This window comes from Muscardinus avellanarius, assembly GCF_963383645.1.
Source record: "Muscardinus avellanarius genome assembly, chromosome: 22".
In the NCBI taxonomy this organism is placed as follows: Eukaryota; Metazoa; Chordata; class Mammalia; order Rodentia; family Gliridae; genus Muscardinus; species Muscardinus avellanarius.
Window position 1 is genome coordinate 15,416,465 of NC_137808.1, and position 68,947 is coordinate 15,485,411.

Consider the following 68,947-nt stretch of genomic DNA (forward strand, 5'->3'; position numbering starts at 1 on the left):
CAGGGTCTTGCTAAGTTGCTGGAGGTCTCACTAAATTGCCGAGGCTGGCCTCCAACCTGCAGTCCTCCTGTCTCAGCTTCCCGAGTCCTGGGATGGCAGGTGGCGGCCATTGCTCCTGACACCAGATCCCTTTCCTTCCTTCCTTCCTTCCTTCCTTCCTTCCTTCCTTTCTTTCTTTTTTTCTTTCTTTCATTGGTGGTCCTGGGGATGGAACCCAGGGGCTTTCTACCTCTGGGCTACACTCCCAGATCTATTTTATACTTTATTTGGAAACAGGGTCTCACTAAGTTGCCGAGAGCCTCACTAAGTGGCTGAGGCTGGCTTCGAACCTGCGCGATCCTCCTGTCTCAGCGTCCCGAGCGCGGGGATGACAAGCGTGCCCACTGCGCCCAGATCAGCACATTCCTTTCCTATAGGACCGACTCTAGATTTTCTAGGGGCCGTTAGGACAAAGTCCCACAGACTGGTGCCTTTTAAAAAATATTATTTATTTATTTGTTTGTTGTTTGTTTGTTTACGGTACTGGGGATAGAACCCAGGAGCATTCTACCTCCAAGCTACACCCCCAGCCCTATATTTTATTTTATTTTTTTGGTGGTACTGGGGATGGAACCCTTCTGTCTCCGGACTATACTATACTCCAGACCTATTTTATATTTTATTCGGAAACAGGGTCTCTTAAGCCAGCGCGGCTGGCTCGGAACCGCGCGATCCTCCTGTCTCCGCCTCCCGAGCGCGGGGATGACAAGCGTGCGCCGCCGCATCCGGCCCTTCTTTAGTTTTAAACAGGATCTCGCTAGGCTACTGAGGGTCTTCTTAAATTGCTGAGGCTGACCTCCAACCTGTAATCCTCCATCTCAGCCTCCCAAGCACTGGGATTACAGGTGTGTGCCAGAGCAGTGGGTTCAGGTATTCCTTTTAAAATCAAGAGGCCGGGCACGGCGGCGCACGCTCGTGATCCCAGCATTCGGGAGGCTGAGACCGGAGGATCGCAGTTGGAGGACGGCCTTAACTACTACTTAGTAGGCCCTCTGCAACTCAGTGAGACCCGGTTTCAAAATAAAGAATAAAAAATAGGACAGGGGGTGTAGCTCGGAGGTCGAATGCCCCTGGGTTCCATCCCCAGTACTGCAAAATTAATTAATTAATTAATTAAATGAGAGGAGAAAATTGTGTGAGCCAATCAACATGATTTGTGTAGGTCACATACTCAGAGTCCCAGGGAGACCAGAGGCAGAAAGGCTCCGGAAGGAGGCCGGCCTGGGCGCAGCTGGAGGGGCCGCTGCCCCCTGGGCCCTTCCCCACCCTCCAGGACGGAGCCTGGCTGGCGTGGAGCCCGGGCCCACACTCCGGTCCGCTGGGCATCTGTTTGTTGCCGCACGAGCCTACGCCCCCTGCCGCCTGCTCTGATTCCTAGACTGGGTCCCCCGAACCCCGATGGGCTCAGGAATGAGCCTGGTGTCCGGCTCCTGGGGGTCGAGCTAACGCGAGTCCAGCCCGCTTTGGTCCTCCTGCAGGCCCCGCAGGGTGGAGCCCGTGTGCTCGGGGCTGCAGGCCCAGATCCTCCGCTGCTACCGCGACCACCTGCAGGAGGTGCTGCTGTGCTCTGACCTGGTGAAGGCCTACCAGCACTGCGTGAGCGCCGCCCACAAGGTGAGCCCGCGGGCCTCCCTCGGCGGCCTCCCTCTCCCGGGAGATCTCAGGTCCCGCAAGCCACCGCTGGCTGCCTGGGGACTTGCGGGGAACCAGGCGTGGGGGCACTCACCTGTCATGCTGCTGTCGGGGAGGCTGACTGGAGGACCGCAGTTCGGAGTCCAGCCTCAGCTACCGAGTGAGACCTGGTTTCCAAATAAAAAATAACCCAGGGCTGGGGTGGAGCTTGGCGGCAGAGACCCCTGGGTGTTCAAGCCCCGGCACCACTAATAACAATGGCGACGTTGGTAACCAGGGTGGCTCAGACACGGCTTGGGACACGGTGGCCAGGGGGCAGGCTTCGCCTCCTGGACGCCCGCGGATCCGCTCTGTCCTCGGCTGGAGTGGGCCTGGGGGTGCGGGGCTGGCACCTCGGCGATCCCTGACCCGACCCCTTCCTTCTGCAGGGTTGAGAGCAGCCGTCATTCCCAGCGAGGAGGGACCACCCGCAGGAGCAGCGTCCGCGCCCCAGGCCCCGGGCGGGCCGCCTCCTGCCGGCCCTGCGCACCGGGGCCGCCCAAGCCACGTCCAAAAGCAAATAAAACGAATGTCTTGGTTTTCAGTCTTCTGGTCCTCAGCACGCGGTCACTGCTGCCCTTCTGTCCAGCCCGCTGTCGGACCCCGGGGACGCAGAGCCAGGGCCCTCGGGCCGGCCTGGCGTGGAGATGCGGGACTCCACGGAATTGAGCAGGTAGGAGCCGGACGAGGAGGGGAGCTGGCTCTCTCTGGGCACGGAGCGGGGCAGGCCGGCTTCCCCAGAACTTTCTATCTGGCCTCATCCCCGGGAGCTGGGTGGAAGCCAGCCCGGGCACATACCTGGCATCTCAGTGCTTGGGAGGCTGACAGAAGGATCGCCTCCCACTCAGAGAGGCCCACTGCAACTTAGCAAGACTGTATCTCAAAGTAAAAAGGGCTAGTGGTGGAAGGCCCCAGGGTTTCATTCCCAGTACCAAAAAATTAACTGATTGATTAAAAATTTTAAAAAAGCAGTGAGGCGTGATGGTACACGCTTATAATCCCAGCATTTGGGAGGCTGAGATACGAGGATCGCGGTTTGAAGACAGCCTCAGCTACTTAGTGAGGCCCTTTGCAACTCAGTGAGACCCTGTTTCAAAATAAAGAATAATAATAAAAAAAAAATAGGGCTGGGGTTGTAGCTCGGAGGTAGAATGCCCTTGGGTTCTACCCCCAGCACCAGGGGGGGGAAAAAAAAAATTAAAAAGCGAAGCCAAGTGTGGTGGCACACACTTGTAATCCCAGTGCTTGGGAGGCTGAGGCAGGGGGATCACAGGCTTGTAGCTAGCCCTGGCAAGCAGTGAGACTCTCATTAACCTAGTGAAGCCCTTTTTCAAAACAAAACAATAAAATAAAATAAAATAGGGCTGGGGAATGCCTCTGCGTTCAATTCCCAGCACCAAAAACGAAAAAGCTTGAGGCGACCCGGAGGCACCTGGGGCTGGGCGCCTGTGGTCCCGACCTGGGCCCCGCAGCCAGCGGGTCTCTGGATCCCTGCTGGCTCCACGTGACCCCAGATCTCCCCAGAGCCAGGCAGGGGCAGGCGGCTCCAGCTTGACTCAGCACAACCGCCTGGGGACAGAGGGCAGGAGCGGTGGAGGCGCGTGCCTGTCATCCCAGGACTTGAGAGCCCCAGGACTGGAGGATCGCAGGTTCGAGGACAGCCTCCCCGACTTAGCGAACCCGTTTCCAAATGAAAAACAAAATAGGGCTGGCCAGGGAGCTCGGAGCAGAGTGCCCCGGCACCATCAGAACAGACAGACTACAAAGAGGGAGATGTTCTGCAGAAAGGCAGGGGCGGTTGTGGGGGGGCTAAAGGGTGACTGGGTCTGAGCCCCCACTTTTTGGAGGTGCTGGGCATTGAACCCAGGGGCTATGCCAAGCGATGCCCCAGCCCTTTTTATTTTGGTTTGGAAATTGGGTCTTGCTAGGTTCCTGAGGCTGGCTTCTACCTGCGATCCTCCTGCCTCGGCCTCCCAAGTACTGGGGTGACAGGTGTGCACCTCCACACCCGGCTTCCCTGGCTTATTAAGTGATACCACAGCCATCTTCCCACGGCCTTTTGAGATGCCCCCCCCCAACTCAGCCTCTGTCTGCCAGGGCGGGGGCCCGCTTCCCGAACTCCCCGAAGCAACTTGGAGCCGTCCCCCCAATGTGGGTGTCCGTTGGGGTCGGGGGCCTGGCTGAGAAATGAAACGGGGAGACTTGCCCAGTGCACACACTGGGGCCAGACGCTGCCCGACCTGCCCAGCTCGCTCTGACCCGCCATCCTCAGCTCCTGTCCACTGGCCCGGCTCCGGCTCCCGCTCCGGCTCCTGCAAGCGCCTCCTCGCCATGGCCCGGCCCGCAGCACCTGCGGGGTTCCCTGGGAACCAGGGGCCAGCAGGTCGGGGCTGCCTGAGGGCAGAGGGGGCTCCACGGGACCACACCGGCTGCAGGATTTGCCAGACAGTGGCCGCAGGTGGCCCACGGGCTCGGCCTGCCTCCCTGCCCAGGACCCAGGTGAACCTACCACCACAGCACCCCTGCAGGCCCTGCCCACCAGCCCCTGCTGAGGGCGCCACGCAGAACCCAGGCTCTTTCTTGGGCCTCCTCCTCCTCCTCCTCCTCCTCCTCCTCCTCCTCCTCTTCATCCTCCTCCTCTTCATCCTCCTCCTCAGCCTCTTTCTCCTCTTCTTCCTCCTCCTCCTCTTCCTCCTCCTCCTCCTCCTCCTCATTCTCCTCTTCCTCCTCCTCCTCCTCCTCCTCCTCTTCATCCTCCTCCTCAGCCTCTTTCTCCTCCTCCTCCTCCTCCTCCTCCTAGTCCTTGTCATCCCCGCACTTGGGAGGCCGAGACAGGAGGATCGCACAGGCTCGAAGCCAGCCTCAGCAACTTAGTGAGACCCTGTTTCCAAATAAAGTATAAAAATTTGGGCTGGGAGATTAGCCCAGAGGTAGAAAAGCCCCTTGGGTTCCACCTCCCAGTACCACAAAAAATACTAAATATAAATAAATTCTATAGGAGCTGGCATGCCGCTTGGTGGTTAGCGGTTGCCTAGCATGTGTGAAGGTCTGGGTTCCATCCCCAGCACTGCAAAAACATATAAATAAATAAATAAATAAATAAATAAATAAATAAGAGGAGGAAGTAGACACCAGAGACAGAGAGGGGCGTGTGCTGTGCGGGTGGCCGGGTTGGCGCCTGGGCCCCCTCTCCCCGGGATGGGGCTCCCACCCTGGGGCGCAGGCAAGCCGCAGCACCTCCCAGCCCCAGGACCAGGCGGAGCAGAGCTCCTAAGGAAACGCGTTTCCACCTCAGACGCGATCACCTGCCTCATTAAATTTAATGGGCTGGTTATTCCTGCTAAATAAACATCAACTAATTATGAAAAACATATTTGCCAAAGTTTGACTGCCCGACGTATGAACCAATTACACGGTTATTCGGCCTCAGAACACACTGGGTGCCGCAGTGGGTGCAGGCCGGCGGCAGGCAACGCTTCCCTCCCGGGGAGGCCCCGAGAAGGTCAGTCTCTGGAGCCCCGGTGCCTGCAGTGCCAGGACTGGGAGGCCGAGTCGGCCAGGCATGCTGGTGCACGCCTGGAGTCCCGGTATTCAGGAGGAGGCTGAGACAGGAGGATCGCGCAGGTTCGAAGCCAGCCGCGCGCGCTGGCTTAGGAGACCCTGTTTCCAAATAAAAATGTAAAACTAGGTCTGGGAGTGTAGCCCAGAAGTAGAAGGACTTCCAGGAACCCCAGTACCACCAAATAAATAAATAAATAAAAATAAAATAAAATAAAATATGGGCAGGGAGTATAGCTTGGAGGCAGAAGGCCCCTGCATTCAATCCCCAGTATTACAACCAAAAAAAAAAAAAAAAAAAAAAAAAAAAACAAGAAAAACCAGTCCCAACCACTAGCCTGGCAATAAAACAGACACGACGGTCTTCGTTTTCTGAACGAGGCCCCTTGGCGCACCGTCCCAGCGACCCGGGGCCCTCTTTCAGAACACCCTGTTGTATCTGCTAGGGCCACACACCCCTTGCTCCGGCACCCCACCTGAGTCCAGATGTGTCAAGCCGCTGCACCTGTATTTACCAGGGCTCAGAGTGGGGCGTGGTGGACACAAGCTGCCCAGAGCCAGCGGTGCATCTCTGGCGAGGAGCTCGGCTTCCGAGGCCATCCTGTTTCTAGAAAGCCCCACACAAAAGCACCCGGCACTGTGGGAGATGGCTGCAAGCGGCCACACCCGGGACAAGTCAGGGGAGGGAGGAAGGACAGGGCTCGGGGAGGAAGGCCGGCTGGAGCTGGGCAGGCGGGCCGCTCTCCCCAGAGAGCTGCTGGGCGCTCCCTGCACGGAAGCTGTGGGTGGGGGCTGCAGCCAGGCCGCCCCAGCACCGCCCTGGGGCTCCCCTCTGTCTCGGGGTGCACCCGAGCCCTTCCCGAGGGCGTCTCGGGGCGCAGCCCTGGCAGGTGCACCGCGCAGGGGCCGATCGCCCAGGTCCTGGGGGCGACTGCTGCCTGCAGACTCAGTTTACCCTCCGTGGCTCAAGACTGCGCTCCTGGGGCGGGCCCCCCAAGGCCTCGCCCCGCCTGGGCGCCCTTGGGCTCGGCCGGCCCCGGTGCCCGGGACCCCGAGCGCCCCGCGGAGCCGGGGCCGCAGCGGCGGCGTCGCCCTTTGAAGGCGGCGGTGGGCCCCGGCGTGCGCGCGGCGCGGGGCACAGCGCCCTCTGGAGGCCGCCGCCGCCGCCGCAGGCCCCGCCCCGCCGGCCCCGCCCCCGGCCCCGCCCCTCCGCGGCGCATGCGCAGTGCGCGGCGCTCCGCGGGCGGCGAGAGCGAGGCCGGTCCGCAGCCGCGCGGCGCTCGGCGCCCATTCATGCTGGGCAGCGGCGGCGGCCACGCAGCGGAGCCCGGGCGCGGCGGCGGCGGCCTGGGCCTGGGCGGCCTGCGCGGCTTGGGCGGCCCCGCGGGGGGCGGGCGGCGATGGCCGGCGGCGGGGCGCGCCCCGGGGCGGCGGGTGAGTCTGGGCGCAACTTTCCCGCGGGCGGGCCGGGCGCGGGGCGCGGCGCGGTCCTCCCGGCGGTCCTCCCGGCGGTCCTCCCGGCGGTCCTCCCGCGGGCGCCCCGGCGGCGGCGCGGGGAGAAAGTTTGCGGCCCCGAGGCCGCGGCCGGCCCCCGCCCGCCCGCCCGGCCCCGCGGCGGGGATCGCGGCCCCGCCCGCCGCCGCCTCCTCCTCCGTGCTCCCGCCGGTCCTCCCCGCCGGCCGGGCCGCGCCAGGGGGCGGTGCGGGGCGGGCCGGGCCGGGCCGGGGCGGGGGGCTCCCCAGCGGGCCCCCGCCGCCCGCGCCCCTCCGCGCTTCTTCCCACGGCGCCCGGCCGGCCCGGGCCTGGCGTGCGCGGCGGCGGATTCGGGGGGCTGCCCCCCCCCCGAAGGGCAGCGCGGACCCCGGGAGGCCCCCCCGCCCGCTGCCGGACCCCCGGTGCAGCCCCGATCGGGGGCTGGGGTCTCCGAGGGGTGCGGAGCGCCCCGAGCCGCCTCCGGCTCATCCGCGGGGTGCCGGGGCCACGCCCCTTGAAAGAAAGGGGTGTGTGTTGGGGGAGGGGACGTGGCCGAGACTGCCCCCTCGGCCCGGCTCCCGCGGCCCGCTGGCCCTCCGCCGCCCTGCCCGGCACCTCTGGCGGCCCCGCTTCCCCGTCCTTGCGGGTGGGGCTCGGCCTCTGCGGCTCTGGTGCTCCGGGGTGCCCCGGGCCCCCTCGGCACCCCCGGTTTGGGGTGTGCAGGAGAGGATGGCTGCCGCAGCTCAGCATCCTGAGGCCCAGGAAAGGCCTGTCAGCCGCGGGGACAGCGCAGGTGGAGGGAGGCCTGGGTCGGCCTTGAGGCTGGCGGCTCTGGGGTGACTGCCCTGTGTGCTCCGGGGGTGGGGTCAAGCCTGGACAGAAGGCACACACCCCCTGCTGGACCCCTGGGGTCCCCAGGAAGGCCCCCCATGCCCAGAGCAGCCGGCCAGGAGGAGAGGGCACCCTTCAAAGTCTGCAGATCCTGGTCCCATAGGACCGGTGGGGAGCGGCCCCCTGGACCACATCCTGGGGCCTCTGAAAGGGCAGGTAGTGGGGACTAGGACAGCCCTCTGCCCCAGTGGCTGACGGGAAGCTGCTGGTCAGGTGGCAGCCTCTTCTTGGTCCCCCCAAGCCCCCAAAAGACCCAGGGTGGGGGCACGGGGAGTGGGCTTTCCCTCTTTGAGGGGGACTCCGAGGCCTTGTTTCTCTGGGTGGGAAGGCCCGGGAAGGGGACCCAGCGCTGTGTGCCGCGCCCCCACCTGCCCACCGCCTACAGCTAGGGCCTCCGTCCCTGGCTCCACGCCCAGCACCAGCTCTGCACTCCTGGTCTGGCTCTGACTCGGCCCTGCACGGCCCACTGTCCCTGCTGGGAAAGGCAGCCGGCCCCTGCCCCGTCTGCACGGCCTCCCTGGGCCTCCCGTGTACTTGTCCCAGACAGGTGGAAAGGCCCCGGGGGAGCTGCTGCAGGCCACAGTGGCCTCCCTCCCCAGCCCAGCCTGGTCCCCCGGGCCCAGCTCTGGACAGTTTTTCCTGGGCAAACCAAGGCCCAATGCATGGCCTGGCCGTCCAGGTCTCCGTAGGAGCCCTGAGTTTGGACCCTTCTCTGTAGCTCTAGCTGGGTGACCTTGGATCGGCTAAGCCCTGGAGCTTGTGTCTCTGAGGTGCGGGAGCTGGCCCACCGCGGGCTGGGTGCCCCTCTCCTGGCCAGCGCCCCTGGGCCCATCTCCCCAGCAGCCTCCTTGGGAGGTGGGGCAGCGGCCTGGGCTGGGCTGGAGTTTGCTCTTCTGCGGGTCCCTCCCGTTTAATATAAAAAGTAGGGCCCGTAATTGCGCTAAGACGTGTGTAATTATCCCGGAGGAGGGGAGCGCCCAGCCCCTGGTAAGTGCAGGCTTGCTTTGAACTGATAAACAGAGCAATTTGTGTTTGCTCTGGAGTTCTCTGCCTGGCCAGGAACCTGTTCCCTGGCTCCCTGTTGCGCCTGGGGCTTGTGAGGGGGGGGGGTGGCGCGTCCCCAGGCTGCCATTCTTGGGGTGGTGTCTGCAGGGAGGGGTCCTGCGGACCTATCCTGCCCCCCCATTCCAGCCAAAGCTTTTGCCTCCCCGCGCGTCAGTTTCCCCACACACTGAGCAGGGCGTGGGGAACAGGGAGGAGCCCAGCCCTCCACGTGTCCCAGCATTCACGTGTATTTGCTGGGCGCTCCAGGACCCCAGCCTTGGTTTTGGGGGACAGGATAAAGTATGAAAGACCCAGGCCCCGCGCATCCATCAGGGCCGCATGGGGGACAGTGACAGAAGCCATCCTAGGTCCTGTGCCAGTTCAGCCCAGGCCCCGGGGCGAAGCGGGGCCTCGGAGACCAGGGGAAGGCCTGTGTCCCCTGGCCAGGTCTGCATACACCCGGGGCTCAGCCGCAGAGTGGGCTGAGGGCCCCCGCAGACCTGGGGCCCACGGCTGCTGGAGTCTTGAGGCAGGCCGCTGCCTTCCCGCTTTTATGCACAAGAGAGGGAGTGGAGCTCTCACCCCCCCCCTTACAGATGGGGAAACTGAGGCAGGGAAGGGGAGTATGGATTCAGGGCCGCACAGCCAAGTCATGAAAGCCTGGCTCTGGCCCAGCTGCTGCGTTGGGGGAGGCAAGACTTTTCAGAGGCAGGAGGGGTCACAGCAGCGTTTGAGGGTCATGCCAGTATTCGGGGGCAGCAGCAACCTCACATGCAGGGCAGAAAAGTGGCCCAGCTGGGCGTTGGAGGCCAGGGGTGTAACTTTGATGCAGATACCCGTGGGTTCGATCCCCAGAACCACCAGGGAAAAAAAGAGAGAAAGAAGGAAGGAAGAAGGGGTCCGAGCTGCTTCTTGGGTCTTGCTTCAGGGGCATGGCAGGGTGAGGCCCGGGGCCCGGCTGGCCGCATGGGGCCATCAAGCGTGAGCGGCGTGCTGGTCCTGGCACCTGTGCGTAGTGAGTCTCTGGGCCAGCAGGGCACGCAGGTCTGCTCAGCCACCGATGGGTAGGGCTGGAGCGGGCTGGAGAGGGCAGGTCGCGGGGTGCCCCTTGGCTGGGTGCTCCCAGCCCGGCTCCTAGATACGCCTGGTCAGCCCTCAGCTGGGCCCAGCCTGCGCAGAGCGGCCATGCTGTGGGCCCCGTGGCCGCAGGCTGTGGGATCCTTGAGGGGCCCCTGCGTGGGGCGTGTGCCCGGTCCTTGGGGCTGGAGAGCGAGGCGGGGGAGTGGGGGGCGCCGGCCCACACTGGGATCCAGAGGAGGGTCGCACAGGTGAGCACCAAGCTCGTCCCCGTCAGGCTCCGCAGGTGACAAGAGCCCCACTGTCCCCAGCACCCCGAGGCGAGCAGGGTGTCCCTACCCTGGGAGCAGGAGCTCGGGGGCTCAGGCAGGAGTCTTGCTCCCCAAGTCACAGCCAAGAGGGCCCTGCAGCCCAAGTTGGGGGTGTCAGCAGGGGTCCCAGATGCCTGTCCGCAGGAGAGCAGCGTCCAGCATGCGGCGCCCCCTCAGGGTCCACACGGCCAGCTCGTGAAGCGGGGCGCGGCCACGCTCCCCACTGCTCACGCGCGCCGCCCAGGCTCATGTCCCTTCCTTTCTTCCAGGGCCGAGGCTCCGGGCCCCCTGAGGCTGTCCCCAGCAGGACCTGAACGCCGGCCATGCCGCGGCCACCTGCGATCCCCATGCCGCCGCCGCCGCCACCGCTGCTGCTGCTGCTGCTGCTGCTGCTGCTGCTGCTGGGCGGCGTGGCGGCCGGGCCCGGGGGCGCGCAGCCCGCCTTCCGCACCTTCGCGGCCGGCGACTGGGGCCTCACGCACCTGGTGGTGCACGAGCAGACAGGCGAGGTGTACGTGGGCGCCGTGAACCGCATCTACAAGCTGTCCAGCAACCTGACGCTGCTGCGGGCCCACGTGACGGGCCCGGTGGAGGACAACGAGAAGTGCTACCCGCCGCCCAGCGTGCAGTCGTGCCCGCACGGCCTGGGCAGCACGGACAACGTCAACAAGCTGCTGCTGCTCGACTACGCCGCCAACCGGCTGCTGGCCTGCGGCAGCGCGTCCCAGGGCATCTGCCAGTTCCTGCGGCTGGACGACCTGTTCAAGCTGGGCGAGCCGCACCACCGCAAAGAACACTACCTGTCCAGCGTGCGCGAGGCCGGCAGCATGGCCGGCGTGCTGATCGCCGGGCCGCCGGGCCAGGGCCAGGCCAAGCTGTTCGTGGGCACGCCCATCGACGGCAAGTCCGAGTACTTCCCCACGCTGTCCAGCCGCCGGCTCATGGCCAACGAGGAGGACGCGGACATGTTCGGCTTCGTCTACCAGGACGAGTTCGTGTCCTCGCAGCTGAAGATCCCGTCGGACACGCTGTCCAAGTTCCCGGCCTTCGACATCTACTACGTGTACAGCTTCCGCAGCGAGCAGTTCGTGTACTACCTGACGCTGCAGCTGGACACGCAGCTGACCTCGCCCGACGCCGCGGGCGAGCACTTCTTCACGTCCAAGATCGTGCGGCTGTGCGTGGACGACCCCAAGTTCTACTCGTACGTGGAGTTCCCCATCGGCTGCGAGCAGGCGGGCGTGGAGTACCGCCTGGTGCAGGACGCCTACCTCAGCCGGCCGGGCCGCGCCCTGGCGCGCCAGCTGGGCCTGGCCGAGGGCGAGGAGGTGCTGTTCACGGTGTTCGCGCAGGGCCAGAAGAACCGCGTGAAGCCGCCCAAGGAGTCGGCGCTCTGCCTGTTCACGCTCAGGACCATGAAGGAGAAAATCAAGGAGCGGATCCAGTCGTGCTACCGCGGCGAGGGCAAGCTCTCGCTGCCCTGGCTGCTCAACAAGGAGCTGGGCTGCATCAACTCGGTGAGCCGTCTGCCGCCCTCGCCGTCTGCCGCCATCGCCGTCTGCCGCCATCGCCGGCGGCGGCCCCCCCCCCGGGGTCACACAGCCCCACACGGCCGGCAAGTTAACCGAGGCGTATTCTACCTCCCCCCGAGGTCCCCAGCCCACTTTAGTATTTTGTCCTATTTATTTATTTATTTATTTATTTATTTATTTATTGCAGTGCTGGGGATGGAACCCAGGGGCTTTTTCTACCTCTGAGCCACGCCCCCAGTCCTAAGTTTTATTTTTTGTTTTGTTTTTGTTTTGTTTTGGTGGTACTGGGGGTGGGGGGTGGAACCCAGGGGCTTTTTCTACCTCTGGTCTACGCCCCCCCCGGCCCTTGTTTTATATTTTATTTGGAAACAAGGTCTCACTAAGTTGCTGAGGCTGGCTGCAAACCTGCGCCATCCTCCTGTCTCAGCCTCCGGAGTGCTGGGATGACAAGCGTGCGCCACCACGCCCGGCTCTTTCTTTTCTTTTTTTGAAAAAGGGTCTCATGAAGTTGCCGAGGGCCTTGCTTGGTTGCTGAGGCTGTCCGCAAACCGTGATCCTCCTGTCTCAGCCTCCCAAACCGATTTTTTATTCTTTATTTTGAAACAGGGTCTCACTAAGTTGCTCAGGGCCTCACTCAGTACTGAGGCCGTCCACGAACCACGATCCTCCTTTCTCAGCCTCCAGTGATGCTGGGATTACAAGCGTGCGCCGCCACGCCCAGCTTACTTTATTATATTTTGTAGTACATGTACCACCTTTAAGCCACACTCCCAGCCCTTTTAATTTATTATTTATATTTTATTTATTATCTATTTATTATTTAATTTTTGTCGGGGCATTCTACCTCCAAGCTCCACTCCCCCAGCCTTGTTTTAATTTTGACTTGGAAACAGGGTCTCACTAGGTTGCCGAGAGTCTTGCTAAGTTGCTGAGGCTGGCCTCGAACCCGCGATGCTGCCGATTCTTCTGTCTCGGCCTCCCAATTCCTGGGATGCCAGGGGCAGTCCCTGTCGCGGGCAGAGCGGGCAGGCAGGGGTCCCGTTGCCCCCACCCCCCCTCACATCTGCGGCCATTGCACACTTGGGGCTTTGAGGGGATGCCTGGAGAAACTGAGGCTGGGAGGGGCCGGCCGCGCTTCCCCGAGGTCCCCTCTGCCCCATGGCCCTCTGGGGCCGTTCCCAGTCGCACCCGCTTCGTCCAGGCAGGGCCTCTCCCCGCACGCCCTCCTGCTCCCCGAGGCCCGGCCCATCCTCCGGCACCTCCGGAACCTCTGGGTACTGAGCGAGGCTCCCTCGGCCCCCCGGACGTGCGCGGCGCCCGGCCGCCTCATGCTGTTGTCCCGCTGTGGCGCTGGGGTTAAATGCCCAGGCGTCCTGCCTCCGGGCTACAGCCCCGGCCCCTCGGTCTCACTAGGTTGTTGAGAGCCTCACCGAGTTGCTGGCTCTGGCCTCCAACCTGTGGTCCTCCTGGCTCGGCCTCCCAAGTGCTGGGATCAGGCTTCCCCCTCCTTTTCTATATAAGCCATGCCTGTCCCTAATCCTCTGGGGGGCCGGCCTTTTTCTCTTTTTCTTTTTGGTACTAAGGAATGAACCCAGGGGCATCTGCCTCTGAGCTCCACCCCAGTTTCAGGTTGCATTTTGAAGCAGAGTCTCACTAAGCTGCCGAGGGCAGGCCGTGTTGCTGAGGCTGACCTCAAACTTATGATCCTCCTGTCTCAGCCTCCCAAGTACTGAGGCCCCAGCTATGCGGCGCCTCACCCAGCTGGCCACCCCCCACCCTGCCAGGGGAAGGACTGTGCTCCCAGGCCCCACTCAGAGCCTCCCCCATCACCATGGCACTTGGGGTCCCTTCCTTCCCCCAGAGGCTGGCTGCGGGGCCAGGTTGGTGGTTGGAGGGGGATGGGCCCCTCGGGGCATGCTCGCGTGGGCCTGGGGTGGCCCGGCAGAGCTCGGTTTCTCTGTGCGTGAAACGAGCCCAGGAACCCTTGACCCCAAATCATACTGTCTGGGGCTGGGGCTGTGGGTCTACGGCTGACTCCTGTGTGATCAGGGCTTAGCTCGGATAGAGAGCTTGCCTGGGATGCTTGAGGCCCTGGGTTCCATCCCCAGGACCAAAAACCAAAAAAAAAAAAAAAAATCCTAAGCTGAGCAGGGTGGTTGCATGCCTAAAATCGAGTAGAGGTCGGAGGCCAGCCTCACCAACCTAATGAGGCCGTGTTCAAAGTAAAAATAAATCCAGCAGGGCTGGGGCGTAGCTCGGATGCGGGGTGCCGCCACGCCCCCAGCACAACACACAGGTGCGCTCACGCTTGTCTTCCCCCCCGAAGCCCCTGCAGATTGATGACGACTTCTGCGGCCAGGATTTTAACCAGCCGCTGGGGGGCACGGTCACCATCGAAGGCACGCCTCTGTTCGTGGACAAGGACGACGGCCTGACCGCTGTGGCCGCCTACGACTACCGGGGCCGCACCGTGGTGTTCGCGGGCACGCGCAGCGGCCGCATCCGCAAGGTGGGACTGGGGCCGGGCCGGGGCGGGGTGTTGGGAGGCCCCATCTGCTGCGAGGAGGGGCCAGGCTTGCTGAGGGATCTGGGGTTCTTGTGACCTCGGGCCGAGGGACGGGGTGTCTCTTGAGCCGTGGGCAGTGGCCAGCCGCCGGCCTGGAGGAGGTGGCGCTCACCGGGGCCAAGGGAGGGGCGACGGGGCGGCCGCGTGTGCCTGCCAGGCGCGGGCTGGCGTGGAGCGGCCGGGGTCTCTGTCTCTGCTGGAAGCCTGCCCCAGCCTCGGCTTGTCTGTCCACGAGAAGAGCCCGGTGTCCGCGCTCGGGGCTGGGGTGCCCGGGGTCCTGCGGGTTTTACCACCACGCCTGTGAAGTGAAGGACCCGGGCAGCGGTGCCGCGCTGGGGCCCTGCTGGGCTGTCTGGCCCTCCACCGCCAGGCCCAGCCGTGCCTTACCAAGGAGGCCTTCGAGCCGGGGCGCGGCGCGGGGCCTGGGGAAGGCAGGTCCCCTCAGCTAGGAGCGGTCCTGTGCCGCCCAGGCCTGCGCCCAGCTAGGGCTCCTGGGAATGGGAACGCCCCCTTTCCCTCCTGGGGTGTAGCCCAGAGGCAGGGCCACGCCCCCAGGCCTCATCTGCTTTGCCATTTTTATTTATTTATTTATTTATTTTTTGGTGGTACTGGGGTTCCTGGAAGCCCTTCTACCTCCGGGCTACACTCCCAGACCTATTTTTACATTTTTATTTGGAAACAGGGTCTCCTAAGCCAGCGCGCGCGGCTGGCTTCGAACCTGCGCGATCCTCCTGTCTCCGCCCCCCGAGCGCGGGGATGACGAGCGTGCGCCACCACGCCCGGCTGCCATTTTTATTTTGAACCAGGGTCTCGCCCAGCTGCCGAGGGTGGGCCCCGTGGCCAGTTCGCGCTGTCTGACCCTGGCCGGCCCTTGCCGTGGGCACCGGCTAGTCCAGCCCCGGACACGTGTGGGTTGGGGGCCGTGAGTGGACGGCTCCGTTTCTGGGGTGTCTGCTCGGTTGTGGAGTTGGGTCTGCAGCTCCGTTGAGCCCGATGTGTCTCGCCCTCCCGGTCAGGTCAGCGCAGGACCGCCGAATGCGCCACCCCTCCCCCTCTTTTGATAATGGAGGATGAACCCCCGGGGTTATTGTACCTCTGAGCTATACCTCTGCCCTATTTTATTTTTTAATTTTGAAATGGAGTCTACTGGTTGCCAAGGCTCTCACTGAGTTGCTGAGGCTGGCTTCCATTCTGCGATCCTCCTGTCTCGGCCTCCCAAGTACTGGGATGATAGGTGTGTGCCAGCAGGCCTGACCAACACGCGCCCCTTTGTACCTGAACCATCTGCCCGGTCCTGAGGGTCTGGGAAACCTCAGACCCACCCCTTGTTCACGCCCACAGGTGGCCTCTTGCACCCCGGGGGCATATGAATGGCTGCGTTTGGAGTCCATTTCCAGTCTCCTCTCCTTAGCTGTGTGGCCTCTGGCAGACAGACTCCTGCCCTTAGTGAACTCTTCAGGTGCCACGGCCAACCTCTGACAGATCAGGAAACTGAGGCCCGGGGCGGCCATGGCCGTGTTGCCAGCACCAGGGGCTTTGCTCTTCCTGCCAGGCCCCACTTCAGCGACCCAGGCTCTCTGCACCAGCCTGGGGCTCTGAGGCCCCTGCCTGCTCCCACCCGGGGCTGCTGACCCGCGGGGTCTCTGCAGCTGGACCTTGGGCTGGAGCGGGCTGGGCTGTCCACTGTGGGCTCAAGGGCGCACCTCTGGGCCCCACTGAGCTGGGTCTCACATCAGCAGGCGTGGCCAGCATCCGCGCCGCCCTGGCCCTTTCACGCCCACGGGCCCCGGCACTGGGTCTCTGGCTGGGCCTCCAGGCAGTCAGTCCCACATCCCTAGTCCCCACCCCGCCATCCTTGCTGGGTGGCCTGGGCTGCCTGGCCTCCCTCTCCTACCTCCATGTTCACCTAGAGGCCATCCCCCCCCTGCGGCCCTGAGCTCTGGCCTGCGCTGTCTGAAATCCCTGCCTGCTGAGCTGCCTGGAGGCTGGGCCCTGGGGACCCTCGGCCCCCAGCCCACCAACCCCGGCGCTGCCGGCTGGCCACTCCCCGCTTTTCCCAGGCCCGGCCCTTCCCCGAGCTTTAAACGGCATCAGCGAACCCCAGGGACTTGGGCTGGCCCAGGGCCAGGCGCTGCCAGGACTGTTGTGTAAAATCGTAGCCGATTAATTTAAGGCCTGCCAACTTGAACGGCTCGGGGCTGGCTGGGGGGGCCCTGCCCCCCGGGTCCCCAGAGCGGCCGCCACTTGCCCCTCCACCTCGGACCACCGCCCAGCCCCGGGCGGCCCAGAGCTCCCAAGGTGCCCCTGGTTGAATCCTGTGAGGCCGCCCAGGGCACCTTGTGCCCCCGTGGGGCAGATAGCAGGCCCCTGGCGCAGGCAGGGAGGGCCCTCGTCACAGCCGCCCCGGGCACAGCCCCGCGCTCTGGCGACCCTGCCGGGCTGCAGGGGAAGCCGGCTGCCTGAGCCTCCATCGTCCCGGGGAACCCACACGGCAGCGTCTGAGTGAGATCGCTCCTTTGGGAAACCCTGCTGGCTCATCCCGTTTTTAGTACTGGGAGTTGAACCCAGGGGCATTCTACCTCTGAGCGACGCCCTCAGCCATTTTTATATTTTTATTTATTTATTTATTTATTTATTTATTTTGGTGATACTGGGGTTCCTGGAAGCCCTTCTGCCTCTGGGATACACTCCCACGGGCTACACTCCCAGACCTGTTTTTTAACTTTTTATTTGGAAGCAGGGTCTCTTAAGCCAGCGCGATCCTCCTGTCTCCGCCTCCCGAGCGCGGGGATGACGAGTGTGCGCCACCACGCCCGGCCTTTATATTTTTATTTCAAAATAGTGTTTCACTCAGTTGCTAAGGGTTTTGCCGAGTTGCCGAGGCCGGGCTCCAACCTGCCAGCCTCCGCTCTCAGCCTCCCCAGTACCAAGATGACAGCCGGGTGCCGGGCGCTGACCTCGGTTTATAAAGCGTCACGGTCTGGGTGCGTGGACCTTGCAGCCCGCTGGAGGGTCTGGGCCCTGTACACGTCCTTGACGTGCTGCACTGGAGCAGCACCCTGAAACCCAGCTGAGGGTGTCAAGTCGATCCCGAGCTGGCTACGCGCGGGGACGCGGCCTGATCGTTGGTGGGACGGGCCCGGGCCATCGGCCTCCTGCGTGTGGGGGCCGTGTCTTCCCCAGGCGGTCTGAGGGTGTCTCTTTCTGGAGTCCAGGGTCCCAGAACCTTTGGGTGGGTGGTGCCCAGTGGGACCCAAGCTGCTCTCAGTGTGGCCCCCGCGTTCCGGGCAGAGCCGTGTGGCTTGGCGGGGTGGGGGGGGAGCTCTGCCATCACACTGTCCAGTGTGTGTGGCTTCCGGGCCAGCAGGCCACCACTCCTCCTGCCCCTGGGTGGAAACCCATGTCCTCCCTCAGCTCTCCCCATAGAGACCAGGGTCTGAGAAGCTGCCCGGGCAGGCCCCGGGCTGGCGAGGCAGCCTGGCCGCAGGGCCCGGCCTTGATGTGTGTTGGAAGTGGGGGAAGGACAACAGGACTTCTGGGGGACCCCCCCCCCTCGCCCCGGTCAGGTGTGTGTGGCCCAGTTACAGCCGTCGGGGCTCCTGCAAACGGTGTTTTAATTGTTTGGTTACTGCCCAGAGGAGGTCACTAGCTCCTTCTGGATCAAATTCCTCCCGGCCTTTGAGGACAGCGGGACCCAGGAAGGGGGCCGGGATCTGCCCGGCTCGGGGTGGGCTTCCAGGGGCGAGCAGCGGTCACGGAGGGAGCTAGAGGCCGGCGGGGGGGCTGCCACCCCCCCTGGGGCCATGTCCAGCCACTTCTACGAAAAGGGACGCCCATACCTGCCCCAGGCGCCCTTCCCAAGTGCCGGAGGCCAGGAGTCAGCTCAGCCGGGCCCCTACGCAGGGAGGCCATCCTCGCAGTGTGGGCTGAGCCGGGGAACTCGCCCCTTCCCGGGTCAGGGCCAAGCTGGGCAGCCCCCTGCCTCCGGGCAGCTAGGGCGCGTGCCGGCCTTGGCACACAGCCTGGATGGCCCAGACATCCTCCTCGGCGCCCCCGCCTGCCCTTGGCCAGAGAATGGGCCCATTGTTGGCTCTGAGCTGGACGGACAGCTGACCTGGCTGGGCTGTCAGCTGCCCGCCCGCAGTTGGCCAGGGCTTGGCCCGGCATGGGGGCGGCGGCCAGGGCGAGGCCTCCCTGCGCCAGGCTCCCTCTGCGGGGACCTGCCGAGGAAAGCGCAGGAGGCCTAGGGCCTGGCCTTGCCCTTGCTGGGGAGGATCAGGGACACCGTGTGGGAGGTCAGGTTTGGCCGCTCCCTCCCGTTTTTTGCAGATTGAGCCTCTGGGCGGTTGACCTCTGAGCTATATAATATACTCCCAGCCAAGTTTCACTTTTTATCTTGAAATGGCCTTGCTAAGTTGCTGGGGCCGGCGTCCTCCTATCTCAGCCTCCCAATTGCTGGGATTCTGGGGACCTGCCACCATACCCACGGGTATTCCCTCTCCTCAGCTGGAGTTGAGGGTCAGTGGGACAGAGACCACTGTACCAGCCCCGGGTGGGGTAGGGACCCCCAGGACAGGGCTGGATGGCCCCCACAGGTTTGGGCAGAGAGACTCAAGGCAAGGGCTGGCGGGTCCAGTGCTGGGGGTTCTGATGGTCTTGGGAGAGCTAGAGGCGGGCGGGTGGCCCCTGTGTCCAGCACGCTGCACGCCACATTTGTTCCGCCAGCACGCAGCTGCTGCGGCCAGGGGCTGCCGGCTCCAGGTGGGTGGCCGTGCGCAGCCAGCTGGTGTCGGCACGTGGACTGCTGGCCCGCAGGCTGCCCTGGCCCTGCGCCTGCCCTGCCGGCTGCCCTGTGCCCAGCCCTCCCGCCCTGGGGCCCACTGCGCTGGTGCAGCTGGGACCTGGGTCCTGGGCTCCTCCGCCAGGCCCTCCGCAAGCCGCAGTTTCCTCCACCTGGGTGTCTGATGAAGCTGGCCAGGCCGCTGGGGCCCTGGAGCCTGGGAGCCGTGGTCCAGGTGTGTCCAGGGTGGGGACTGCGATTCCCAGCCTGAGGCCCACACAGGGGCCCCATCAATGTGCAAGGGGTCCCCCCAGCACAGCGGCTGTCGCCGGGGTCGCGGCCGCCCCGAGCCCTGCACTCTGCGCCCTCAGATGGCCTGTCCCCGGGGTCACCCTCTGCCCTCAGACAGCTGGACACACGTGCCCCGGGCAGCAGCTGCCGGCAGCCACCTGTCCCTGCCCTGTGCTGCTGTGGGAGGGCGGCCAGGAGGCCCCGCGGGCCTCTGCTCACATGCCGCCCCTGTTGGGGGGGGGCAAGCCGCGGTCTGCCTGCTAGGCTGGTGTGGGGGTTGCATGGGGTGCAGGTTGGGGTGCTGGTCTTGCTGTGTGCATCTGCAGAAACACAGAGGCCTGTGAGGGCTGGGCTTAGTCCTGCTCGGAGTCTTGGGGTCCGAGGCCCCTCACCTGCCGCACTCTGCCCCCTTCTGAGTCCCTAGACCGCCTCAGACCTTGGAATAGCTCTGCCTGGGGGGGGGGGTCTTCATTCCCAATTCACAGGAAGGGTAGCTGAGGCAGGGAGCCCCTCGGCACGGCACGTAGGGGCTGCTGCTGGGGTGCACTGCACGTAGGGGCTGCTGCTGGGGTGCGTGGGGCCGGATGGTGGCTCCCGGCCGCTCCCCACCACCTTGCCCTGGCCGCCAACCTGGAGGTGGGAGCCTTGGGGGTCTTCAAGGACTACCCCTGGCCCTGGTGCCTGGAAGCTGTGGCCGGCCGCGCAGCCGCGCAGACCCAGCGCCTCCTCCCTGCCCGCCTGCCCTGCCCTGCCGGGTCTGGTTTGACTTAAGCCTGCTTGGTGGGGAGCAGCTGAGCGGATGTGGGGGGAGCCGGTGCTCAGGAATGCGGCCCTCCCCCTCCGCGGCCACAGCCGCTCTGGCTGAGACGCAGCGCCCCACCCTGGCTGGCCACCCGGCCCCGCCCCGCGCTGAGCTGGGCTTTCAAGCCCAGGCCTGCCCTGGCCCGGCATGGAGGAGGAATCCCGTGCGAGCCCAGGCCCCGGCCCGGCAGGCGGCGGAGCGGCGGGCCAGCCGGACAGAGGCTGGGATTGGTGCACGGCCCGACCGTGTGTGCGTGGGACCAGGCGAGCCGGGCAGACGCCCTGCGAGTCCCATCTCTGGAAAGCCCCCTGGGTCTCTCTGTTAATTAAATACATTTGTTTGGTAAAAGCAACTAAAAATACTCGCGGCTTTTGCTAGCTGCGGAGGAGAGGAGCTGGCTAATTAACGCCCGGCTTGCTGGGGATTTGGAATACATTTCCATGCCGATGAGCCGCGGCCTCCGGCCCGGCCTCCCCACCCCGCCCCAAGCCCGTTCCTCAGAGCTCCAAAGCCCCCGGCCCTCCCCTCCACCCACAGAGGCCGGCCTGTGCTGGGTCCTGGCGCCTCGCTGACCTGGGGCCCGGCCGGGCTCTGGCTTCTGCTGACAGACGGGGGCGCTGAGGCTGAGAGCCGGCTCTGTGGGCCCGAGTGCGGCCTGCACAGGCGCGCTCACCCCTGAGCGTCCACTCGGCCCCCTCCGAACCCAACCTCGCTCTCACAGGGTGGGGTGGGGGGCCGCCAGCGGGGCTCCGCACAGCCCCGCTCAGGGCCTCTCGCTGGCTGCCACAGATCCTGGTGGACCTGGCGAACCCTGGAGGCCGGCCGGCCCTGGCCTACGAAAGCGTGGTGGCCCAGGAGGGCAGCCCCATCCTGCGCGACCTGGTCCTGAGTCCCGACCACCGCTACCTCTACGCCATGACGGAGAAGCAGGTGGGTGGGCTGGAGGGCAGGAGCCAGCCCGTGACGGACGAGCACGTGCCCGGGGTGCCTGGGCTGCCAGCCGGTGCCCGGCCCTGCCACGCGCAGGCGGTGGCGGGTGAGGCCTCTGTGAGCCCAGCGGGCTTCCCTCCCTGGGGCTGGGCTGGGACCAGGCAGAGCCGCCGCTGCCCCGGCCAGCGTCTCGTGGCCCCTGCAGGTGACGCGGGTGCCCGTGGAGAGCTGCGTGCAGTACACGTCCTGCGAGCTGTGCCTGGGGTCCCGGGACCCGCACTGCGGCTGGTGTGTTCTGCACAGCACGTAAGTCGGGTCGCCCGCCCCACACCTCCTGGCTGCCCTGGGGTCATGCTGCGGGGGCTGGGGCGATGCCACGTGGGTCTCGGGGTCCCCCTCCCACCCAGCCTCAGCACCCTCTGACCGCAGCTGCTCGAGGCAGGACGCGTGCGAGCGGGCAGAGGAGCCCCAGCGCTTCGCCTCGGACCTGCTGCAGTGCGTGCAGCTCACGGTGCAGCCTCGCAACGTGTCAGTCACCATGTCCCAAGTGCCGGTGAGTGGGCGGGGCCTGGCGAGGGAGGGCGGGGCCGCAGGCAGGTGGGCGGGGCCTGGCGAGACGGGCCTATAAGCGAGTGAGTGGGTGTGGCCTGGTGGTGGGTCTGTAGGCAGGTGGGCAGGGCCTGGCGGGGTGAGTGGTGCCTGGTGAGGTGGGGGCGGTACCTGGCAGGGTGGGCGGGGCCTGCCGAGGAAAGGGCCTGTAGGCAGGTGGGCGGGGTCTACTGGGGGTTGGTAGGGCCCTGATAGGCAGGTGGGTGGGGCCTGGCAAGGTAAGGGCCTGTAGGCGGGTGGGCGGGGCCTAGCGAGGGGCAGGACCCTGATAGGCAGGTGGGCGGGGCCTGCGAGGTGGGGGCGGGGCGCTCACCAGCCTGCTCTCCTGTGCCCCAGCTGGTGCTGCAGGCCTGGAACGTGCCCGACCTCTCAGCCGGCGTCAACTGCTCCTTCGAAGACTTCACTGAGACCGAGAGCATCCTGGAGGACGGTCGCATCCACTGCCGCTCGCCCTCGGCCCGGGAGGTGGCGCCCATCACGCGGGGCCAGGGTGAGCCCCACGGGGAGGGTTCAGTTTCCACCGCAGAGGTCAGGAGGGCTGGGGAGGGCAGGCCTGGTAGCACACACATGCTGTCATCCAGGATTCAGGAGGCTGAGACAGGAGCGTAGCAAGTTCGAGGCCAGCGTCAGCAACTTAGCGAGACCCCCAAACCCAGAATAAAAATGGCCGGAGGGAGCTAGGCGTGGTGGCCCACGCCTGCAATCCCGGTATGTGGGAGGCTGAGTCCAGAGGATTGCAGGTTGGAGCCCACCCTCGGCATTTTGGCAAAACTCAGTAACTTAGACCTTGTTTCAAAATAACTAAAAAGGGGCGGGGGTATAACCCAGAGGCAGAGTGCCTCTGGGTTTAATCCTCGGCACCACAAAAAAAAAAAATGAAGAAGGGGGAAACTGAGCCCAAGCCATAACTGGAATTCCTTTCTGGGCCGGGCCTGGCACCCTCCTGGGCTCTGTGGCTCGCCGCTTAGCTGTTTGGACAGCGCTGGGCCGGCCCAGGCAGGCGGCCGTGCCTGTGGGGCTGGGCGGCCCTGGTGACCACCAGGACACTTGCAGGAGACCAGCGCGTGGTGAAGCTGTACCTCAAGTCCAAGGAGACGGGGAAGAAGTTTGCGTCCGTGGACTTTGTCTTTTACAACTGCAGCGTCCACCAGTCGTGAGTGTCCCGAGAGCAGCCTCCAGGCCGGGGCCTGGGGTGCCGATGCGCCCGTGAGTCGCCGGGCCCCGCGGTGGGGCCGCCTGCGGGCCCTGGAGCGGACGCAGGCAGCCCGGGGCGGGGACGTCGTGCTGCAGGCCAGGCCTGCCAGCTGGACTCAGTCCGGTCCCCGCACACTTGGGCTGGGGGCCCCGGCTTTGAGAGGGCAGCAGGGATCCTGTGGGCCGTGCCCGGCGGAGGGCACAAGGTGCAGGGCAGGCATGGGGGGCGGCCCTGAGGCAGCGGGCCTCGCTTCCGAGACAAATTGCCGGCTGCGCACCAGGCTGCACCTTTAGGAAGCCTACCTCGCCTGCTTTATTGGGGGGGGGGGGGTTACTGGGGAGGGAACCCGGGGCACTCTGCCTCCAGGCTCTGTCCCAGCCCTGTTTTATTTTTTGTTCGTAGACAGCAGTGCCTCGCTAGGTTGATGGGAGTCTCATTACTTGCCGAGGCTGTCCTCGAACTTGCGCGGCTCTGTCCCGGCCTCCCGAGTCCTGGGATTGTAGGCATGCACCTCCACGCCCGGGTCAGGCCCTACCTTTTCTTGTCTCGGGCGCTGGGTGGGATTTGAGGATCTCTGGCGAGGCAGGATCACCAGGGTGGCGGGCTGCTGGTGAGTCCCTGGCTGCAAGGTGGAACCCTGGTCTGGAGGCCCCGTGGATGGAGGGCCTGCGATGGTTGCCCCCCGGCACGGGCGTCCTGGGCCTGTTAAAGTCAAGCAGACAAGCTCTTAGCCAGGCCTGGTGGTACGTGCTTGGGAGGCCAAGAGAGGAGGATTGCAGGTTGGAGGCCAGCCTCCGCAGCTCAGCGGAGCCTCAGCAACTTAGCAAGATCCTGTTTCAAAACAAAAAACAAAATAGGGCTGCGGGTGGCTCCGCGATAGACTGCCCCTGGGTTCACTCTCCAGTACCGCAGAGTAAATAAATTCAACCAAGAGGACGAGCTCTGGCCCAGGCGGGGTCTGGTTCTGGCCCAGAAGGCAGTCGTGGCCCGAGGCTCCCACCAGTTCTGTGCGGTCACAACCTCAGTCCTGGGGAGGCCAGGAGGGAGGCCGGAGGCGAGTTTGGTGCACTCTTGGGCAGGAGCAGCCTGTACAAAGGCCCTGTGGCGGCGCCCCGGGCCTCACCGCCCTGCCTCCTCCGCAGCTGCCTGTCCTGCGTCAACGGCTCCTTCCCCTGTCACTGGTGCAAGTACCGGCACGTGTGCACCCACAACGCGGCCGACTGTGCCTTCCTCGAGGGCCGCGTCAACGTGTCCGAGGTAAGGCCAGGCGAGGAGCGGGCCCGGCCGGCCCCTCTGCGGAGACCCTGGTCCTGGGCTCTCTGCCTAGCCGGCCATTGACGCTAGACGTGGGCCCAGCGCCCGGGCCTGCGGGGGTGCGGACCAAAGGGACAGCTGGGGCCTGGGAGTGTTTTGGGGGGACGCCGTGCTAGGCGCCAAAGCCACCTGGGCTGGGCAGGGCGTGAGCCACGTCGCCGGAGCAGCCAGCCGCGCGCCTGGGGTCCCCGCAGCCCTCCAAAGCGCTGCGTGGTAATTGCTAGTAATTAGCTAGTAATTATTTAGGAGTCCGGGCGAGGCGCTGACTTTATTTATGAGCAGCGGCTGCTTCCGCTGAAAACTCCGAGGCTCTCGGAACCTGGACGGGGCGACCCTGGGCAGGTTGGGCCGGGATGGCGAGCAGGAGCCGGAGCCCCTCCTGAGCCCGGGCGGCCGGGAGCAGGGAGGAGCGAGTTGGCCCCGGAGGCTCCCCTTCCTGGAGCTAGAGTTCTAGGGTTTGGAGGTTTTGTGTGCTTTTTGTCTTTTTTTGGTACTGGGGAGTGAACCTAGGGGCACTCTACCTCTAATCTACACCCCCCCCCCTTTTTTTGGTACTGGGGATGGGACCCAGGGGCATTCTATCTCCAAGCTACACCCAAAGCCCTATGTTTTATTCTTTACTTTGAAACAGGGTCTCACTGAGTTGCAAAGGGCCTCACTAAGAAGTAGCCGAGGCCGGCCGCGAACCGCGACCCTCCTGTCTCAGCCTCCCAAATACTGGGATTACAAGCCTGCGCCACCACGCCCGGCTTCACCCCCAGCACTTTTAAAAATTTTTTTTTGTTTCAAAAAAAAAAAACAGGTTACTGGGTCTCACTAAATTGCTGAGGCTGGCCTCCAACCTGCAATCCTGCCCCAGCCTCCCGAGCACAAGGATCGCAGGTGTGCGCCACCCGCCTGGCTACCGCCTGGTTTTCCATGGACATTTCCGGGATGAAGTCATCTGGGAAGCCCGGGAGGCACATGGGCGGGCAGGCCACAAGCCCCGCGGTCCCGCCGCCAGCTCTGGGGGCCCTGGCGATGCCCTTATGCTTCCACAGAGGACTCCTCCCATGCAAGGAGGATGGATGCCCTGGGAACCCAGAGTGGCCCCGGCCCTGCTCCGAGCCCTCTGAGCGCCCACCGCGCCTGAGAAGCTGGGTCTTCTCCCTGTCTCCTCGCCCAGCTGCAGAGATGGCCGGCAGGTTTGGCCTTTGCGGAGACACCTGCCCCCGGGTGGCTGGACTGTGCCCCCCCTCCCATGCCAGCCCCGGGGACCCCGCAGAGCTCCCGCGTCCCCAGCAGTGGAGCAGACGGGCTTCATTATTAAATGAAGGGTCACCCGTTCAAGTTCTGACTCGGTGGGGATAAAGGGAAGAGGTCCGAGCCCGACGATGGCGGTCTAACCTGCATCATAAAAAGGGATCCTCGGAGCCACGGCGGGTGGCGCACACCGGGAATCCCAGGACTTGGGAGGCTGAGACAGGAGGACTGTAGGTTCAAGGCCAGCCTTGGCAATTCAGCAACCTAGTAAGACTGTTTCAAAACAGAAGAGATGCCGGGCGTGGTGGCGCACGCTTGTCATCCCCGCGCTTGGGAGGCGGAGACAGGAGGATGGCGCAGGTTCGAAGCCAGCCTCAGCTACTTAGTGAGGCTCTCGGCAACTTAGTGAGACCCTGTTTCCAAGTAAAATATAAAATAGGGCTGGGAGTGTAGCCCGGAGGTAGAAAGCCTCTGGGTTCCACCTCCAGTGCCACACACACACACACACACAAACCAGAAGAGAAGCTACTTAGGCCCTCTGCAACTTAGTGAGACTCTTGTTTCAAAATAAAGAATAAAAAAACAGGGCAGGGGGTGTAGCTTAGAGGTCGAATTCCCCTGGGTTCCATCTGCAGACCCTCAAAAGAAAAGAAAAGGGGCAGGGAGCATAGCTTGGAGGTAGAGTGGCCCTGGGTTCAGGCCCCAGGCCTACACAGCATGGTGAGCCTGCGCCGTGTGCCCCGCCACCAGCCGTGAGGATTTCTGGACTCAGGCCCCAGGAGGCGCCCCAGGCTGGGCCCGGCTCCGTGGGGTGTTGGCAGTCGGGAGGGCGGTTTGAAAGCGGCCCGGCATGGCCCCCGGCGGCCTGGAGGCCGGGCTGTGCTTGGAATCCCCTGTCGGGAGTGGCCCGTTTCTCCTGCTGGGAGGCCAGGGCGGCCTGGGCTTTGGGGTACAGTCTTGAGCCCTCGAGTGGCCTGGGCGTAGACGACCCATCGCGTGTTAGCCCCTGAGCTGCTGCTAGCAGCCGGTGGGCACGGGGCATCGGCTGGTCAGCTGCAGGGCCCGGCCTCCCGGCTCTGCTGTGCAGAGGTCCTGAGGGGCTGGGTCAGGGGCCAGGCCCTCCCGGGGCCCCCGACAACCTCTGCCAGCCATCGGGGCCCCGGGTCGCCTTGGGAGCCGGGAGGGCTTGGGGATTACGGCCTGTTTTCAGCATCCCTATTTAAAGCACGCTGTGCCGTGCTCCCCAGGGCCTGGCTCCTCCCGAGCCGCCGCCAGCCGGCCGTGCTGTAAGGGAGCCAGGCCCTTGCGTCAGTTATTGTTGCCGAAGGGAGGGCCCCCAGGGCCGGGCTGTTTTTCTGCCGGGGGCCCCGGCTATTTTTGCAAGCTCCCCAGGCCCCCAGCCGAGAGCGCGCTCCCCAGCGCCCACTCCTCCACCTCCAGGGCCTGCGCAGCTGCAGGCCAGATGGGGCCCTTTTAGCCGCCGGAACTGGGGGGTCTTTGGAAAGTGGGGCGGCCTTCTGGGCCCGAGAGGGACCGGAGTCCACCCGGGCCGCCGCTCAGCCGAGCCTTGTCGTCCTCAGGACTGCCCGCAGATCCTGCCCTCGTCGCAGATCTACGTGCCGGTGGGCGTGGTGAAGCCCATCACCCTGGCCGCGCGCAACCTGCCGCAGCCCCAGTCGGGCCAGCGCGGGTACGAGTGCCTGTTCCACATCCCGGGCAGCCCGGCCCGCGTCACGGCGCTGCGCTTCAACAGCTCCAGCCTGCAGTGCCAGAACTCCTCGGTGAGCGGGGGCCCAGCCCGGCGGAGCGGCCCCCTCCGTGAGCGCCGCACGGTGTCGCTGGCTCCCGGGCCGCTCAGTGCGCGAGGGCCGCAGGAGGCCTAGGTGGGCAGCCCGTTCTGGGAGGCCCGCGCACGGCTGTCCGCATCCCGTGGCGGGTGTGGGAGCCTTGACACCGGCGGGGCCGTGGCCCAAGGGAGAGCCGCGTTAGGAGCTGCGAGTCCCACCTGGTGCCAGCAGCCTGCGTCCTGCCCATCCGGAGAGCGTGGTGTCAGGGAGCTCCGCGGGCAGAGCGGACCCTGGCCAGCGGGCAGTGCCTCCAGCTTGCAGGCTGGTGGCAGGCCTCAGTTTCCCTGTGTGTCAGGAGAGCAGCAGGGTTCCCCTGCCTGGCCGGTGAGCAGTGAGGCCTTGGTTGCCACCCCTGGAACCCAGAGGAGGGCGCGGCCCAGCCCAGGCTGGCAGGGCAGGGCTGGGGTCAGCAGGCTCGGGGCGCCGGGCCGCGGCCCTTGAGGGTTGTTCCCTGCACGGCAGCCTGGAGTTCCCATCTCTGCCACCCGCACTTCGGCACCCTGCCTTTTATTTATTTATTGCGGTACTGGGGTTGGAACCCAGGGGCATTCTACCTCCAAGGTACACCCCCCAGCTCTACTTTTTATTTTTTATTTTGAAACAGGGTCTCACTGACTTGCAAAGGGCCTCGCTAAGTAGTAGCTGAGGCCGCCTTTGAACCGCGATCCTCCTGTCTCCGCCTCCCAAGCGCGGGGATTACAAGTGTGCCCCACCCTGCCTGGCACCAGGGCCCCTTTTAAAGGGGGGCTCGGGCACGGTCTCTGCTCCCTCTCGTCCCTAGAGTCCACCCCATGCCCTTCTCTCCAGCCTCACCTTTATCTTTCCCCCAGCCGTGTTTAAAGGGGAGAGGGAGGATCGGGGATTTGATGGGCTCCAATTAAATGCCTGCAGATAAAGCAGTGATGGATTGCCAGGCCGCCCCTTGGAGCCCCGGCTCCCTGCCCCCGTCCTGAGCACGAGATTGCCAGTTGCAGAAAGTGAGAGGGGGGAGAGGGGGCACAGGCCCAGCCCCCAGGGAGGGGAGGTTACACCGAGCCCAGGCCAGCCCGGGTAAAGGCCAGGACAGAGCAGAGTGCGGAGGGGCCACGCGTCTCAAGTCGGGGCGGCGCTGAGCCGCTCACAGGTGGAGACCGGGCGCAGAGCCTCGGGTCCCCCGCCGGCTGCCCCAGCGAGCTCTTTGAGTCTGAGGCCTCCCTGTGTTTGAAGGTAGCCTCTGGGGACGTCCCAGGAGCTGACCTCGGGAAGCTGGGGGTTCACCGCGGAGGGGCACTTGCTGTGGCTGCTGGAGACAGGTCAGGTTCCGCGCCGGACACCCCAGGCCTCCCTGGGAGTCCGGGTGCCGGTCCCTCCAAGCCGCCAGGTTCAGAGGCGTCCAGGGACGCAGAGCTGGGAGGACGGGCCGCCGTGCCCCAGCCTGACCCCTGTGCCCACCTGGCAGTACTTCTACGAGGGCAACGACATCAGCGACCTGCCCGTGAACCTCTCGGTCGTGTGGAATGGCAACTTTGTCATCGACAACCCACAGAACATCCAGGGTGAGTGGAGGCCGGGCGGCCGGGCGGCCGGGGCGGCCGGGGAGCCGGCCGCCGACCAGCCTCCTCCTCCCCGCAGCCCACCTCTACAAGTGCCCGGCCCTGCGTGAGAGCTGCGGCCTCTGCCTCAAGGCCGACCCGCGCTTCGAGTGCGGCTGGTGCGTGGCGGAGCGCCGCTGCTCCCTGCGGCACCACTGCCCGGCCGAGGCGCCCGCCGGCTGGATGCACGCTCGCCACGGCAGCAGCCGCTGCGCGGACCCCAAGATCCTCAAGGTAGGTGCCGCCTGCCCCGCTCGCCCCGGCCCGGCCCGGCCCGCCCGCCGGGCCTCACTGCGCCCGCCTCCCGCAGCTGTCCCCGGAGACGGGCCCCAGGCAGGGCGGGACTCGGCTCACCATCACCGGCGAGAACCTGGGCCTCCGCTTCGAGGACGTGCGGCTGGGCGTGCGCGTGGGCAAGGTGCTCTGCAGCCCGGTGGAGAGCGAATACGTCAGCGCCGAGCAGTGAGTGCGGCCGCCCTGGGAGGGAGCCGTGCAGAAGGCCGGCCGGCCTGGAGGGGGCGCTGCCTGGAGGGGGCGCTGGTGGCCATGCGGGTCGTGGGCCCTGCCCGCCTGTAGCCGCTGAGGCCACTGTGTGCCCACAGGATCGTCTGCGAGATCGGGGACGCCAGCACGGTGCGGGCCCACGACGCCCTGGTGGAGGTGTGCGTGAGGGACTGCTCGCAGCACTACCGGGCCCTGTCGCCCAAGCGCTTCACCTTTGTGGTACGTGCCCCTCACTTTCTGCTTCCTGGGCCGTGGGGGCGGGCCCTGGCCCACAGCCCACCCACTGTTCCTCCCGGGACCCCTCCTGTGCTGAGCCTGGGCCGGCGCTGCATTGGCACCTGTGGGCCTTTGTTGGGGGACACAGCTGCCCTGTGGGTAGGCCGAGCTGGCCCGATCCTGCGGACCCTCTTCCTGCAGACGCCAACCTTCTACCGCGTGAGCCCGTCCCGCGGGCCTCTGTCGGGGGGCACCTGGATTGGCATCGAGGGGAGCCACCTGAACGCAGGCAGTGACGTGGCAGTGTCCATCGGTGGCCGGCCCTGTTCCTTCTCCTGGTAGGCCGTGCGGGCCATGTGGGGGGTCGGGGGGGACATGACGCGCCTCTCCTCCGGTGGTTGGGGCCAGGGCTGTCCTGCCTTCCTGGTTCACATCTCTGGTGCCCCCTCCGGTTGACTGGGAAACGGGTATGGAGAGCCTGGCTGGGGTGATCGCTATGGAAACCCAGAGGGGGAGAAGGTTACCATGGAAACGGGCTACTTCTGGGGTGGGCTGTGGGGAAGGCGGGGCCTGGCTTTGGGGGCGGGGCCGGCCTGGGGGGCGGGGCCGGTGTGGCTGCCTCTTCTCTGGCCCTCCCGGGGAGGGGCTTCTCCCTTGGAAAGAAAGTTATTTACAAAAAAAAAAAAAATTTTTTTTTTAAGAGGGAAAACAGACATCTTAACAAAAGCCCCAAGGCATGAAGTGGATAATTTTAGATTAAGGATGATAATGGAACGGTCCTTTAAATATTTTCCCGTGGTAATTACCCGTTATCAGACTAATCATTGGTGTGTCTGGGCCGAGCCAGGCTGGCGGCTCTGCGGCCTCCCAGCTGTAGTGAAGGAGCCGGGGGGCAGGTGCAGGTCGTGCCGCGGGCGCCCGGATCAAGTGTCCCAGTGGCCCGGGCGGCCCGCTCTTTCCCTGCTGGGGGGACAGGCGTAGAAGGAGGTGCCTTTGTGTGAGCAGCAGGCGTGCTCCACACTCCCGCGCCCGGGAAGGTAAAGGCAGGGCCAGGTGTGGGTTCCTGGGCTCCGGGGGAGGGTGGGCATCCTCGGTGTGGCGGGCATCCTCGCCAGGCTTGCTGCCCCCTGCGGCTCCTGTAGGAGGGAAGTAAGCCGGGGCCGGGAAGAAGAGGCCCAGGGTTGCCGGCCCCGGGGGCCGACCCACTGGGGCGCAGTATGGGCAGAGCATGCCTCTGAGTCCAGCCTCTGCCGTTTAGCAAGACTCAGCAGCCTAGGAGACCCTCCTGTTTCAAGTAAAAAGGGCCCGGGGTGGAGCTCAAAGTCGAACGCCCGGGTTCAGTACCCGGGAACACACGCAGAGCAGCCAGGCGCCCAGAGGCGGCCACGTGGTCACGGGCACAGCCGTGAGACCCGGCTCGCCTCCGCAGGAGAAACTCCAGGGAGATCCGCTGCCTGACCCCGCCCGGGCAGAGCCCCGGCAGCGCCCCCATCCTCATCAACATCAACCGCGCCCAGCTCGCCAACCCCGACGTGAAGTTCAATTACACGGAGGACCCCACCATCCTGAGGATCGACCCCCAGTGGAGTATCAACAGGTGGGGCCGCCTCTGCCAGGAAGGGGAGGGCCGGCCGGAGCGGCGCCCCTGACTTCCCCTTCACCTTCCAGCGGCGGGACCCTCCTCACCGTCACGGGCACCAATCTGGCCACCGTCCGTGAACCCCGAATCCGGGCCAAGTACGGAGGTGTCGAGAGGGAGAATGTGAGTCCGCGCCTCGGCTCCCGGTGGGGAGGGCGCCGGAGGCAGGCGGGGAGCCCAGCACCCTGTCCGTGTCCCCAGAGTTGCATGGTGTACAACGACACCACCATGGTGTGCCGGGCGCCGTCCGTGGACAACCCAACGCGCACCCCGCCGGAGCTGGGCGAGCGGCCGGCCGAGCTGGGCTTCGTCATGGACAACGTGCGCTCCCTGCTGGTGCTGAACTCCTCGGCCTTCCTCTACTACCCCGACCCGGTGCTGGAGCCCCTGAGCCCCACCGGCCTCCTGGAGCTCAAGCCCGGCTCCCCGCTCATCCTCAAGGTGGGTGGAGCCGAGCCCAGGGCGGGGGGCGGCCGGGTGGGTGCAGCCTGGGCTCACTGCGGCCTCCACAGGGCCGCAACCTCCTGCCGCCCGCGCCCGGCAACTCCCGGCTCAACTACACGGTGCTCATCGGCTCCACGCCGTGCCTGCTCACCGTGTCCGAGACGCAGCTGCTGTGCGAGGCGCCCAACCTCACGGGCCAGCACAAGGTCACGGTGGGTGACCCGCGCCCCTCCCCGCGGCAGTCCCGGATCCCCACCCTGGCCCCCCCAGGCGGGCGGCGCCAGGGCGCACTCCCGAGCCCCTCCGTGCCGCCCGCAGGTGCGCGCCGGCGGCTTCGAGTTCTCGCCGGGCTCGCTGCAGGTGTACTCCGACAGCCTGCTCACGCTGCCGGCCACCGTGGGCCTGGGCGGGGGCGGCGGGCTGCTCCTGCTGCTCATCGTGGCCGTGCTCATCGCCTACAAGCGCAAGTCCCGCGACGCCGACCGCACGCTCAAGCGGCTGCAGCTCCAGATGGACAACCTGGAGTCGCGGGTGGCCCTGGAGTGCAAGGAAGGTGTGTGGGGCGCCGCGGCCTCAGGCCCAGAGACAGGGCGTCCCGTCCGGCCAAGGGCTCCGGCTTCTGGCGCCACCCTCCCGCCCCGTGCACGCGCGCGGTGGCCGCTGCTCGGCGACCAGGGCAGAGCCGGATGGTAGGCAGCGGGGCAGTGGGCCCAGCTCTAAACTACACCCTCCTGGTGCCTGGCTCAAGATCAGACGGGCGGGCGCATCCCGGCGGCAGCGGCAGGCGGACACCTCACGGCTCTGGAATGTTCCCGGCCTGCCCTGCCTGCCTTTGTTCTCCAGAGGCAGCGTGGCTGGAGGCGGAGGGGCCGCGGGAGGACCTGGGCGAGCTGGGGCCACCTGCGGCTCTCTGGCCCAGGACCCCCGCCGCCCACGCCCACCACACACCTGCCTGGCCGCGGGCAGGGACCGGCCGTGTGGCCCCACCCCGGATGGCAGGCTGAGGTGCTCGCTGCCCGCCCCGCCCGGGGCGCCCGTCCTGGCTGGGCCCAGCGAGGGAGAGTTCTGCGTGTGTGGGGACTGGGAAGCTGAGGCGCAGGGCGGCACTGTACTTCAAGCCGCGGGGTGGGGGGCCCAGGGCACACCCCTGACGCTGCGCCCCGCCGCAGCCTTCGCCGAGCTGCAGACGGACATCCACGAGCTGACCAACGACCTGGACGGCGCGGGCATCCCGTTCCTGGACTACCGCACGTACGCCATGCGCGTGCTCTTCCCGGGCATCGAGGACCACCCGGTGCTCAAGGAGATGGAGGTAGAGCTGGCCCGGCTCACACTGCCCAGCGCCCTGCCGCCCGGGCTCACGCTGGCCCTTGTCCCTGCCCCCCAGCGCCCGGCTGGACCCCGCCGTGGCCGGGGCTAGGCCACCTTGTTGCCATGACGACGCCACGGTTGTCAGCAGGCCGCGCGCTCCCGCAGGTGCAGGCGAACGTGGAGAAGTCGCTGACGCTGTTCGGGCAGCTGCTGGCCAAAAAGCACTTCCTGCTGACCTTCATCCGCACGCTGGAGGCGCAGCGCAGCTTCTCCATGCGCGACCGCGGCAACGTGGCGTCGCTCATCATGACGGCGCTGCAGGGGGAGATGGAGTACGCCACGGGCGTGCTCAAGCAGCTGCTGTCCGACCTCATCGAGAAAAACCTGGAGAGCAAGAACCACCCCAAGCTGCTGCTGCGCCGGTGAGCCGCGGGCCCGGGCGGGGCCCCGCATCCCAGGAGCTCCCGGGCCGCGGGAGGGGCGTGGCCGGGGGGCTGGGGTGACACGTCCGGTGTTCTGCACCCCAGGACCGAGTCGGTGGCAGAGAAGATGCTGACAAACTGGTTCACCTTCCTCTTGTACAAGTTCCTCAAGGTACGCGCAGCTGCTGGGGCGTCGTCTGTGTCACTTGGGGGAAACTGAGGCACCGGGAGGCATCCCGGGGGACGGAGGAGCAAGCTGGGAGCTGAGAAAGGGCGGCAGCCAGGTCTCAGCTGAGCACCGGCTCAGGGCCCGGGGCCAGGCAGAAGAGCCCAGGGCCTGGCCCGCTGGCCGGGTGTCCACGCTGTGTCCAGCACTGGGAGCTGGCCACCGGGCGAGGAGGGAGGCGGCGCTCAGGCTTGGGCCGCCGCCGGCGTACTTGGCTTGCTTGGGGTTTCACGCCGTCGCCACGTGAGTGTGCCCAGGGTCGCCCGTGCCCGCTCACCCACACCCGCCCTCAGGAGTGCGCCGGGGAGCCCCTGTTCATGCTCTACTGCGCCATCAAGCAGCAGATGGAGAAGGGCCCCATCGACGCCATCACGGGTGAGGCCCGCTACTCCCTCAGTGAGGACAAGCTCATCCGGCAGCAGATCGACTACAAGACGCTGGTGAGCCCCCGCCGGCCCCGCGCCCCACCGCCCCGGCGCCCCGGCTGACACTGCCCCCCCCCACAGACCCTGAACTGCGTGAACCCCGAGAATGAAAACGCGCCCGAGGTGCCGGTGAAGGGGCTCAACTGCGACACGGTGACGCAGGTCAAGGAGAAGCTCCTGGACGCCGTGTACAAGGGCGTGCCCTACTCCCAGCGGCCCAAGGCCGGGGACATGGACCTGGGTGAGCCGGCGGGAGGGCCCGGAGCACCGCAGTGGGAGTCCAGGCGGGCGGGATGAGGCGGTGTTCCCGCCAGGGAGAGGTCACCGGTGAGCCCCCGATGCTCTGGGGCCCCCGAGTGGGCAGGTGGGAGCCACGGAGCTCGAGCAGGCAGTGCCCTCCCTGTGGGACGTGGCTGGAGGCTGGAGGCTGGGAGCCAGGCCGGGCCGCGCGGTGCAGGCGCCTCCCCGAGGCCCGCCTCCAGCGCCCCCTCCCCACAGAGTGGCGCCAGGGCCGGATGGCGCGCATCATTCTGCAGGACGAGGACGTCACCACCAAGATCGACAATGACTGGAAGCGGCTCAACACGCTGGCCCACTACCAGGTGCGCAGGGGCCGCCGGGCCCGAGCGGGAGCCCGGAGGGCGGGCAGACCGGGAGTCACGGCGCCGCCCTCTGCCCACAGGTGACCGACGGGTCGTCGGTGGCGCTGGTGCCCAAGCAGACGTCGGCCTACAACATCTCCAACTCGTCCACCTTCACCAAGTCCCTGAGCAGATACGGTGAGGCCGCCTCCCCGGCGAGCACACAGGCCGCTGCCCCGGGAGGGAGGCGGGTCCTCGGGCTGCGCCGCCCGCTCACGCCGCCATCCCCGCAGAGAGCATGCTGCGCACGGCCAGCAGCCCCGACAGCCTGCGCTCCCGCACGCCCATGATCACGCCCGACCTGGAGAGCGGCACCAAGCTGTGGCACCTGGTGAAGAACCACGACCACCTGGACCAGCGCGAGGGCGACCGCGGCAGTAAGATGGTGTCGGAGATCTACCTGACGCGGCTGCTGGCCACCAAGGTGGGCCCCGCGGCTGGCGGGTGTGCGCGCCGAGCCAGGCGTGCGTGTGCACAGGCGGCTCTGCCCCGGCCTGGCGGGCACACGCACACAGGCGGCTCTGCCCCGGCCTGGCGGGCACGCGCACACTGGCAGCTCCTTCCCCGTCGGGCGTGCGTGTGCACAGGTGGCCGCCCGGCCGGGTGGGCTGCGGACACTGGAGCTGGCCCCCTTCCCGGCCCCAGGGCACGCTGCAGAAGTTCGTGGACGACCTGTTCGAGACCATCTTCAGCACGGCGCACCGCGGCTCGGCGCTGCCGCTGGCCATCAAGTACATGTTCGACTTCCTGGACGAGCAGGCGGACAAGCACCAGATCCACGACGCCGACGTGCGCCACACCTGGAAGAGCAACTGGTGGGCCGGGGCTCCCGGGGGTGTGTGCGCGGGCGCGGCCGGACTGTCTGACCTGACCGACCGACCGCCGGACTCTGCCCCGCAGCCTGCCCCTGCGCTTCTGGGTGAACGTGATCAAGAACCCGCAGTTCGTGTTCGACATTCACAAGAACAGCATCACGGACGCCTGCCTGTCGGTGGTGGCGCAGACCTTCATGGACTCCTGCTCCACGTCGGAGCACAAGCTGGGCAAGGACTCGCCGTCCAACAAGCTGCTCTACGCCAAGGACATCCCCAACTACAAGAGCTGGGTGGAGAGGTGGGCGGGGCCGGGCGGGGCCGGGGCCTGCACAGGGGGCGGGGCCTCCCGCTCGCCACGCCCCTCCTCCGCTCACCACGCCCCCCGCCCCGCCGCAGGTACTACGCCGACATCGCCAAGATGCCGGCCATCAGCGACCAGGACATGAGCGCCTACCTGGCCGAGCAGTCCCGGCTGCACCTCAGCCAGTTCAACAGCATGAGCGCCCTGCACGAGATCTTCTCGTACATCACCAAGTACAAGGACGAGGTGAGGCGGGGCCCGCGGCCGGGGAGGGGGCGACCCCACGCCGACCCTGACCCCGACCCCGGCCTGGCCCCGCAGATCCTGGCGGCCCTGGAGAAGGACGAGCAGGCGCGGCGGCAGCGGCTGCGGAGCAGGCTGGAGCAGGTGGTGGACACCATGGCCCTGAGCAGCTGAGCCCCGCCGGTGCTGCCCGGGAGGCGGGAGGCGGGGGCGGCGCCCTCGTCCCTCCTGCTGCTGGCCGTCCGTCCGTCCGTCTGTCCTGGCGTGGACGCCTGGGGCCTGCCCTGTCCACTGGGCAGGGATGCACGGGCGGCCGCCGCGGAGCATGAGAGGACGAGGCGGCCTCCAAGGAGCGGCCAGGAGGGCTGAGCCCAGGCGGCCGAGGCCAGGCCCTCTGGCCAGGGCCACCATCAAGCGCTCACACCCTCGGATTCACCGCGCGCCAGGGCGCCATTCCACCGCCCCAGGACCCGGGACGCGAGGGTCCACCCTCCCATGGAGGGGCTGCGGTGAGCTCTCCTGACCCTCGAGGGGCGCAGGAGGCCCTGGTCCCGTCCTCAGGGCCGCCGGCCGCCACGGAGCGCATGTTCCCGTATTTATTCCCCTGCCCGGGCCCGTGGCGGCGGGCCTTGCTGCCCCGGGGTGGCCAGTCCGACCCCCCTCGTGCCCAACTCCCCCGAGAGGCTCCCAGGCCGGCGACCGGCGGCCCCTGTCCTCGCGCAGACCTCGGGGCCGATGTTTTCAAAGAGGAACAAGTGATCCCGCGGCCAGGGGACCGGAGATGACCGTCGCCCCGGTGCACGCGAGGACACGTTTATAGTGGCAGAGACCCTGTACATATATAGATATGTCTGTATATGTATATATATATATATATATGTGGCTCGAGCCCCGCCCCCAGCCCCGTGGGGTGCTGTATAGTTGCGGGACGGAGAAGAAATTCAAAATTCAGTTTTCAAGAAGAAAACCCCAGGCGCGGGAAGACGAGGCCCCAGGCGGTGGAGAAGCGGCCGCAGAGCCCGGCGGCCATGCCGTGCGGGCCGCCCCAAGCCCAGCGCCCGGAGCTCGCGCCAGTTGCATGATCGTGCTAGCGTTAGTCGGAGCGGACCTTCTCGAGCCGCAAGTGTTGAGTAATATAGAGGTGGTTAGACCCCCCCCCTTTTTTAAGTGTTTTTTAAATTAATTGGCCACTCGTAAGAGTGAGCGAGCGAACACCTTTCCTCTCCAGCCCCCCTCTCCAAGTTCACTTTTTTTGACGGTACTAAAGATTCTAACGGACTTCTAAGGGACAGTTAACTGTGGCCCGGCCCCGGGCGCCATGGCCGCACGCCCTGCCCCGGGGCGCCAGCCTCAGCTCCGGGCCAGCCGGGACATGGTGGTTGGTCAACTTCTGACTCAGGGAGCTGCCGGGTCCCGCAGGGCGCTGCCGCCTGGAGCCGCTCCCCAGACAGACGTGGGGGCCGGAGCCAAGGCCGGCCAGGCCGGAGGTGGGCTGATGACCCCTGCGGCCCAGGAGTCCATCCCTGGGTCCACTGTGCCGGGGTGGGAGCCTCAGTTTCCCCAAGTCTTCCTGGATGCTGACACATCAAAGCCCTCCCCAGTTCTTCCAGTTCCCCCAGGGCGCCGGCTCCCTGGCCCCTCCCTCCCCTTCACAGTCCTTCCAGCCCCCCCAGCCCCCATGTGCCCTGCCTGGCCCCCACGGCCGGGAGGGTGGCCACCTGCCCGCAGGGCCTGGGGGGCCAGGGCGGCTACTCGTAAAGCACTTTACACGTCTGTTTACACGCAAGGCCCGCCCGCCGTGGACCAGGACGGCAGGCTCGAGCGTGCCGGGCACTTCGGCTCCGATTTCTCCATTAGGTGAATCCCTGAATCCCTGCCGTTACCTCCGAGCCGCCTGCCTGGGGCTCTGAGCCCCGGCCTGGCCTCTCCATCCCCACTCCTCGCACGCACGCGCACGCACGCAGCCTCAGGAGGCCGGGCAGCCCGCCTGGGCCGGTACCTCTAGCTCGTGGTACTCTCCTCTCCTCTCCTCCCCGCCCGGCCACGCTCCCTGGGCCGGGGAGGCCGGGAGGGAGGGCTCGGGAGGCCGCAGGCCCCAGGACAGGGTGCCCGGGGCCGCCTCGCCGAGTTCCCTCCCCATTCCCCCACCCCGAGTTCTAAGTGACGGCTCACGCCGCTGGTGCTACACAAGCTAGAATAGATATATTTAGAGAGAGAGATATTTTTAAGACGAAGCCCACAATCAGCTGTCCCTTGAGGCCGCAGAACACCTCCCTCCCCCCAGAAGAACGGTCCTGCACAGGTCTGAGCTGACCAGCCCTCCCTCCCTCCCGAGCGAAAGCGCAGAGCTCACCGCTCGGCCATCAGATGTGTAAATAGACGGCTATTTCCTATTTTACTGGTCTTCAGATTTAGTACTTGTAAATAAACATCTTAAGGAGAGATTAAACATTTTTGCTAAAGCTCCGGGCTCCTGGGTGTCCTTGCGGGGCGCGTGCCTGGAGCCCAGGCAGGGCAGGCCGGGAGGGGCGGGTGCTGGGTGACCTGGGGTCCTCAGCTGAGCCTGCCCACCCTGCCTGCGCCCCACCAGGCAGGGGCACCCGGCAGAAGGCCCCAAGGTAGCTGGCGGGTCCGGGTGCCTGTCGGGCTCTCAGAGCTGGGACTCCCAGCCCGTCACGAGGCAAGGGCCCGGGACCCTTGTCAAAGAGAACGCGGATTCTGACCCCGGGGAGGGCAGCCCGGGCGCCAGGGCTGGGAAGGACTCAACTGTTCCCCGGCCTTTGAAGACTGAGGTGCGCTCTTGTGGGGACGGGACCGGGGGCATTTTGCCTCTGGGCTACACCCCAGCCCTTTGGGGTTTTTTTGTCTTGAAACAGGGTCTCACCAAATTGCCGAGGTGAGCCTTGAACCTGCGATCCTCCCGTCTCAGCCTCCCAGGTACTGGGATTCCAGGCATGCGCCTTTTAAGTCTTTCTGTGAGGTTTTTGTTGTTATTTTTGTTTGTTTGTTCCTGGGGCTCAAACCCAGGGACATCTCCCTCCAAGCTACACCCCCAGCTCTTTTTACACTTTATTTTGGGGCTGAGTCTTGCTACGTTGCCGAGACTGGCCTCTAGCCCGCAATCCTCCCATCTTGGCCTCCCGGGTACAGAGAGGACAGGCGTGCGCCACTATGCTCAGCTGTTACCAGAGCGTTGATGACAAGTAGTAACTACCGTAGCCCCCTCCTCACGCACAGCTTTGCTCAGGGCCCCAGTATCTGGCCCCAGTATCGGGGTGCTCCCTCTGGAGGGGGCGAGCGCATTGCGTCTCCCAGGACGCGGCCCGGTTCCTGCATCCCCAGGCAGGACTGGCCGGTGCTGGGCCACGTGTGCACACAGTGCCAAGCACCCTGCTAGTGGGTGGACCTAGCTGGGTCTCCCGATCACCCTCAGCGGGCGCCCAAGGCCTCCAAAAGCAGGCGCCGGGGTCCCAGGGCTCGGGCAGTGCCCCTGCTGGCCTCCTCGTCTCCAGCTCCTTCCAGGGCGCTGACAGTGGCCCATAAATCATAATCAATAGCTCCCGCTCCCACACAGCCCGTCCTGACAGCCGGGCTGCCGGCCTCGGCTCCGCACCGCTCAATTACAGAGGGAGTGTGTAATCGCTGGAAAGAGGGCGCCGGCATGTTTAGCCAACCACGTCCGCTCGGGGTGCGGCGGGGGGCTGTTCTCGCAGCTCCGTCCCCTCCGGCTCCCGGCACAATCAGCCCTGCCTCGATTCCCCACGGCAGGCCGCCCAGGGTAAACCGTGGGCCCGCCAGCCTGAAATCAGATGTAATCAGGGCTCCGTGAGCCCCAGGCAATCATGGATGATTATGCAGGAGGCAGAGCGCTGCGGATTGTGCTGTGTGTGCACACAGGGGAATAGCAAAGGCGGCAGCTCACACGCCCGCAGGAGGAGCCGGAAGGAGCTGGGGAGGCCGAGGTGGGAGGGTCCCAGGCTGGAGGACAGCCTCCGCCACTTAGAACCTTATCGCCTTTCCAAATTGACAAATTAAGCCGGGCGTGGTGGCGCGCACTTGTCATCCCAGCATTCGGGAGGCTGAGACAGGAGGATCGCGGTTCGCGGCCAGCCTCAGCTACTTAGCGAGGCCCTCCGCAACTCAGTGAGACCCGGTTGCAAAATAAAGAATAAAAAATAGGGCAGGGGGTGTATCTCGGATGTTGGATGCCCCTGGGTTCCATCCCCAGACCTGCAAAATAATAATAATAATAATAATAATAATAATAATGATGATGATGATGATGAAGCCAGGCGTGGTGGCGCACGCTCGTAATCCCAGCATTCAGGAGGCTAAGACCGGAAGATCATGGTTCGCGGACAGCCTCAGCTACTTAGCGAGGCTCTTTGCAACTCAGTGAGACCCTGTTTCAAAATAAAGAATAAAAAATAGGGCAGGGGTGGAGCTCAGAGGTAGAGTGCCCCTGGGTTCCATCATGAGTACCACAAAAAAGAAAGAAGAAAGAGAGTAAAAAATAGGGTTTGGGTGTAGCTCGCAGGTAGAATGCCCCTGGGTTCCATCCCTAGTACCAGGAAGGTAGGAAGGAAGGAAGGAAGGACAGATGGACCCCCAATTCCCAGTATCTAAATAATAATAACAAAGCCGGGCGTGGTGGCACGCCCTGTAATTCCAGCACTTGGGAGGCTGGGACAAGAAGCTCACAGGTTTGAAGCCGGCCTCAGCCGTTTAGTGAGGCTGTGGGCAACTTGGTGACATCTGTTTGCAAATAAAAAATAAAACGGGCCGGGGGTGTGTAGCTCAGGGGTACGAAGCCATGGGTTCAATCCCCAGTATAGAAAAGAGAAAAGACGCTAAAGACGCTCAGCTGCGACCCCAGATCGGCAGCAGGACCTGACGTGCGGGCTTTAGGGGACTCCTGAGTCCCCACGTTGGGTCAGTCAACCAACCAGGTCCCGGACAGGAGGCCTCCGGACAGACGCACCCACCGACCTCCGTCCCCTCATCACTGAGGGAGCGCCCCCGAGTCTTTGGCATCTGGGGCAGGTTGCCTAGCAATGGTTGCTAGGCAAAATTCTTGAGTAATGAAGAGTCAGGGCAGTGATGGGAGGCTCTCGGGAATGCCGAGGGGGTCTGCAGGGTGAGGTAGACAGAATCCTTTCTTTATTTTCTTCCTTCTTTCTTTCCATGTTACCGGGGATTGAACCCAGAGACATTCTCCCTCCAAGCTATACCCCCAGCCCTGTTTTATTTGGAAACAGGGTCTCCCTAAGTTGCGGAGGGTCCCTCTCAGGAGTTGCTGAGGCTGGCCTGGCGCCTACGATCCTCCCATCTCAGCCTCCCAAGGACTGAGATGACAGGCGTGGGCCACCGTAGCCAAGGGTGTCGAGTCTTCTGATTCTCTGTGCCAAGAGGATTGCTCCTGAGGAAAAGGAAATTCTGTCTCTTCGATGGGACCGCGAGCGTTTCGGGCCCCGGGCGCGGTGGGCTTGGGCTCGGGCCCCTCTGGCAGGGAATCTGCAGGTCTGCGCGCCCATTTCACGTCTGCCGGGGCCTCCGACCTGCAGGAGACAGGCTGCAGCCCGGGGACGGCTGTCTGCTCCTGGGTGTGACATTCAAAGGCTCTCCACCCTAGACCTCCTCCGTAAGAGGGCCAGGGTGTCCACAAGGACCCACAGAGGCCCCTTGGCGCCCCCAAGCTGCAGCCCGGGCTCCCCACCTGCCGGGGACCCACAAAGAGGGGCCCTAAAAGACATGACAGGAAGGCTTAGAAATCTAAGAAAGAGGTAAAGAACCCAAAGGGGCCTTAGGAACAAGAGACGAAGGGAGGATACCGAAGAGCTGCTGGGCCGAGGCCGAATCCAGACCGACGGAGGCCCAGGAACGGCATCGGGGCAGACGAAGCCGTCGACGGAGTGACGTCCTGAGCAGAGAGGGGTCTAAAACACCAAAGAAAAATGGCCGGGCGTGGTGGCGCATGATTGTAACCCAACGTTTAGGAGGCTGAGACAGGAGGATCGCACAGGTTCAGCTACTGAGTGAGGCGCTCAGCAACTCAGTGAGACCCTGTTTCCAAATAAAGTATAAAATAGGTCTGGGAGTGTAGCCCGGAGGTAGAAAGCCCCTGGGTTCCACCCCCAGTACCACACACACACACACACACACACACACACACACAACAGGAGGTGCTGGGCTGTCTGGGCTGGGCTCCTCACAGTCAGGGTAGGGGAGCGGACCCCCCTCGTTGACAGGTTGGGTCCCGCAGGGCAGGACCCTAGAAAAGGAGGAGACTCTGCCGGGCGATTTTGCGAGAGGGGCGGAGTTTCCACGCACAACCCCACCCACAAGACGTAAACTTTAAAAGGAAGGGCATTTTCCTTTCCAGCGTCAGAAGAGCACGGAGGTCTCCAGGAGCGGTCCAGCTCCTATCCCCGAGAGAAGACCGTATTAAAATTCTTTCTGGCGCACCGGTCTCTCTTGCCTTTTTTATTGCGCCTAAAAAAAATTAACATTTGGTGCCAAAACCCGGGACAATTACTTTATTTTGTTTTAATTTAATTAAAAAAATTTTTTTTAATTTCTTGCCGCCGCTTCTGCGGGGTGCTCTGGGCGAGCTTGGCGGAAACCTCCACCTGGATCCGCCGGGGTGCTCGGACCGCTGGGACCGCTCCCGCCCCGTCTGCCGCTCCAGGACCGCTGCAACTCACGGGCGCCACACGGTGGCCTTTCTGGGTCACAGGCCTGCTCTTCTGCTAACTCAAGGTCCCCATTCTGTGATGACACGTGGATGCCGGAGTCTGACCCGGCAGAGTTACAGGCCCCGTTTCCTGACGACCCTGACCCACAAGACCTCTCCTTACCACCGCAGTCGTCATCTTATTCCAGGGAAGCCTCCCATTCTAACCCACTCGTTTCTCCCCCGCCTTTCTCCCTTAAGGGACCAACCCTTACCTCCCCCTTGCCTACCCCCGTAGGTCACCCTACCTCTTCCAGAGACCCCCGCCTTCTCTCTTGGCCCCGCTTCATGAGGTGGCTGGTGCAGAAGGCGTGGTCCAGGTCCATGTTCCTTCTTCCCTTCCTGACCTTGCTCCACTTCAAAAGAGTCTGGGTTCTTTCTCTGCCAATCCCTCCGGTTTTATTAATGAATTCCAACATATAGTACAAGCGTACAATTTATTTATTTATTTATTTATTTATTTATTTATTTATTATTTTTTATTTTTGGTGGTACTGGGGTCCTGGAAGCCCTTCTACCTCCGGGCTACACTCCCAGACCTATTTTTACATTTTATATTTAGAAACAGGGTCTCCTAAGCCAGCGCGCGCGGCTGGCTTCGAACCTGCGCGATCCTCCTGTCTCCGCCTCCCAAGCGCGGGGATGACAAGCGTGCCCACCGTGCCCGGCTTCAAGCATACGATTTAACTTGGCGGGATCCTCGTGTCATTTTAACCTCCTCTTTAACTGCAGACGAACGAGATCATATTCGTAAGGCTGCCAGGGAACGGGCCGATCAGGCTCACCTAACCAATCCACAGCTCCCTACCGGAACAGCTGCAGTTCCTTCTGAGGATCCCCACTGGGATTATAATGACGGGGGTGAGGGAATAAAAAAGAAATATCACATGATGCTCTGCCTTCAAGCTGAGCCCAGGCGTAACACTCAAGGTAGTGGGTAATCCAATCTCCTTCTTGATCGATACAGCTACTACCTACTCCATCCTCCTTCCTTCTCAGGACCCAGTTTCCCTTCCCAAATCGAGGTTCAGGGGATTGACGGCATGCTCTCTTGCCCGCGTACTACAGGCCCCCTTTTATGCCATTTAGAGACCTTTATGGTTAGCCATCCATTCCTGATTATCCCTTCATGTTGTACCCCTCTTTTAGGTAGAGACTTTTTAAACAAAATTGGGGCTGAACTCTCATTTCCCCATGGCTTCTGTTTCCTCTAATATAATTTTAAGGGCTGCAGCTACAGTTGAGGACCGGAAAGCCGAACCTCCCTTCCAATAGATTTGGTTGACCTGCTTAATCACGCTCTCCCTTCTGACCCCTCCTTTGGCTTCCTATCCTCCTTACTTGTCGTTTCTCAGGCACCTTCTTAGGGAACACGCTGACTGGTATCTTCCCCAACCCGGGACTGAAGAAGCCGCTCCACACCCGGCAGTCAAGGCCCTTAAGCCAGGGGACCAAGTCCTCCTCAAGTCGCTTCACCCAAAACATCTCCAACTATGGTGGACGGGGCCCTTCACAGTGATCCTCACCCCACCTACCGCAGCCACGCTGCCGGGGGACCCCAACTGGCACCATCTTACCCGGCTAAAAAGGGCTCCATTACAACAATCCCATGACAAATTCTCTTGCACAGTCTTGGGGCCTACAGAGCTTCACTTTTCTCTGCTAAAGTCTCCTCGAGCGCACATCACCAAGCTGTCCAGGGAAACCTCCGACTCACGCCGCAGCCATACTCCCACCTGCCCACTTCTGGAGGACCCGACCTCTCCCGGCCGAGGGGCCCCCTTACGACGCCCCTTGACAGCAGGAAGTAGTTTAAGATTCGAATCTCCGCCCATTATCACCAAAAGGCGGGGATGACAGGTTGGGTCCCGCAGGGCGGGACCTTAGAACAGGAGGAGACTCTGCCGGGCGATTTTTCAAAAAGGGCGGAGTTTCCACGCGTAACCCCACCCACAAGACGTAAACTTTGAAAGGAAGGGCATTTCCTTTCCAGCATCGGAGGAGCTCGGAGGTCTCCAGGAGCGGTCCAGCTCCTATCCCCGAGAGAAGGCCGTATTAAAATTCTTTTTGGGAGCCGGGCGTGGTGGCGCACGCTTGTCATCCCAGCACTCAGGAGGCTGAGACCTGGGGGATCACGGTTCGCGGACAGCCTCGGCTACTTAGCGAGGCCCTCGGCAACTCAGTGAGACCCGGTTTCAAAATAAAGAATAAAAAATAGGGCAGGGGGTGTAGCTCAGAGGTCAAATGCCCCTGGGTTCCACCCCCAGACCCGCAAAAAATAAATAAATAAATAAATAAATAAATAAATAAATAAATAAAATTCTTTTTGGCGCACCGCCTTTATTATTGTGCCTAAAAAACTTAACACTCGTCAGGTGGGAGGAGCCCCAAGACACATCACCAAGGTGTGGACATGGGGAGGGTGAAGGCCTATGGCTGATATTTAATTATTTATTTATGTATGTATGTATTTTTTATTTATTTTGCAGGTCTGGGATGGAACCCGGGGCATTCGACCTCCGAGCTACACCCCCTGCTATATTTTTTTTAAATTTTTTTTAATTTTGAAACAGGGTCTCACTGAGTTGCAGAGGGCCTCACTAAGTAGCTGAGGTTGGCCGCCAACCACGATCCTCCGGTCTCGGCCTCCCCGATGCTGACCCGAGATTACAAGCCTGCGCCGCTATGCCTGGCTCTAATTTTCAACCCACGTTCTCCAGGAGCCCAAGGGGCCGTATAGGGGAGGCCGTCTGTGCAAAGCTGGACACCACCCAGAATCTACGCACCCGATATATATGGTCTAGTCAGGAGAGAGAGGGCCCCTTCAGTAACGCTTCTGGGCCCTGGCAGATGACGTTGCAGGAGGGGGATTCTGGGAGCGGCTTGGGCTGGGTTTTGAAGGATGAATAGGAGTTCACCTGGTGCGCGGTGAGGCGGTGGCAGGGACCTCCTACCTGCCGGTCTTCCCTCACGGGCCCGAGGGGAGAAGGCGGCGGAATCCCGTCAAGAGCTGAGGCAGGCGGGGGCCCGCTACAGGCTCTCAAGCCCACAGCCCCACGCAGGCCGGCCCTGACCAGGCAGCCCGAGGATTAAACCGACTTTGTGGGGATTACCGCTGTCAGTCAAGTTCAAGTGCATTTTTAAGAGCTTAATTTGCGGCCCAAGGTTTCGAATAAAATCGTCAAGTCCAGTCGATTAAACTCATTAAGGCGGCGGGCTGGCTCCCATCAGATTCGGAGAATTAATTAGGGGCCTGTTATCCTTTGTCGGGATTAACTGAGCCAGCCGGGAGGCCCCGGGTTTCTGCAAAGAGACCGACCCGTAATCTCTTTAGGGGGCCCCGGGAGACGGCTCTGCCCGGCTTCTGTGGAGACGGAGGGAGCCCCCCGCGGGTGTCCGTGATCCTGCGTGTGTGCCCACAGACCCTGGAGCCCGGGGGTGGCGGGTAGGTTAACCTGAGAGCGGCCAGGGGGCCCCCGAGGCCTCACAACTGTAGACGGGGTCTCAACATGCTACTGAGGCTAGCCTCCACCCCACTACCCTCCTGTGTCAGCCTCCAGAGGGCTGGGATGCCAGGCGTGTGTCATCCCTCCTGCCAGCCCTCTTATTTATTATTTATTTATTTATTTATTTATTTATTTATTTATTTATTTATTTTTGGTGGTCCTGGGGGTGGAACCCAGGGGCTTTCTACCTCCGGGCTATACTCGCAGACCCATTTTATATTTTATTTGGAAACAGGGTCTCACTAAGTAGCCGAGGCCGGCCTCGAACCCGCGCGATCCTCCTGTCTCAGCCTCCCAAGCGCGGGGATGACAAGCGCGCGCCACCGCGCCCGGCTGCCAGCCCTTTTATTATAATTATTTTTTTTTCTGGTCTGGGGATGGAACCCAGGGGCATTCTACCCCCTGCCCTATTTTTTATTCTTTATTTTGAAACCGGGTCTCGCTGAGATGCAGAGGGCCTCGCTAAGTAGCCGAGGCTGGCGGCGAACCGCCATCCTCCAGTTCTCAGCCTCCCGAATGCCGGGATGACAAGCGTGCGCCGCCACGCCCGGCTTATTATAATTATTAATATAAAGCAGGATCTTCTACCTCTGAGCTCCACCCCCGGCCCTATTTTTTATTCTTTATTTTGAAACCGGGTCTCGCTGAGATGCAGAGGGCCTCGCTAAGTAGCCGAGGCTGGCCTCCAACCGCCATCCTCCATTCTCAGCCTCCCGAATGCCGGGATGACGAGCGTGCGCCACCACGCCCGGCTTCCAAGTAACTATCTTTTTGTTGGTTCTGTGCAAATCCCTTTCCCACTCTGTGGCTTTTTTTGTTTTTAATTCTGCTCGTATCCTTTTGTCTTAGGGGCTGCTGCATCTTAAAGGACTCAGTGTTCTCAGTATTTTCTTTACAGAGCTTGTGATTTTCCTGTCTTATTCAATAAATACCCCCAGAAGTCACATATATATATATATTTTCTTTTCTTATTCTTTTCTATAAGCCTATGGCTTTTGTTTAGCATTTAATTCTGCCATGTACCCGTGCTTTTTAAGAGTGTATGCTTTTGAATAAAGGATTTGGTTTCACTTTATTTTGTTTCAGCAGGGACAAGCCTTCCTGTCTCCGATCATTTTTTCCTCCTAATCTGAAGAGACAATTCTTCCCTGTTTCAGTGTCTGGGCTGTGAGTGCGTGTGTGTGCGTGTGTGTGCGTGCGTGCGCGCACACGCGCGTGGCAATGGGGGTAGAACCCAGAACATTCCACCTCTGAGTTACACCCCCAGCCCTATTCCCTATTTTATTTCTTATTTAGGAACAGGGTCTCGCTGGGTTGCTGAGGATATGGCTAAATTGCTGAGGCTGGCCTTGAACCTGTGATCCTCCCGTCTCAGCCTCCCAAGTACCAGGGTTCCGGGTGCGCCCAGCCCCGGGTTTTCTGTCCAGGAGCTTCATAGATTTCCTTTCAGCCCTTTATTCCTCCAATAAATTTTAGGGTTAACTTGTTATGTTCTATAAAATTCTCTGCCGGGATTCAGTTGAAATTCAATTACATTTATGGATCAATTTGAGAACCGTCGCGTTTATGGCGCCAAGTCTTCTCTGCCATGCACGGGGCACGCCCGGCTCTTTTACTTCGTTCTTCTCTCGCGGTTTCTAATAAGGTTTTATAATCGTCTATATGAAAATTAGACATCCCTGTTAGATTATTATCTAATCATGTGGACGTATTAATACTACTGATATCTTTTTTTGTGGGTCTGGGGATGGAACCCAGGTGCATCCGACCTCTGAGCTACGCCCCCTGCCCTATTTTTTATTCTTTATTTGGAAACCGGGTCTCACTGAGTTGCCGAGGGCCTCACTAAGTAGCCGAGGCTGGCCGTGAACCGCGATCCTCCGGTCTCAGCCTCCCGAATGCTGCGATTACAAGCGTGCGCCACCACGCCTGGCCTTAAAATTTTTATTTATTTATTTTGTGGTGCTGGGGATGAAATCCAGGGGCCTTCTACCTCCGGGCTACACTCCCAGACCTATTTTATACTTTATTTGGAAACAGGGTCTCACTGAGTTGCCGAGAGCCTCACTCAGTAGCTGAGGCTGGCCTCGAACCTGCGCCATCCTCCTGTCTCGGCCTCCCAAGCGCGGGGGTGACAAGCGTGCGCCACCACGCCCGGCTCATTTTTGTATTTTGAAACAGGGTCTCGAGAAGTTGCTGAGGGGCTCAGGAAGCAGCCGAGGCTGGCCTCCGACCTGGGATCCTCGGTATCAGTACTAGGGAGATCCCTCACTTAGGCTGAGGCTGTAGCTGGGTGCTGGGGCGCGTGCCTGGAATCCCAGTACTCGGGAGGCTGAGATGGGAGGATGGCGGGTTGTAGGCCAGCCTCAGCAACCTAAGCTGAGGCCGGCATGTCCCGGGTCTCCATCCAGCCTCAGGACCCCACCGACCTTTGACCTTTGACCTTCATCTACCAACCTTCAGCCCTGGCTTCAATCTCCAGTGACCCCCCCCCACCCCTACAAAAAAGATTTCTGTTCTTTTGTCTTGACTTTTAAAAAAATGCACATACATATGCATATATAATTGTTTAAAAATAAAAGGGATCCTATTATACTCTACAGTCTGATTTCTTTTCTATTTATGAAGTGCTTCTGCTCTATTTCTCAATATCAATATGGCCATCGCAATCTTTTCCTTTTTTTGGTACTAGCAATTGCACACACGGGGGAAATTCCTCCGCGCTATACTCTCTGCCTTATTTTACTTTTTTATTTAAAAACAAGGTCTTAAGCCGGGCGCGGCGGCGCACGCTCGTCATCCCAGCATTCCAGAGTCTGAGACCGGAGGATCGCGGTTCGCGGACAGCCTCGGCTACTGAGTGAGGCCCTCTGCAACTCAGTGAGACCCGGTTTCAAAATCAAGAATAAAAAGAGGGCAGGGGGTGGAGCTCGGAGGTAGAATGCCCCTGGGTTCCAGCCCCAGAACCACAAAATAAATAAATAAATAAATAAATAAATAAATAAATAAATAAATAAAAAATAGGGCTCGGTGTAGCTCAGGGGTAGATTATCCCTGGGTTCAATCCCCAGTATCACAGAAAAGGAGGTGGGCAACGAAACCGAACAGACACTTCTCCTTTGGATAGATGGCCGGATACATGCACACACGCGCGCACGCACACACACCAAAATAAAAACCCAAAAAACAAACAAACAAACAAAAAAACAAAAAAAAAAACCCTGCTCCTTTGTGTCTGAGAAATCATCTCAAAAATGAGCGTGCCCGTCTCCGGCGAGACGCCTGGGGGTCCCCGAGCCCGGCCGCCATGGGCCGGCGCCCGGCCTGCCCCGCGCAGCCGTCAGCCCTGAGACGCCGAGAAGGTTCCCGAAGTGACAGGTGCTTCTTAGCTGCGGGCGCCCCCGGGGCCCAGGCTGATTTTGCTGCTCGAGCAGCCTCTGTTTCCTGGGCTAATTAGGAAGGAGGGTGGGTGGGAGGGAGGGCCCGAGACGAGGGGGCTCTATTCTGGTTTCCAAAGAAAGGCGAGAGTCGGTGTGTGTGTGTGTGTGTGTGTGTGTGTGTGTGTGTGTATACACACCTGCGTGTGTGCACGAGAGAGAGAGATAAACACAGAGAAACAGAGACAGAAGAATGATAGGAACAGAGGGAGGAAGGCAGAATCAGAGACACACAGAGAAAGAAAACCCAGCCGGGTGTGGTGGCGCCGGCCTGGAATCCCAGGACTCGGAGGCTGGGACAGGAGGACCGCAGGTTCCAGGCCAGCCTCCGCAGTAACTTAGCAATACCCTGTGTCCAAATAAAAGAAAAAAATTTTTTTTTTTTTTTGCGGGTCTGGGGATGGACCCCAGGCGCATCGACCTCCAAGCTCCACCCCCTGCCCTATTTTTTATTCTTTATTTGGAAACCGGGTCTCACTGAGTCGCCGAGGGCCTCGCTAAGTAGCTGAGGCTGTCCGCGAACCGCGATCCTCCGGTCTCGGCCTCCCGAATGCTGGGGTGACGAGCGTGCGCCACCATACCTGGCTTTAAAAAATATTTTAAAAGGCTAGGGGTGAGCCGGGCGCGGTGGCGCACGCTCGTCATCCCAGCATTCGGGAGGCTGAGACCGAAGGATCGCGGTTCGCGGACAGCCTCGGCTACTTAGCGAGGCCCTCGGCAACTCAGTGAGACCCGGTTTCCAAATAAAGAATAAAAAATAGGGCAGGGGGTGGAGCTTGGAGGTCGATGCGCCTGGGGTCCATCAACAGACCCGAAGAAAAAGGAAAGACTAGTTCGATCCCAGCATCACACACGCACACGCACACGCACACGCGTGCCGGAGAGGGCCTGGCTCGTCCCGGTGGGAGCCCAGGGACCCGAGGCTGGCGCAGGACGGGCTGTGCCCATCACACGCTCTCGGAGCCCGGGCCTGCAGTTCAGGCAAAGCCGCTTGTGTGTTTAAATACCATCATTGATTATTGTAAGTGGGCTTTACGAGCCTTATCGGCTTAGATTTGTATCTGCAGGAAAGCCGTTCATCTTCAATAAATATGTTTTTAATAATCTCCCAGTATTTATGGTGCATAAAGCTGTTGGCGGAAGCAGAGACGAGGTCCCCCGGAGCCGCCGCGCCTCCCGGGCGCTGATTCATTAGGACCCGGGCTGCCAGCCGGGCGGCCTCAGAGACGCGGGCGATCACATCGGGATTTTTTATTTTTTTAAATAAGCCTGTGTAGCCGGGCGCGGTGGGCACGCCTGTCATCCCCGCGCTGGGGAGGCGGAGACGGGAGGATGGCGCAGGTTCGAGGCCAGCCTCGCGCGCTGGCTTTAAGAGACCCGGTTTCCAAATAAAAATATAAAAATAGGTCTGAGAGTGTAGCCCGGAGGGAGAAGGGCTTCCAGGAACCCCAGGACCACCAAAAATAAATAAATAAATAAATAAATAAATAAATAAATAAATAAATAAATAAAATTACGTCTGGGAGTGTAGCCCAGAGTTAGAAGGGCTTCCAGGAACCCCAGGACCACCAAAAATAAATAAATAAATAAATAAATAAATAAATAAATAAATAAAATTACGTCTGGGAGTGTAGCCCAGAGTTAGAAGGGCTTCCAGGAACCCCAGGACCACCAAAAATAAATAAATAAATAAATAAATAAATAAATAAATAAATAAATAAAATTACGTCTGGGAGTGTAGCCCAGAGTTAGAAGGGCTTCCAGGAACTCCAGTACCACCCCCCAAAAAAAAAAAATTCACATCTCCCACCGGTGACAGCCTCCTCCGTTTGGAAGAAAACGTTCGCAAGCTATTTGTTTTTTCCACAAGCTATTTCTGTTTTGGTTTTAGTTTTCGGTGCCGGAGACTGAACTCGGGGGCCTTCCACTTCCAAGCTAGAGCCCGGCCCCACCGTGTGTCTCATTTGGAAAGAGGGCCTCGCTGGGCTAATGAGTCTCACTACTTGCCGAGGCCAGCCTCGAACCGGGCGAGCCTCCGGTCTCGGCCTCCCGAGCGCTGGGATTGCAGGCGTGCGCCACCTCGCCCCACTCAAGCAAACCATCTTCAGGGATGCAGCCCTGAAAGATAAATCAGGAGCCCGGAGAAAAATCGGGAGCCCCCTGGGGCCGGTCCCCGCCCCGCAGCATCACCTGGGCTGCACCTGCCGCCAGGCCCGGCTGCCTTCTGTGTGCAGAGACTGTTGGCAGCGGCGGGGGGTGGGCTTTCCTGGCCGGGGTCCCCCCTGGTTTTTAAACGCCCCCTAGGAAACGCTTCTCCGTAATGAACGAGGCCCCAGCGCAGGCTGAAATTGCGCGGGTAATTAACCCAGCTGGCCCGGAGCCGAGAGCAGCGCCCCCCTGGCGGCGGCTGTGCGGAGACGCCTCCCTGACAGTCCCGGACCCCACCCGCCCGCGGTCCTCAGTTTACCCTCGTGCCCCCCTTGGGAGCTGCAGGAAGCTGCAGGGGGCCATCCCCCAGGGTCCCCAGGCGACATCACCCACCGAGGGCTCTCACCCGGCGAATCGGAGAAGGAGGAGCCAGGTGTGGTGGCTGAGACAGGAGGATCGCAGGTTCGAGGCCAGCCTCAGCCACTTAGCAGAATTCTCAGCAACGTGGCGGGGAGAAGGAATGGGGGCCGGGCGTGGTGGCGCACGCCTGTAATCCAAGGGCTTAGGAGGCTGAGACAGGAGGGTCGCAGGTTCGAGGCCAGCCTCAGCAGTTTCATGAGGCTCCCGGCGTCTTGGTAAGGTCCTGTTTCCAAGTAAACAATAAATAAAATGGGCTGGGAATGTAGCTCTGAGGTAGGACGCCCCCCTGGGTTAGGACTGGGAGCCGGGCGTGGTGGCACACGCTTGTCATCCCAGCATTCGGGAGGCTGAGACAAGAGGATCATGGTTCGAGGACAGCCTCGGCTACTTAGGGAGGCCCTCTGCAACTCAGTGAGACCCTGTTTCAAAATAAAGAATAAAAAATAGGGCTGGGGGTGTAGCTTAGCTTGGAGGTAGAATGCCCCTGGGTTCCATCCCCAGTAATGCAAAAATAAAATAAAATAATAAAAAATAGGGCTGGGGGCGTAGCTCAGAGGTAAATGCCCGTGGGTTTAATCCCCAGTACCAAAAAAAAAAAAAAAAAAAAGGACCGGGGGCCAGCAATAGTGGCCCCCAGTACTTGGGAGGCTGAGACAAGGAGGGTAGCAGGTTTGAGGCCAGCCTCAGCAACTTAGTGAGACCCTGTTTCCAAATAATATAACAACAACGATAATAATAAATAATAATGACCATGACCATAGGGTCCGAGTGTAGCTCAGCCCCTGGGCCAGCACGGGGCCCTGTCCGAGGTGCTGAACGAATACGGGGTGCGGGGGGCTCCTGCTCCAGGCTCTGGGCCTCCGCCAAGCCCCGGGCCCCCCGTGGGCAGCGCTCCCCGACACGGCGTGGCCCTGCCCGCCGGCGTCCACTCCCCGGGGCGGTTACGGACCAGGACGGCCTGACACAGCTGTGTGACGTGGGCCAGTAGCTCAGCCTCTCTGAGCCCCACGACTGTGCGTGTGCGTGTGCGCGTGTGCGTGTGCGTGTGCGTGTGTGAGACCAAGGATCGAACCCAGGAGAATCCTTCCTCCAAGCTACACCCCAGCCCTTTGTTATTTTTTATTTTTATATTTATTTATTTATTATTTATTTATTTATTTATTTATTTATTTATTTTGGTGGTACTGGGGTTCCTGGGAGCCCTTCTACCTCCGGGCTACACTCTGAAGTAGTGTAATTTTACATTTTTTAATTGGAAACAGGGTCTAATTTTACATTTTTATTTGGAAACAGGGTCTCCTAGGCCAGCGGGCGCGGCTGGCTTCGAACCTGCGCGATCCTCCTGTCTCCGCCTCCCCAGCGTGGGGATGACGAGCGCGCGCCGCCGCGCCCGGCGTTATTTTTTATTTTGGGCGGCCCTGGGGTTGGAACCCGGGGGCGTTCTTCCTTCAAGCTATGCCCCAATCCTACTTTTTATTCTTTATTTGGAAACAGGGTCTCACTGAGTTGCCGAGGGCCTCACTAAGTAGCCGAGGCTGGCCGCGAACCGCGATCCTCCGGTCTCAGCCTCCCAAGGACTGGAATTACAAGCGCCCGGCACCCGAGCCCTTTTTATTATTTGTTTAAAAATAAGGTCTCCCTGGGTCGCTGAGTCTCGCTGGGTTGCCGGGACTGGCCTCCAACCCGCAATCCTCCTATCTCAGCCTCCCGAGTTCCCGGGGTGACAGGCGTGGTGGCAGAGCCCCATTTCTTGCCCCGGTGCTGGGAGAACTGGCGAGGAGGGCGGCCCCGTTCCTCCCACCCCGGCAGCCCGAGGCAGGAATTCTGCCTCCCTGATTCCCCGAGCGAGCGGGGCCGCACCCTAGGGTGCGGGGGGCTGTCGGGGACCCGGCTGGGCCTGCGTGTGAGCCGGGCCGAGGGCGGCTGGGAGCCCTGGCACTGGCGGAGAAAAAATATTACGGAGCCGGCGGGTACAGTGCCAGGCCTGCGCACCCGTTAACAGCTCGCTCGAGAACCGGCTTTGCCTTCGGATTCAATTTATCCCTATCTGGGCCATGCCTGTCTCCATCAATTTGGCTGATAAAGAAAGGTGGACGGCCATGACCCGGCCGCCGAGGAGGCCTCTTCCAAGCTAATTATCCGGCCCCGAACAATCCCTTTTAAAAAACTTCTGTGCTTAAAGCCCTAAGAAGGAAGAATGGGCCGGGGCGGCTGCAGCGGGCTGGCGGAGGACGGAGGCCCCTCTGGACTCTGCTGCCAGGGGAGGCAGGGAGGCGGCCTCCGGGAGCCTCCCCCTCACACCCTGCTCCTCACCCCAATGTTAAAGGCAGGCGAGGCTGGTGCGCGCCGGTAAAAGAAGCAAGAGCCGGGTGCAAGCCAGGAACGTCAGTACCTCGGGGGCTCAAACAGGAGGATTGCAGGGTTGAGGCCAGCCTCGCCAATGCCGTCGACGAGACCCTCGGCAACCTAGTGAGGTCCTGTTTCAAAATAATATATACAGCCGGGCATGGTGGCACACGCTCGGAACGTCGCATCTGCTAGAGATACAAGCTGAAACGTTGTATGTTGAGGCGATCCGATGAGGCGGCGGGCGATTTAGTTTATAAAATGCACCGAAAAATTGTGGGTGCGTGCCGGGGCGAGTCGGCACCGGCCGTGGGCTGGCGACCCCCGACACCGGGCTCCTGGGTTCATTGATCTCGTCTGTCTGCTTTTGTGCAAAGTTCGTGCTGACGTATCTCGTAGTAAAACGCTAAGCTCAGAAGTGCTTCCCTGCTCGTGGCTTTTGTGTTTTTTCCCTGAGGATGCGTTCCCGGGGGTTGGATTATGGAGTCCAGGGGCTTCTGTGTTTTTGACTTTGTGATTTTTTCCTGACTCGGATGCTCCGCTTTCTCCGGCTCCGCTCTGAGCACAGGACACTCGGGCCGTCGCCGGACTCCGTCGGCCGCGCTCGCCTCAATTTCCAATTTCACAAATTCAGCCGCTGCGAGGCCGCCTCCGTGCTCCCCACTTGATTTCAAGCTCCCCGATTACAAAGAGGTGGGGCGTGCGCAGTTAAACGCAAACGCGAACTGCGTTTCCTGAGAACATTTACCTCTGAGATCTTTTGTTTGGGGAAAAAAAAAAAAGGATGATTGTCATCTACAGACGCCAATGATCCTCAGCCCTTTGGATGCAAAGGCTCCCCAATATTTTTATTATTATTATTTTATTTTATTATTATTATTTTTGTGTGTGTGTGTGTGCTACTAGGGGTGGAACCCAGGAGCTTTTCTACCTCCGGGCTGCACTCCCAGACCTATTTTATACTTTATTTGGAAACAGGGTCTCACTGAGCTGCCGAGAGCCTCACTAAGTAGCCGAGGCTGGCTTCGAACCCGCGCCATCCTCCTGTGTCAGCCTCCCGAGCGCGGGGATGACAAGCGTGCGCCGCCACGCCCGGCTAAAACATTTCAAAAAAAAAAAAAAAAGCTGAGGGTATATAGCTCCAAGGTAGAATGCCCTTGGGCTCAAACCCCAGTGCCAATTAATAAATATTAAAAAGAAAAAGAGCCGGGCGCGGTGGCGCACGCTCGTCATCCCCGCGCTTGGGAGGCGGAGACAGGAGGACGGCGCAGGTTCGAAGCCAGCCGCGCTGGCTTAGGAGACCCTGTTTCCAAATTAAAAATATAAAAAATAGGTGTCTGGGAGTGTCGCCCGGAGGTAGAAGGGTTTCCAGGAACCCCAGTACCACCCAAAATAAAAATAAATAAATAAAAATAAATAATAAAAGAAAACGACCTCCAGATTCTCGGCATCCGTCTGTAAGTTATTTTACACTTTCGTCGGTGCAATGTAATTATGCATCGTTGTGAGAGGTGGCGGGGCGCGGCTCAGGTGCGCACCCCTCCGTCTGAGCCCGTGACTTAGCCCTGGTTACTTACTGCAGGGGCTGATGGGGCTCTGAGCTCTCGGGCACAGTCGCGCCCGCGCCCCGGTCTCCACCATCCCAGCGTCTACACCCAGGCCCCTCGGGCTCCGGCAGCAGCACCGGCACCCCGGATCTGGAGAGGGGGACCCCGGGCTGGAGTTGCCCTCACGCCCGACCGGCGCCTCCCCTCCAGGCTCAGTCTCCCGACCCGACACTCAATACCTGCTCTGCGCAGGATTGAAACCCCGTCTTGCGTGTTGGGGTGGGGGCCGCGCCTGCCACTTGTGTGGGCTCCGGCAGAGTTGGGGTGTGTCCTTCGGGAGGGGCACCGAGGAGGGTCCCCGCTGGCACCAGCTCGGGCCAGGGCGCCCAGGTTTCCCATCCCCGGCCGGCGGTCCAGAGCCGCGCCAGGCTGTTTCCATGGTAACCACCTGGGGATGCGCTCACCTCTCAGCATCAGGACCAGGCTCTCTGCCGAGGACCCTCTGGTGCGTGGCGGCCAGCGTGGCCGGCCGTCGGGGCGCGCGCAGGTGGAATGAGATGTCCCTCCGGACGGCAGGGGCGGGACCCCGGGGCTCAGGCGGGTGTGACGGAGCCCACGGAGCCGGAGAAGCTGGTCCAGCCGGAGCCATGGAGGCCACTCTGGGCCTCCGAGGAGCAGATGCCGAGCGAGAAGGAGGCGTGCCAGAGGGTGGCAGGGAAAGCCGGGCGCGGTGGCTCCTGCCTGTGATCCCAATACTTGGGGGGGGCTGAGACAGGAGGGTCGCAGGTTCAAGGTCGGCCTCAGCAACCTAATGAGCCCCTTGGCAATTTGATGAGCCCCTTGGCAATTTATTTATTTATTTATTTATTTATTTATTTATTTATTTATTTAGTGGTACTGGGGTTCCTGGAAGCCCTTCTACCTCTGGGCTACACTCCCAGACCTATTTTATATTTTTTAAACAGGGTCTCTTAAACCAGCGCGGCTGGCTTCGAACCTGCGTGATCCTCCTGTCTCCTCCTCCCAAGTGCGGGGATGACAAGCGTGCGCCATCACGCCCGGCAGCCCCTTGGCAATTTAATGAGACCCTGTTTCAAAACAATATATATATATTTTTTTTTAATTTTTATTTTTTATTTTATTTTATTTTTTGGTGTGTGTGTGGTACTGGGGATGGAACCCAGGGGCCTTCTACCTCCGGGCCACACTCCCAGACCTATTTGATATTTTTTTATTTGGAAACAGGGTCTCTCAAGCCAGCGGAGGCTGGCCTCGAACCTGCGCGATCCTCCTGTCTCTGCCTCCCTGGGACTGGGGTCACAGGCGTGCGCCACCCCGCAGCTTGCCTTCGCTTTCTCGAAGCAGCCCGGGCAGAAAGAGTCCAGGGCGAGGGGCCACGTGCGAGGGATCTATGGGAGCCACTTGAAACGAAAAGCAATTCCATTCCATCCCCGGGCGGAATGAGGCTTCCCAGAGCCGCGCTAAGTGGGTCTGAGTCGCATCTCGTTGCAAATCTATTAGGCCGCACTTGGCCTCCGGGGCCGGGCACGTGCGAAGGAGTCACGAGTTCAGGAAGCTGCCCCGGCCGGCGAGCTGCTCATCAATGACACGCCTCTCCGTTTAATCAAGACCTAAAACAGCTGGGCGTGATGGCGTATATACCTGTGATCCCAGGATTTCAGAGCCTGAGGCAGGGGGATCGTGGGTTCGAGGCCAGCCTCGGCAATTTGGTGACACCTTCAGCAACTCAGTGAGACCTGTTTCGATGTAAAAAATAAAATAGGGCTGCCGGGCGTGGTGGCGCACGCTCGTCATCCCCGCGCTGGGGAGGCGGAGACAGGAGGATCGCGCAGGTTCGAAGCCAGCCACGCGCTGGTTTAGGAGACCCTGTTTCTAAATAAAAATATAAAAATAGGTCTGGGAGTGTAGCCCAGAGGTAGAAGGGCTTCCAGGAACCCCAGTACCACCAAATAAATAAATAAATAAATAAAAATAAAAATAAAATAAAATAGGGCTGAGGGTGTAGCTCAGAGGTAGACGCCCTGGGCTCAATCTATAGAATCACAAAGAAAACAGGGAGGCGGGTAGAGGCGGAGGCTGGCACGGGCGGGCGTGAGTCTCCTGAGGGCCTGGATGGGGCAGCGGCCCGGCCTTATCTGCAAAGCAGCCGACCCAGCGTCCATTCCCACTGTGCCCCCCACGGCTGCACCAGGGAGGCGAGTGTTTATTTCAGACATTCTCGATTCTATTTCTCTCTCTCTCTCTCTCTCTCCCCGTATAATCCAAAGGCATTCTACCTCCGAGCTACCCCCAGCCCTTTTTATTTATTTATTTTTCGGTACTGAGGATGGAACCCAGGGACATTCTATCTCCGAGCTACACCCCCAGCCCTATTTTTTTATTCATTTTTGGGAAACAGGGTCTCACTGAGTTGCTGAGGCCCTCACTAAGTAGCTGAGGCTGTCCGCAAACCGCGATCCTCCGGTCTCGGCCTCCCGAATGCTGGGATGACGAGTGTGAACCCCCACGCCCGGCTTCCATTTCCTTCTGAAAACCTAAACAAACATATCTGTGGATCCCATCCCCTTTGAGAAAAAAAAAAAAATCCAGGCGCGGCGGCTCACGCTCGTCATCCCCGCGCTCGGGAGGCTGAGACAGGGGGATGGCGCGGGTTCGAAGCCAGCCTCGGCTCCTGAGTGAGGCTCTCGGCAACCTAGTGAGACCCTGTTTCCAAATAAAATGTAAAATAGGTCTGGGAGAAAAAAACGCAAACCCAGACGCTGGGACCACCCGCCGCAGCCTCCCGAAGATGCCAGGAACCAGCCCGGACGTTCCCAGTGGTGTAATAAGAAAGACAGAGGGGAGACGGGAGGGAAAAGGGCCCGCGCCTGCCGTCCAGGACTCGGGAGGCTGAGACCGGAGGATTGCAGACTTGAGGCCAGCCTTGGCAACTCAAGACCCTCAGCACCTGAGAGAGACTTTGTGTCATAATTAAAAAATAAAAAGGGCTACGGGTGCGGCTCGGAGGCAGAATGGCTCTGGTTCAATCCCCGGTACTGCCCCCCAAAAAGTGTTCAAAAGAGATTAATACCAGAGGCGCCGCATTACATTAAATCACAAACAATACGGAAAGAAGTAGTGACACACAGAGAGAGAGACAGTAAAGGTATTAAGTTTACAGAAATATTGATTAAAAATAGTCTTGGGATATGTTAGAGGAGCCGAGAGGGGCACAATATTGCCAAGAAACCGGTCTCCAGCGAGGGAAAATAATGGTATCGATTCACTCAATTAAGAGTAGCAAATGTGAAGGGCTTAAATAAATCTATGTAAAGATAAAGGGCGACTGGCAGGTAAATCTTAACAAAAGAAGGAAGGCGTCGAAGCGGCAGCAGCGAGAGAATAAAACAGAAGTCAAGGCGAGAGGCTTTTTTGTTGTTACTGGCATTTGAACTCGGGGGCCTTCTTTCTCCAAGCTACACCCTCAGCCCCTTTTATTTTTATTTATTTAATTTTTGCAAATCTGGGGATGGAACCCAGGGGCATTCTACCCCCGAGCTACACCCCCTGCCCTATTTTTTATTCTTTATTTTGAAACCGGGTCTCGCTGAGTTGCCGAGGGCCTCGCTAAGTAGCTGAGGCTGGCCGCGAACCGCGATCCTCCGGTCTCGGCCTCCCGAATGCTGGGATTGCAAGCGTGCGCCACCATGCCCGGCTACTTTTTTTCAGATTATTATTCTGTGTGTGTGTGTGAGATACTAGAGATGGAACCCAGGGGCATTCTACTTCTGAGCTATACCCCCAGTCCTATGATTTATTTATTTATTTTTTATTTTGTGGTGGTCCTGGGGGTGGAACCCAGGGGCTTTTCTACCTCCGGGCTACACTCCCAGACCCATTTTATACTTTATTTAGAAACAGGGTCTCACTAAGTTGCCAAGAGCCTCACTCGGTAGCCGAGGCTGGCTTCGAACCCGCGCCATCCTCCTGTCTCGGCCTCCCGAGCGCGGGGATGACAAGCGCGCGCCACCACGCCCGGCTCAGTCCTATGTTTTTATTCTTTATTTTGAAACAGGGTCTTGAAGCAGGGCGTGATGGCGCACGCTTGTCATCCCCGCTCTTGGGAGGCGGAGACAGGAGGATTATGGGTTCGCAGCCAGCAGCTCCTTAGTGAGGCCCTTTGCAACTCAGTGAGACCACTTCAAAATAAAGAATAAAAAAATAGGAGCCTGGCGTGGCGGCGCACGCTTGTCATCCCCGCGCTCGGGAGGCCGAGACAGGAGGATGGCGCGGGTTCGAGGCCAGCCTCGGCTACTGAGTGAGGCTCTCGGCAACTCAGTGAGACCCTGTTTCCAAATAAAGTATAAAATAGGCCTGGGAGTGTAGCCGGGAGGTAGAAAAGCCCCTGGGTTCCACCCCCAGCGCCACAAAAGAAAAAAAAAAAAAAAAGAAAAAATAGTAGGTCCTTCCACGTTATTCTCCGATAAGATTGTCTTGGCTATTTCTGCCTTAATTCCACTATATGTATCAGAAATAGATTTTCTTTGGTGAGACTGGGGGCTCATTAATCAACATAATGAATGTAAAAGACGTTTAAACCAGAAGAAAGAAATTAATCTTCAAATTGAAAGGTCACCCCAAGTGCCTAGCAGAATAAGCTACCGCAGGAGAAAAAACAAGTCATAATTACATTCCAGTGACACATCAAAACAGGAAAGAGCGAAGGAGAAAAAAATCCTATTAGTTCCCAAGCCAGAAAAGAACTCTTTATAAAGAAAGCGATTCTGATTAAGATCAGTTCTCAGCGGCAGAAAAATGGAGGCAGGAATAAAATCAAAACACCGGATCAAGGAGGTACAGGAGCTTAAGGGCTCCGGCCACGGAACCCTAAGTTTGCAATCTGGGGATGGAGCCCAGGGGCGTTCGACCTCCAAGATACACCCCCTGCCCTGTTTTTTATTTTTTATTTTGAAACCGGGTCTCACTGAGTTGCAGAGGGCCTAAGTAGCCGAGGCTGGCCTCGAATCTGGAACCTCCGGTCTCAGCCTCCCGAATGCTGGGATTACTAGCCTGCGCCGCCGCGCCCCCGGCTGAGAAATTGTTAGGTGGGGAACTGGGGGGGGGGGTCTAGAAAGAAAAACAGAAACGTAACAAAGTGTAAATAAATGTATCATTTATTTGATACATTGTAAAATGTAATAAATGTATCGCTTTGACTCTCACAATTGTATAATTAGGATGCAAATTGTATCAAACGTTACGTGTCTTGTGTGTGTGTGTGTGTGTGTGGTGCTTGGGATGAACTACCTTAGAGCCGCACTCCGCGCCCTATTTTTTAATTTTTTTTTGCCGGGCGCAGTGGTGCCAGCGCTTGGGAGGCTGAGATGGGAGTCTTGCGGGTTCAAGGACTCATTCGGCAAGTAGTGAGACCCTCGTTAACCCGGCGAGACCCCGTTTCCAAGAAATAAAAATAAATAAATAGAGCTGGGGTGAAGGGGGGGGTCTGGTTCGGATCAACCCCCCTGGTACCACAAAAGTAAAATAAAATTTTTAGTTTGAAAGTGGAAGTTGCCGAGGCCGGCCTCAAACCCGAGGTCCTCTCGCCTCGGCCTCCCCAGTCCTGGCAGCATAGGCGTGCGCCGCTTTGCCCCCCCCCCCACCCCCGGCGACCTTGATGTAGGCCTCACCGGAAAATGCAGCCCCATCTCAGAGGAGTTTAATTCTCTGGATCCTGCTGTTTGCATCAAAGCGCTGCTAATAACCAGCGCAGGGCTGGGAACAGAGTTAGCCCCCCGCAAGCCTTAGAAAGCGCATGTAACAGTCAGACACGCGGCGCACACCCGTAATCCTGGCGGTTGGGAGGCTGAGTCACGAGGGCCGTGGGTTCAAGGCCAGCCTGAGCAAATTAGTGAGCCCATCTCAAAATAAAAAATAGAAACGGACGAAGGTGTAGCCCAGACCCCAGCGCCAACAGAAATAAATGAAATAACACCCTTGTACCTAAATGGCAAAACCCCACGGAGAATGTGCACACGTGGCTTGAGCTCTTTTTCCTGAGGCATAAGCTGATTGTGTAAGCTTTCAACCAATCAAATTGTTGGTAGTGGGGCAAACCCAGGGGTATTCTACTTCTGTGCCCCAGTTCTTTGGGGAATCTTATTTTATTTTTGCACTGGGGATTGAATTTAGGGGCATTCTAACACTGAGCTACACCCCCAGCCCTTTTTATTTTTATTTTTGATTTCGAAGAGGGTCTCACTAAGTGGCTGGGGGGTTTCACTAAGTTACCAAGGCTGGCCTCCAATCTGCAATCCTTCCGTCACAGCCTCCCAATTACAGGTGTGAACCTAGGGGCATTCTACCTCCAAGCTACACCCTCAGCCCTATTTTTTAATTCTTCTTCTTTTTTTTAATTTTTTTTTTTTTTTTTTGGTGGTACTGGGGTTCCTGGAAGCCCTTCTACCTCCGGGCTACACTCCCAGACCTATTTTTACATTTTTATTTGGAAACAGGGTCTCCTAAGCCAGCGCGTGCGGCTGGCTTCGAACCCGCGCGACCCTCCTGTCTCCGCCTCCCAAGCGCGGGGATGACGAGCGTGCGCCACCGCGCCCGGCCTCAGCCCTATTTTTCAATTATTTATTTTGAAACAGGGTCTCCCTGAATTTGAAAGGGCCTCATTAAGTAGCTGAGGCTGGCCTCAAACCGTGATCCTCCTGTCTTAGGCTCCCAAATGCTGGGATTACAAGCCTGTGCCACCATGCCCAGATTCCTCCCGACCTTATTTTATTTATTTATTTATTTATTTGTTTGTTTGTTTTGAAACAGGGTCTCACTGAGTTGCAGAGGGCCTCACTAGGTGGCTTAGGCTGGCTTCCAACCTGCCGTCCTCCTGTCTCAGCCTCCGGAGGCCTGGGATTAGCCCGCCAAGACCCAGCGCAATTAGACTCAGGCAACGCCCTTACTGCCCCCTCCGGCCTCACTCCCGGCCTTTCCCGCGCAGTTCAACCCCACTCCCTACCCCCAACATGGCCCAAGTGGGCCCACAGGTGCAGGTGGGGATGAGGACCGCGGCTCGGGAAGCCTCCCTGCTCCCTCCTGCCCGCAGGCCTCAGCATCCACACCCTGGTTTAGCCCTTAATCTCTCCCCCACCTCCGGGGCAGGAGGATAATCCCATCGCCCCACCCTCATGAGGGCCACTCTGATTGGATCCCGCGCGACCCACGCCCCATCTACGCCCTAGCGAGAGTTGGTATAATAGTGGCCCGGGAGGCCATCCCAGCATCGCTTAGAGCCTCCTGGGGCCGGCCGGCCTCCAAGAGCCTCCCTGCAGCAGCCTCAGCCTCCTCCGGAGAGAAGCTCGGAGCTGCCACCAACGCCTCATACACCTGAGGGCTTCGCTGGGAAGAGCCGCCATAGACAGACAGACAGACAGCCGCCGCAGACAGACAGACAGCCGCCGCAGACAGACAGCCACCGCAGACAGACAGACAGCCACTGCAGACAGACAGACAGCTGCCGCAGACAGACAGACAGCCGCCGCAGACAGACAGACAGCCGCCGCAGACAGACAGACAGCCACCGCAGACAGACAGACAGCCGCCGCAGACAGACAGCCACCGCAGACAGACAGCCGCCGCAGACAGACAGACAGACAGCCACCGCAGACAGACAGACAGACAGCCACCGCAGACAGACAGACAGCTGCCGCAGACAGACAGACAGCCGCCGCAGACAGACAGACAGCCACCGCAGACAGACAGACAGCCGCCGCAGACAGACAGCCACCGCAGACAGACAGCCGCCGCAGACAGACAGACAGACAGCCACCGCAGACAGACAGACAGACAGCCACCGCAGACAGACAGACAGACAGCCGCCGCAGACAGACAGACAGCCGCCGCAGACAGACAGACAGACAGCCGCCGCAGACAGACAGCCACCGCAGACAGACAGACAGCCACCGCAGACAGACAGACAGACAGCCGCCGCAGACAGACAGCCACCGCAGACAGACAGACAGCCGCCGCAGACAGACAGCCACCGCAGACAGACAGACAGCCGCCGCAGACAGACAGCCACCGCAGACAGACAGACAGCCACCGCAGACAGTCACGCCTGTAAGTTTTGGTGAACTTTAGCTTGACAGGACGGGCTGGTCCTCTTGGGGTGTTGAGGGGCCATCTTGGTTGGAAGAGGGTTTGCAGGAATGCCCCTGGGTTCCATCCCCAGACCCACACACACACAAAAAAAAGTGTTCCTGGGTTCTATTCCAAATACCAAATAGATGATAGATAGATAGGTAGATGATAGACAGACAGACAGACAGACAGATATAGATGATAGAAATATAACATGTCGCCAGGCGTGGTGGCGCACGCTTGTCATCCCCGCGCTTGGGAGGCAGAGACAGGAGGATGGCGCGGGTTCGAAGCCAGCCGCGCGCGCTGGCTTAGGAGACCCTGTTTCCAAATAAAATATAAAATAGGTCTGGGAGTGTAGCCCGGAGATAGAAGGGCTTCCAGGAACCCCAGGACCACCAAAAAAAAAAAAAAAAAAAAGAAATATAACATGTCCTCCCAGGGCCCGCTACTAATTATCCCCATGGATAACGGCCCTCATCCTTCCCAAGGCTCTGGACTCGGCCCCTCCATCCTCTCTCCTCCATCCTCTCCTCCATCCTCTCCTCCCGGTCCCCACCGTGTTCCTGGTCTTCTAAACCTCTGTCTGTCCATCCCACAGAGCCGCGAAGCCATCCCTTCCGTCACCCGAAGAGACCGTCAAGATGGACGACGTTTTCAACTGGGAGGAAGAAGCCCTCAAGATGGTAGAGGAGAGCCCCACACAGGAGACGGCCTGCCCCGGCATGGCTGCCCGGTCCCCCTGGGGCTCCAGCGCCCCGGGCTCGGGTTACGGTCCCAACGCGGCCCTCTGGCTTGGGCCCGGGGGCTCCTACGCCCCCTACTCGTCCATGGCGCGCCCCCAAGCCTACCCAGCCCCTTGGACTTACACCTGGGCGCACTCGGGCGGCGAGCCCGGGACGGGTCACCTGCAGGCCGTGCCATCGATTTGGTCCTGGGATGGACCCAGCTCAGGGCCTGGCCTGGGGGGGCCCTGCCCGTCCTGGTGCGGTGCCACCCAGCGCCGGCCCGTCGGGGCCTCCGTGTCCCCCGCGTCCTCCGCCTGGCCCTCCCTGGCCGGGAGCCCTCCCCAGACAGGCCGGCAGACCCCACCCAAGGTGGGCTTCATGCCCGCGCCCGGCTTACAGGGGTGCCGGGCCCCCCTGCCAGAGTGGACAGCCCAGGTCAGCATCTGGAGCCTGTGGCCGCCCTCCAGCCCCGAGCTCTGCCCCCTGCCCCCGACCCCCGACGGGGACCCGGAGCCCAGGCCCCGGAGCCCCCAGCCGACCCCGGGGCCCCCCTGCAAGGCCCGCCGCAGCCTGTTTTCTTCCAGCCCCCTGTCCTCCCCTTCCTCGGATCCCACCCCCACCCCCTCCCCCAGCAAGGATGGCGGCAAATCCCCCACACCCATTAGCTAGCCATCCTGGACGGGAGGGAGGTCGAGGCAGGCTGTGGGGAGGCTGGCCCAGCGTGCGTGCAACTTAGCAACCATCTGCATTACAAACGAAATCCTGTACCACACGCACGCACAGATAACAGTAGCATCCTTTTTCTACTGTTTTTTTTTTTAATAACACTTTTTAAAATGACGTAATAAAAAAAGAAAATAAGATCTTTTGGTGCTGTCTACGTTTTTTGTTGTTGTTGTTGTTGTTTTTCAGTACTGGGGATGGGACCCAGGGGCATTCTATCTCCGAGCTCCACCCCCAGCCCTATTTTTTATTTCTTATTTGGAAACAGGGTCTGTCTCGCTGAGTTGCAGAGGGCCTCGCTAAGCGGAGGAGGCTGTCCTCGAACCGCGATCCTCCGGACTCGGCCTCCCGAATGCCGGGACGACAAGTTCGTGCTATTTCGGAGTCTGTGCATCTTCAGAAGCCGCACAGGCCGGGTCCTCGGCGCGGCCCCGGCGGGTGCTGTGCCTTTAAGAGGCGGGGCTTGGCGTTTGGTGCAGAAGGAGCCCCCTCCTGGCTTCACCTTCATCCCCGGGACATCTGAAGGACCGGGGGGGGGGGGGGGGGGGGGGGCGTGGAGGGCGGCTCCCCGGGGGAGGCCGGCACTTGGCTTTTGTGGTCCCCAAAGTCTTCAAAAGCTGTCAATCAGAAGCCCTGGGGGTGGGGGGGGTCCCCCGACAAGGAGCATGCGCAGTGCCTGGCTCCCTCCCCAGGGAAGCCTGGTCCTCACTACCCTCCGAGGCTCGCATCCCACCCGGCGGCTGCTGTGCTTTGCTTCCAACCTGGTACTTAAAAAAAAAAAAAACAAAAAAAACCTCAATCCGGCTCAGCGCAGTGGTGCTAGCCTGTCATTCCAGTATTTGGGAGGCTGAGCCTGGAGGAGACCCTGTTTCCAAATAAAAATATAAAAATATTTTATATTTTTATATGGGAGTGTAGCCCGGAGGTAGAAGGGCTTCCAGGAACCCCAGTGCCACCAAAACAACAACAACAACAACAACAACAACAACAACAACAACAAACAAAAACAAAAACAAAAAAGAATTAGCTTCGAGGGAAAGTGGTCCACCTCCCCAAGACCCAGGCAGAGGAAGCTGGGCGGTTCTACCTCCGAGCGACATCCCCAGACCTGTCCATTTTTTTATTTTTGAGACAGGGAGGGTCTCGCCAGGTTGCTGAAGCGGGGCTCGCCCCCAACCTATAATCCTCCTGCCTCAGTCTCCCGAATACTGGAGTTAAAGGATGTATGTACCACCCTGCCTCGCTATCTTCTCCATTTTTTTTTTCTTTTTTCTTTTTTGGTGGCCCTAGGGATTGAACTTATTGTCGCTCTGAGTTGCACGCTCAGCCCTGTTTTTGAAACGGGGTCTCACTGAGCTGCCGAGGGTCTCACTAAGTAGCGGAGGCTGGCCTAGAACCAACGATCCTCCCGTCTCGGCCTTCCCGAGACCTGGGATCGCAGGTGTGCGCCCGGGCGCCCAGCTTCCTTCTGCTCTTTAACTTGTCATTTTAAGCCTCACGGCTCTCCCCAGTTTTATGTCCTGCCCGGAGTTTTCCGAGATGTGTGTGTCCAGAGAAAGTCTTCCACGACGATGATCATTTTTCCAGCGTCTCCTGCGTTTTCGTTGCTTTTTGATTAACATAGTTTGAAGCCAATTATTTCTCCAGCGATTATCAGGTGCCGGGCACGGCCCTCGATGCGTTTCAAAGATGAACTCGTCTAGTCGATGTGAACGGGCCTAACAATAGGAGATGCGTTCGGAAAATTATACAGTAAGGGTTTTGAGAAAAAAAAATGCAATAAAAGATTATTGATTAACAAGGCAAATTGTTCATGATATATTAGGAAATGAAAAAAGGCAAGTTACCGTGCAGTTTGTACAAGCTGATTGCTTTAAAAAAATTTTTTTTTTTGTGTGTGTGTGTGTGTGTGGTGGAAAGAAATGTTATCTATGCATAAAAACCTTCTGGACGTGTGCAGACCCAAACAACAAGGTCGATGGTCTCTGAGAGAGAGAATTGTGGGGAATCATAATCTCACTGTTGATTGCAGCTTCTGTTTTTGATAACAAAGATCTATTAATTCAGTAATTAAAAGAAAACAATTTTTGTGGTACTGGGGATGGACCCCAGGGGCGTTCTATCTCCAAGCGACACCCCCAGTACTATTTGTGTTTTTTTTTTTTTTTTGCGGGTCTAGGGATCGAACCCAGAAGCATTTGACCTCTGAGCTACGCCCTCTCCCCAATTTTTTATTCTTTATTTTGAAACAGGGTCTCACAGTTGCGGAGGGCCTCGCTAAGCAGTTGAGGCTGTCCGCGAACCACGATCCTCCGGTCTCAGTCACCCGAATGCTGAGATTACAAGCACGCGCCACCACGCCCGGTTCCCAGTCCTATTTTTTAATCCTTTATTTATTTATTTTTTGAAACAAGGTCTCACTGAGTTGCGGAGGGCCTCACTAAGTAGCTGAGGCTGTGCGCGAACATGGATCCTCCTGTCTCAGCCTCCGAAATGCTGGGATTACAAGCGTGCGCTACCACACCCAGCTTAAAATAAATTATTATTATTATGGTACTAGGGGTTGAACCCAAGGGTGTTCTACCTCTGCGCTATACCCCAGGCCTATTTTTATTTTTTATTTTGAAACAGGACCTGCGATCCTCCTGTCTCAGCCTCCCAAACAAATCCTGGGATTACAGGTGGGTGCCACTCTGCCTGACTTGAAAAAAAATTATTTGATAAATATCCTGTTATCCATAATATGAAATGGAAGAATGGCAGATGAAATGGACTAAAAAGTCTATTTGATTAGCAATAAGGTGCTCACTGGGGAGGCTGAGACAAGAGGATCACAGGTTCAAAGCCAGCCTCAGTAATTTAATGAGGCTCTCAGAAACTTAGGGATACCCTTGTTTCCAAATAAAGAAATTAAATAGGTCTGGGGGTGTGGCCCGAGATAGAAAGCTCCAGGGTTTCATCCCCAGTAACCACAGAATAAGGACAAAAATAATAACGATGTGCTTAATAGGGATACGGAGAATAGAGATCTTTCCCAGCCTGGAGGTGCATGCCTGTAATCCCAGGATTTGGGAGGCTGAGACAGGAGGCTCACAGGCTCAATGTCAGTCTCGGCAATTTAGCGAGACTCTCGGCAACCTAGAGAGACCTCATTTCAAAATTTAAAAAATATTTTAAAAAGGATTGAGGGTGGAGCTGGGCGTGTAATCCCAGCACACTTGTAATCCCAGTACTTGGGAGGCTGAGACAGGAGGATTGCAGGTTTGAGGCCAGCCCCAGCTACTTAATGA

General features: G+C 60.7%; 2 protein-coding genes across 2 annotated transcripts; both read left to right on the forward strand.

Annotated features, from left to right (window-relative positions):
• Positions 1-10,387: 10,387 nt before the first annotated feature.
• PLXNA1 (plexin A1) lies at positions 10,388-36,104 on the forward strand (the record flags this gene model as incomplete). The annotated part of the gene is made up of 31 exons (XM_080718229.1): positions 10,388-11,581; positions 13,923-14,105; positions 20,825-20,965; positions 21,171-21,271; positions 21,395-21,518; positions 21,911-22,064; positions 22,628-22,727; positions 23,912-24,026; positions 26,906-27,106; positions 28,611-28,707; positions 28,784-28,977; positions 29,054-29,205; positions 29,346-29,466; positions 29,665-29,801; positions 30,893-31,060; positions 31,132-31,225; positions 31,304-31,543; positions 31,615-31,758; positions 31,865-32,099; positions 32,716-32,858; positions 33,023-33,279; positions 33,385-33,451; positions 33,799-33,945; positions 34,012-34,171; positions 34,429-34,532; positions 34,613-34,709; positions 34,805-34,995; positions 35,217-35,386; positions 35,472-35,684; positions 35,783-35,933; positions 36,009-36,104. 31 exons carry the CDS (start codon positions 10,388-10,390, stop codon positions 36,102-36,104), a joined length of 5,691 nt encoding a protein of 1,896 aa, XP_080574355.1.
• Positions 36,105-64,850: 28,746 nt separating this feature from the next.
• PRR23E (PRR23 family member E) lies at positions 64,851-65,603 on the forward strand (the record flags this gene model as incomplete). The annotated part of the gene is made up of 1 exon (XM_080718234.1): positions 64,851-65,603. One exon carries the CDS (start codon positions 64,851-64,853, stop codon positions 65,601-65,603), a length of 753 nt encoding a protein of 250 aa, XP_080574360.1.
• Positions 65,604-68,947: the final 3,344 nt, after the last annotated feature.